Here is a 60,069-nt window from a genome sequence, read left to right on the forward strand (position 1 = left end):
TTAGTGACCTCAAATCTGACACATATGTAAACTAGAAGGTGAAAAGAAAATAAGGAGAAAAAAAAAACATACATTAATCACTACAATTTAAAAAACAAAATATTAGGAATATAAAACACAGGAGTATTTGGCACAAACTCTATGGGGGTCTACAAAATAAATAAAAATGATCCCAATGAAATGCAATGACCATTTTTAAGAGCACGTTACACAATGTTCAGCATGTTAAAGGGGTCATATCATGAGAAATCAAAACGTCCTTCATTTGAGATAAGAGCTTGATGTACTATAAAAACATACTACAACTTTCAAAACTCACAAATTCATTCCCAGCTCAAAAAGAGCTGGGCTAATATACTTGGAGCATTCCAATTCAACCCATCAATGACATGCTGCTATCTTTGGTTCGTGGGCAATTAGCACAGAATTTTTTTTTTAGAGCCAGTCAGTAAATACCAGGTGATTGGTCACACATATAACACAGAAAGCCAAAGCTAACCTACAAAACCTTGACCCTCTGACAAGAAAATGACTAGATCTGCTATTGTTTCGGGCTGTGTAAAGAACATGTTGCTCTACATATCCATCTAAAGGATCCCAATGTTAGGAAAGAGTGGCTGAAGTCTCATTTCAGTCCAATCTTGACAGTTTGTGTGGTGCATTTCAACACAGATTGTTTTTGTAGGCATTGCAAAGAAGCAGTTATGGAAGGGGGTTCTTCTGTTTTGACACAAGAAGTTAACATTATATATTAACCTAAAACATTATGATATGACCCCTTAATAATATTTTATGTTTTGATTAAATGGCAAAGACATGATGCTTTCAAGTAATTACAACTGATGTTTCTGGTTCCAGCTGGCTAATATCTGATCTTTCTTCCCTACTTATTTATTAAAATACCCCTTGTAAAAAGGCTACAGTTCATCAGGCTTCATACATGATACCGGGTTAAAAGCTACTTGTAATATTTTTGAAACCAGCGGTCACATTACTGAAAACTCACACCATCAGTTACATACATTATGCATGTTTTTCTATTTATTTGCTCATTTTGGTTGTAGTTTTGCTCTCAGAATTTCCCACTCTGAGAACCGAGCCTCGGGACATATTCCCCCGCACATCACTGATTCGAGGGGGCGGGGAGGCTGAACAGCTACTTGGTGACTGGCTGTGTCCACCCTCAAATCGGGAAGGGGAGGAGCTTAGCGAGCGCTGCAGGGAGGAAGTGGTAGTGCGTTGGTAACGAGAGGAGGAGCTGACGGCCAGTCCGCCTCGCTCCTGCATAAGCTGAGTGAGGTTGTCCAGGAGATCTGCATCACCAGTGCTACTAGCACGAATGCGGTAGCGTCTGCGTCTGGTTGAATAAAAGTCAACACCACATCAATCATTCAGTTGTACACTGTAAAAGCCAGCAGTTAATAGGGAATTACAAGAATTTAAGTTATTCTTATTCTGCTGAATGATTCGTTTCCTTAACGATTCCATTAATGACTCTTAAGTGTTTTGATGAGGCATTAAATAATTGATGCTAATTATATTATACTATTTAAAATATTTTGTTTATAAATATTCTAAACAAAAAACTATATTTTTTCAGGTTTCCTATCCTTGTTGACCATTGAAATTGGTTGTCCTCCGAAAGTCGCATTTGTCGGCCGCATACGTCATCGAGGCTGTCTCGTTTCATAAAAGCGAGCAGGACAATCCGACTGCGACCATCTTTCAAGGGAATTCGGAGGATGCTTGAGGTGTATCTTGCGGACCCAGGAGGGGAGCGCGTGTGGCTGTCGGACCCCGCTCATGCCTGGGCCACTCCTCAGACACTTCCCTGCCCTTCACGGAGCCCCCTCTCACTGCGAAGATGCCAGATTACCCCTTTATTTTGAACACCATTTCCCCCTGGACACTTTATTTTCTCCTTTTATGGACATTTGTTTGTTACTATATCCAGTACATGCCTCTCCTAAGCTTGATGCCACACTCACTGTGTCTGTCTCTTGCTCACCCTGCCACAATATATTATCCTAAAATTCCCTTATTTGGAGAGTAGAATGTGAATAGAATTTAAAGTGCACAATAATCCCATGGTTAGTTCAAATAAACACGATCTGATTATTATTTGATAATCGCGACAGGCCTAACGAATATCATTAAAATGATTTATTTTTTATATTTTACACTATGGAACAAGTTATGAATAAGAATTGGTTCTCGATTACCAGCCATAGAGGTTAAACTAGATTGGTTGTTTTCCATTTACAGTATGTCAACAAAACAATAAAGGCACATCAATTTACAAACAAAGATAAAGACAATGTATTTGCTTCTCTTACCTGTTCTCACCACCTGTACGAAGGGGCGGTTTGCCTGGTGGCGGCCGAGGAATAAGCATTGGCAGCCTAGCAGACAGCTGGTCCTGCACTAGTGTGGGGCTTATGTGTCTGGGTATTTTACTCTTGTTTGATAGAGGGCCTGAGGAGGAGGACAGAGAGAGAGGGTCCTCTCCCTGCCAGTCATACCCTCGAAATCCAGTGGGGAAGGTGAACTTGTCACGGAGCAGTGCAGATGGGAAGTGCTCACAGGACAGCGAGAGAGACGGAGACAGCGGGGCAGGAAAACCCCTGCGGGTCGGCGAGTCTGGGTCACGGATCGGGATGCGACTGGCACGGGGGGAGAGTTCACGAGGTGATGCCGGAGCTACATTAACACTGTGCCCAGTCATCTCACCCTGGTTGGGGGTTGTACAAGTTCCAGCATCAGGACAGCCCGAGTCACTCTCCACATCTATTTCAGAAGCTTTGACAGGGATAATGTTTTCATCTGCATGAATAGAGTGCTTATTGGGGCTTTTAGGGGGTGAATAAGCTGGCACATGATTGTGCTCTTTTTCTGCATCGCCTGATGGATTGTCAATCTGAGAATCGTCTCCAGTCTTTTGCTGTGGCTGGACAGACTGTAGCACTGCATTGGATGACTGAGAAAGGAATAGTGACAAAGAGACAGGACATTATTGATGGAGCTCTGCAAGAAAAAAAATCTAATTTTAAATCTGTTTTTCATAGTGCACCTTCCTCTGCCTGGCCAAAATATGGGCTCTGGTGAAATATTCTCTATTCAGCTTCACTCTGTTTTCTACCAAACAGCTCAAACTGTGCAGAGGTGTCCTTTAAATAGAGTAATAGTTAAATCTTAGTCACTGGCCAAATTTAAGACATAGTGCAGCAGCAGTGAAACCACTGCAATGCACCTATATAAAATCGCCACTTTAAGCTACATTTCTAGACTTTGTAGTCCTTATACAATTAAACAGTTTTCATCATGACAGACTTATAGAGTTCACATTTTACACTGTGTTCTAGACAGCTATGACCACAACAATAGACAGGACCTGTTGTTGATCGCTCAGTTACTGTATACTCTTATGTTGCAAAATCTACATTAGAAGGAAGCATGAGATACCCACCTGTTCAAGATAGTTTCTGCTGAGATGGACCGTTGGTGCTGGCTGGATTGTGGGCAGTCTCCTCAGCCCAGACAAGCCTGTTATGCCAGGCAAGCGGATAAAAGGAGGTCCAGTGTGGCAGACCCCTGCTTGGAATTCTCCTAAACTGCTTAGGCTGCTAGTGCGCTGAGGGAGGGGGTCGGACCAGGTTCGAGGGAGGGCGAGGGGGCTGTAGGAATGTGGCGATATCCCTGAGCGTTCCTCCTCCTCAGGTTTAGAGCCAGCCGATCCGCTACCACCCTCAAGCTCCACTAGGACCCACTCCTGTGAGTCGCCCTCTTGGGGGACTGGGCTAAGGTTGACTGCGACGTAACCACTGCTGGCTGCACCCTCCTCATCCTCCAAGGAGCCCTGCTCAACCCGGCAGACAGACCTGTCCTGGGGCAGGCATGGCCGCTGCTTCCCTAAACTAATAAGACAGAATAGCAGCAGTAGAAGGGGTTCTGAAGTCACTAATGCATCAACACAAACTAAAGCACTTTTTCCAGGATTCCCACATAATTTGACCTCTGAATTTCCATGACCTTTCCATTCTTTTGTGATTACCGATAAGGATAAATTACATTTTGTTTCAACTGTTGAAATAGATTAAAATTAGTATACTTATTAGTAGGAATGCCCTGATACCATTTTTTTAGTATGCGTACAATACTTCTTTTTTTGTTGTTGTAATGTTGTAGTTTTCAAATACAATACTGTATAAAATTTCAAAGAAAAATCTATAAACAAAACCAAGAGAGCTGACCTGTTGACTATATTGGTTTCAGCAACTGTAACAAATTAAAACCAAGATCTAAAGGCTGTCTATCAATATGGATTCTTTTGCAAATTTGAGTGGAACAAATTCCATATTCAACAGTTTAAATAAATTTTACCATCAAAGGGTGTCTAAATAAACAATTTAAATAAAACATTTATCAAATGAATGCTCCATTTAAATGGAGCTTTTATTTTGGCGGGCTTCCGAATGAAGCCGGTTTGTGATGACGGCTTCACACCTTTGAAAAAATAGGTGGCTGCATGACCCAGTGTGATTTTAAACTGCAAAAAGGCTGCAATTTAATTAACTAAATATATTATATGTATTTCATTAAATTGCAGCCTTTGCTGTTTAATAATCACACTAGGACAAACCTAGCTGACCAATTGACATTTATAAGCAAGTACTTTTAAGACTTTTAATACTGACTAGGCCTCCAGAAAGCGTTCAATGGTGGGTTTAGGCTCAGGGGTCAGTCTCTTGTCCAGCCCCATGCTCTGGCTGTGGCGCATCCTTCTCAGTAGAGGAGCCACACGGTCAATGAGCAGGGTCTCTGAGCGCACCCGTCTAGGAGAACCTTGGATAGAGCCACTGTTGGGGCTCTGGTTGCCCTCTTTGCTTCGCTCCTCCTCACTAGCCACCTGAATGAGAAACAAATATAAAACTCATAAAAAGGAAGTTGAAAACAATTGACATCACATGTGCTACATTCACACAGGAGCAACATATGCAAATTTCTTGAATTTTCTAGACTCAAAACCAATTTATGACAGTAAGCTTGGCTAGCCTGTATGATCTGAAACATAATAGAACTATTAGCAGTGATTTAATGTAAATTGTATTTTTTTCCCCTTGCACCCATAATCAGTACCTTTCTGATTTGTGGCTGGATATGGTTGAGGTTTCGGTCACGGCTGTGCTCAATATCTTCCCACACATCCGCTCTTTGTGCTGGTTGAGTTGGGATGGGGGCACAATTATCAGCCTCGCTGAGGCGCTCACCCTGAAGAACGTCCTCGGTGTTCTCACGCTGCAAATCGCCTGGGATCACAGAGGCATTGGCCATGCTGGATGGAATCAAACATTAATCAATTAACAATCAAGACCTCAAACAGCTTATACAGAGAATCAATGTATCAGATATTCTAAGATAATTAAAGGGATAGTTCACACAAAAATTTAAATTCTCTTATCATTTACTCTCCCTCATGCATCCCAGATGTGACTTTCTTTCTTATACAGAACACAAACAAACATTTTTAGTAGAATATCTCAGATATGTAGATCCATACAATGCAAGTGAAAGGTGACCAAAATAGTTAAGTTCCAAAAAGCACATAAAAGTAGCATAACAGAAAATCATAAAACTTCAGTGGTTTAATCCATGTATTCTGAAGCGATCTAACGATATGATTTCAATCTCGATTACACTTCCAAGTGCTTGGCATGCGGAGAGCACTATATGGCACTAGAAAGTGTAATCAAGCTTGAAATCATGATCGTCACAGAGACTGCTGATGTCAAAATGAATTGTGAATGTTTTTCCTATTTTGGTCAGTTCTCACCAAAAAGCTTTTGGATCACTTCAGAAGACATGGATTAAACCACGAGAGTCTTATGGATTACTTTTATGCAGCCAAAATTTTGGTTACCATTCACTTGCATTGTATGGACCTACAGAGCTGAGATATTCTTCTAAAAATCTTCCATTTTGTTCTGCAGAAGAAAGTAAGTCATACACATCTGGGATGGCATGAGGGTGAGAAAATGACGAGAGAATTTTCATTTTTGGTGAACTATCCCTTCAATGATTGTTGCATCATAGATGATGGATACCTACCACAGGTATGCAGGTGTGAGGCGGGTAAGCTGCTGGGCTGTGGTTGCCAGGTTTCCAACATTAAGCGTGTCCTCAGAATCCGTTCTCTCCCAGTCGTAAGGGTCATTTTCCACCACATTATAGCTCTTCATACTGTTGTCAAAAACTGACATCAGGAGCTGAAACGAAAATAGAGTAACCCAATGAAAACAAGGTGTCCACACATACAAAAATCACTTGCAAAGTCTCAGTTTTCAGTACCTGGTAATCTGGTTTAGTGTAGTAATCCAGATTGGAGAAATGGTCAAGAAAAATGCTAAACTCAGCTGGGAGGTGCTTGAGCATGAGGCGATGGTCATACGTCTCCTTCATATTTCCAACCTGTTCCTGTATTTTGAGCAATGACAAGGAATAGGTTAGTAGATTAAAACAAATGCACTACTATTAGTAAACCTTTTATCCAATTTATAACAGGACCAGTTCTTACTTTGTCCTTGACTTTTCTCCAGGGTAGCTGACCCACCATGAACTCCACAAGCATATAAAATAAAGACCACAGATCATCATGTCGACCCATTTCCTTTATAGACAAAGGGATGAAACAGGACATTCATTTATGTGAAAAGAGAATGATTATTATGATCAACTGTATAAAAGACACCTGACCGGTTGGCTTGAAAATGTGTGTGTAAAGATATTACCTTGTTCTTGTGGGCATTAATAGAAGCATAACGGACGGTTCCTCTGAATCCCGCCACTGGACGTGGCTTTGGACAGTAAAGAGAACATGCAAGTAAATACAAAGAAACATATTAAGCAACACACAATGACAGCACACTTAGACCCCGTTTCCACCTGGTATTAAGATGTATTTCGGGTGATCCGATCACATGTGGTCGGCCTTAAATATGGTCTAAAAATGTTTTTTTATCAAATCACAAAAACTACATACGAATGTGGTCAAAAATGCATGTGACCACATAGTGTTTGAGGTGTAATTGCTAATTCATCCTGTATGCATCCCGGCACCACCTGTCACATGTCACGACAACTCACCTGTCAATCAACCGCTGTGCTAAAACTAGAGTTTTAACTATGCCAGTTATGGACGCTTTTAAAAGGAAGTAACTGGCTGATCCAAAAAATGTTAAAGTGTGTATAGGCACAATCATGAGAGCTTCACGGATCTTCTTTAGTGTGTTTGATATCAACACAGATGGGAAACACGAACACCTGAAGCTCCTTTAATACAGGTAAACCATTAAAATAAAGGATAACTCTGCTTGGCATGTTGCATTTGTGCTTAGATTGTGCTTTTCTGACTTTGTTGTGTTTATTATCATGCAGTAACACACTGACATAGTGATTGATGTATCTCGTCATGAAACAGAAACTCTCCACTCCAAATCTGAACACAAGTGGTCACAGGAGATGCATTTAAACGACCAGGCGTAAACAGCGATATACCGAAACGCATCTTAATACCAGGTGGAAATGGGGCCTTAAAGTGATGTTTCATAAACATAGCAATATAAAACAAACTGGATTACTCACTGGACGGACTTCGTGACAAGAGTTTGTAAACTGGCGCGCCAAACCAAAATCAAGCATATAACAGGTTCGGCATGTACTGGCTAGTCGGCCCATTGCAAAGTTGGACTGTTTGAAAAAGAAAAGGTTTGATTCAAAGATTATTATTTTATTTATAGATGCTCTGTTAACACATTAATTATAGTTTAAGTGCTTTTAGCCCAGGGGCTATGTGTCTCAGAGCAGACTCTGTCTCTCATCAAAAGTGCACTCTTACTGGTTTGATGTCTCTGTGCAGGAAGCCCACAGAGTGGATGCTCTCAATGGCTTCTAAGATTTGTCTGCCCAGCCTGAGTGTGGTGGAGAAGCTGAATGTGCCGTGGGCCATGGTGCGCCGAAGGTCTGCCAAGTTTCTTCCCTGCAATTTAATGTCAATGGACAAATAATATCAGGTTACTGAGGTCAAGGTTGTTGTGTTTTATGACTTTGTAACATAGTTCAAGGGATCGATGGAAAGGAGGAGGCGAGAACCGGCTTGACAATATAAATAATAGTTTTAATGATAAACTTAAAAGACAAACACACACACATGACGGACATGTCCGTAAACAATCTCTCTCTCCCGAACGATCCTCTGCAGTCGACCTTTATCCCTCTCGAAGGCTTGATTAGCCTAATACGGGACCGGGTGTGTAGGATCACGACCCGGCCCCGCCCTCCGCCCTGCCACAGACTTGTATTAATATAAAATAATGAATCAGGGGGGGCCTGGGTATCTCAGCAAGTAAACACGCTGAGTATCACCCCTGGAGTGGTGAGTTTGAATTCGGGGCGTGCTGAGTGACTCCAGACAGGTCTCCTAAGCAACCAAATTGGCCCGGTTGCTAGGAAGGGTAGATTCACGTGGGGTAACCTCCTCATGCTTGTTATAATGTGGTTCTCGCGGTGAGTTGTGCATAGAATCTACGCAGTAACGCGCACAACAAGCCACGTGATAAGATGCTAGGTTTGGCGGTCTAAGACACGGAGACAACTGAGATTGAGGCATTGAGTCATTACGCCACCATGAGGACTTAGAGTGCATTGGGAATTGGGCATTCCAAATTGGGGAGAAAAATTAATGGATCGATGACTCACCTGAAGCTCCATGACCACATAGTTGAAGCGGTCATTGCGTCCGCAGCCGACAAAGCGGCAAACGTGGTCTTTCCCTACAAATTGGGTCAACATCAACAACAAAAATTCAAAAGTGGTAAACAAATCCAACAATATTTGTCCAATAATATCCTTATTGGAGTAGCACATTGTACAAAATGCTTCTAGTAAGATTATGACTTTTATAGAATCTTTAGAAATGTCTAATAAGCATTATGCATGTTTCATATATTGTCTTCATGTTTGTTTAAACCCTTCATCAATCACAATCTGATGAAAAGAGACATGCATTTCAGATCTATACCTTAAAAATTCATCAGCAATCATTGTGTTTATGTTCCGCTGACAACTAGCAGCATAGATGCATCATTACACAAAAACAGAAGTTTTTATTTACCAATGCCATTGAAGAAATGTGCAATTTGCATAATATATTTTGGAAATGAAAGTGTCTCGTTTTAGGAGATTAGCAAAATAGAGCTAGTAATATTCAGCTCGACATATGATCTCAACATGGCAGCATTTATGAATGTCACCCAGCACCATGTAGAATAATGCAGCTATTCTGCTTAATATTTAGATTGAAAATTTAGCACTTAGCAAAAAATACGGAGTGCAATTTTTAAATCTGTATCTTAATTGTTTGTGTTCATGCTTACCCTGAAGTCTTTTCAGAACTGCTACTTCCATCTTCAGGACCTGTTTGGGTTGTTGGGAAGACTCTACCTTCAGAGCCACATTCACCTGGTTGACCTGGTCCAGGACTTCATAGATCTCACCAAAACCACCACCACCAATCTTCTTCAACTGGAGAGCAGAGAAAAACTTAGAATGAATCACAAGGAAATTCTGAAACAAAAACTAAATATTTGTTCTCTTATACCTGAATAGATCACAGATGTTAAATGAAAGTTATGTTTCAGCATGAAATAATGCCTTAACATGTCCTGACAAAACAATTATTGTCATGAAATAATTTTTGTCACTATGTTTGCTTGATGTCATCATTGTTCAAAGCACCTTCAGCGTATCAGTTGACTGAGCTAAAAAAAACATAAATCTCCTTGTCTGAGTGAACTTTTACATGAATTAGGCTGATAACCATCATTACATTTCCACAAATCTTACTTCAGTACACTGATATCCATGTCCCGAACTTTTAATCCTTAACCTCTTCAACTCTGGGCCATTTTTGGGCTGCCGCCCGCAATTTTTCACACTCAAATTTAAAAGCTCACCACTTACTGTGTGGACACATTGCCAAAACTGTGTCTATTTTTTCAATATATATATATATATATATATATATATATATATATATATATATATATATATATTTATACACTGTGCATCCGGAAAGTATTCACAGCACTTCACTTTTTCCACATTGTGTTATGTTACAGCCTTATTCCAAAATGAATTAAATTCATAAAATATAATACAATTCTACAAACAATACCCCATAACGACAATGGGAAAGAAGTTTGTTTGAAATCTTTGCAAATTTATTAAAAATAAAAAACATCACATACATACATATACGTATGTATATATATATATATATATATATATATATAAACATATATTTTCGATGATTTGTTTAACATGCTTTTCCTACTGGACCACATATGTTGTTCTGGACATCTAAGATATAACATTGGATTATTCACACAATCATGCTCAAAGGCAATTAAAAAAAATTGCTAATTTAATAGAAAATTCCTAAGGTAAGAGCAGTCAATGATTTGATGTCTTAAAAAATCATATATAACTTTGTGTTGAAAATCTCTCAAACTGTGGTATTAGGGCAACAAAATAAACTTTACAGTCACATTTCTGAGAATGAGAGCTTTCATTTAGATATGATTTTTCTATTTAAGTGCTATTTGAAAGACTTCTATATTCACATTAATATTTTTACCAACTTACCTCCAGGTGGCGCTGATTTGCGACACAAATGTTTTTAGGCCTTATTTTGTTATTTTATGTAACATAAATGCAGAAAATATGGACATCTGTAAAAAATTTAGATTCTAAGCTTTTAAACGATACAACATATGCATGACTTATGTATTCGGAGACTTAAATATGTAAATATTTTTTGTGACATAGCACCCCCTAATGGAACCACCGGTGGGTATGCATATTTGAAGTGGTTGAATCTTAAGGTTTCATTTGAAGAATATTCACCTAAAAAAGAAACTCACCACTCTCCATCGCTCCCTGACCATGCTCCCGACAGCCAGGATATCGGACTGCTCCCCTGTTCCACTCATCCTGATGCTCAAGAGTGGACTGAGCACACTCAAAGATGCTCTACACCTCACATAAGTGAGCTCAGTCCCTCACTGAAAATCAGAGTAATACAGGTCTGTTTAAAAAGGGTTCATTTTGTTAAAATAGAAATGAGAGGTTCTAGACAGGTCTGCAGGTATCAGGGAGATATCCACACCTATAATGGCTGCCAGCAGAACTTACTGAACATGATAAATATCAGAATGACAAAAACATTTACTGGCTGCATCCATAAACTGTAAAGTGTGTAATCTGTAAAGGCAACCAAAACTACATGAATCTGATCTGTACTGAGGTTGTCCTCTGAGCAGAATATGCAAGATCTGTATAAGAACATGTCCTGATTCCTTTTGACTGTTACAAAATTGATGGGGCTAAATACAGTCAAATCCTTGAGGAACAGGCTTCCTGTAGGCCTGAAAAAAGCTAAATTCACCTTTTCAGCAAGATAGTTACTCCAACATAATCTTTAAAAAGCCTGATTGTTCTATATGCATGTTTAATTTTATGTTTAATTAACTGCTCTGCTCTGTTTGATGTCAACTAGAGGAAAATATGTAATCACTAGGCTACAATTAACAATTTTGCTAAGGTAAACATTGCAGCCCAAACACAAAAATATGCTAATTGACATTTTGACCATTTTTTTACTAATACATATAGATAAAAGGTATAAACATAACTAAAGTAATAAACCAATTTTGCACAATTTTTATAAACATGGTATGTAGATGTGCAAGAGTGCTGTTGTAATGAATAAAGGTTTGTTAAAAAATGTAATGGTATGTTGAAAAGTAATTGTTTTATTTTCAATTGTTAAAAAGTTTTAGGATTTAATTTGATTAGACATCATTTAGATAATTAAATTAAACTTCAAAACATGGAATTCAGAGAGAGAAAAATGACAAATGAAACAGTCAGGACCCTACTTAAAAACACTTGGCAATGCATACCTAATTGAGAGACACTTGAAGGAAACATGCATTTGTTTTGTGTTATTATTTAGCTTGACATTTTACTTTTTAAATAAAGAGGGTGTTCAATAGCACACAGTCATATTCTTGCTGTGGTATCACAATTCTGACTGGTAGAACTGATCATAAATTACATATTCGTCTAAAACCAGCTGCCATAACAGCTTCATGCAGCACTGTTTATGTTTTAATAGAGATGGCTGCAGCTAGCCTGTCATATGTTTTTATTAACTGGCTATATTACTGATGTTAGCTTACGCTAACATCCACAAGCTATGCTGCAAACCGCATTGGTCGTGTACGTCTTGGTTGAGGGTTTATCTGTCCTTTCCGCATCCAGTGATACAGAGGGAGACATAGGACACAAGCTAGCTAAAAAGCTAAAGCATCTGCCAGACCAAATTCACCGAACAAACCAGCGCATTGAAACGATACCTCGCAAATTAGCCAAACTGAATATTAGCGCCGCGGCACAGACATTTAATTGAACTTTCGTTTGCTAGGTTTCTATTACAAAAACAAAGTATCCACGGAATGTTTTGACAGTTGTAATCCCGCTAATACTGCGGACTAGCTCGCGGGCAGGTACCCGGTGTATACATTACCTCTCTCTGCAGCGGCAGTCCGTGATGTTTCAGAAGACTTTAAAACGTCGCTTTCCGTTCTACAGGCCATAATGGTACACAACGCTGGCCATAATTCCATTCCGTTTGAGACGCAAAATAATGACAGAAATGCACGCTGTGTCTCACTATCTCTCGGCGGCAGCGGCGGATAGATGACTGAGCAGCATGAACATCCGTGACGTCACAAGTGCTCGAATCGTTTTGATTACAAATAATAACAATTTTGAAAATAATTAAATTAAATAAATAAATACCAAAAGGAAAAAACAATGTGTAAATATCGTTTTAATTAATCATATTAATGCAGCTTATGTTTTAAACTTTGCATTGGGATGTTAAGCCCATACAGAGTTCATATCTACTTGTATGATGTTTTACAGGTATTGTTTTGTAGTGCGGACAGTACAGTAAATATATGCAAGTATAAAGTGAAGCTGAAATCATTGAAAAAAAGTCTCAATATCTTGCATTACATGTAATTATTTGTACCTAAAATCAATAACAAGTCTTTGTAAAGTAAAACAATAGAACATGTAGTCACACAGCACATAAAAATAATGTGCAAAAAGATAATTGTTTTTAATTTAAAACCTATAAAATCAGAATAAAAAAACAACATATTTTCAAATATTGAGTTTAAAATTACAATTACATATTTTTTTTAACTATGTTGTTCTCATCCCTTTTTAAAAGTAATGCTTTGTATTCAAAACCATTTAGTTATGTGAGAAAAAAATGGCTTAAAAAAGTGATGTTTTAAAGTGATGAGGTCAAAGGTGTGACTCCCAGGGCAGGAGTGTTGATTCAAACTCTTCTAAAACAATACTAAAATGTGATTCTCTTTTGCCACAATCTCCATCTCTTATCTGATTTTGACAGAGATTACGATAGAAGTACTCACCTACTCATTCATTTCAGTTCTGTGCATAAAATAGAAATAACTGTTAAAAAAAAGCAAATGCCTAAACACACACACAAGAGCAAGGCATTGCAGGCAGCATTTTGTCCAATATTAGCTCTCTTGTGCAGCTTTTTCCCCACCAAGCAGTCTCTCTCTTTCGGGGGCATCTCCCTCTTCTGCTATCTGCTCTCCAGAGCAGCAGGGCAACTTAGCTATCAAAGGCTTGTGGAGTCCATTGTACAGTGCTGTACCCACAAGGAGGATAATGAAGCCCAGAATCTGTAGGCCATGGAATACCTCCCAACCCAGTGCCAAACTCACAGCCCAGATGACTAGAGTACGCAGACTGTCAAGTACCATGCGGGTGGTGGCACTTATCTCCTTAGTGACACTGATGCCCGCAAAGTTAAAGAAGGCGATGCTCACAGTGTTGCCCAGCAATGCCAGCAAGATGAGAGGCTTATGGCCTATTTGACAGAAGGCGTCCAGTGCGTCCTCAAGGACCTGTCGTGGGTTATCTGCAAAACTGCCAACATGGATGTAGAACATCGGGATGAGGAGGATAGACAGGATGAAAAATCCAAAAATGCCTGAGAGAGAGAGAGAAGACAACTAAGCCACTGGGAAACAGACTCAAAGTAGACATCTGCAGTACATACTAGTGATTTTTAATTGTACAATGCCAATATTTAGAGAGCAGGGTGGCAGATTGGCGAATAGTATAATACAACTGAATGACAGCAAATGAGATGTATACAAAATTACCAAACTGAAATGATCACTTCATACAATATTTACCCAAAATGTACTGCTATCGGTAGATATTGGAACTGACACTAGGTGAAATGTGGTGGTGGCTTAGTGGGCTAAATCACTGAACTGGTAAACAGACGGTTGATGGTTCGATCCCCACAGCCACCACTATTGTGTCCTTGAGCAAGACACTTAACTCCAGGTTGCTCCTGGGGATTGTCCCCATAATAAGGGCACCGTAATTAGCTTAGGATAAAAGCGTCTGCCAAATGCATAAATGTAAATGACAACTTCTGTCAATTGGCTAATTAGGTGCAGTTATCTGCCAAAAATGGCCAATTATCGGCAGAATAATCATCCTGGCCAATCACTATTAACTACACTGTAATGACAAGATTTGAATCCAAGCCAGTCAATATTTTAAAATGTATCCATCTGCATCCTTTGTGCAAGAAAAACACGTCCACGTGAGATTTAAAAGCGGTGTGTTATTATCTGGTTTTAAAGACAAAACAAAAAGACATTTTATAAACTGGCAAAACAAAACAAAAAATGTGTTTATATGCAAAGCGAAATTATGGTAAAGGGCAAAAATATATGTGTGTGCTGATCTAAACCACTTCTACCCTTTCCCCAAATAAAGGAAACCATTTAAAGCCTAGCGCACACTGCACATTGTATCACTACAGTTGATACATCCAGTCAGCAATCAGTTGTGTAGTGTGCATACCAACACAACCGAAAACAAAAGACTGCAAGTAGTTATGTGTGAGCAGAGTGCTTAAGTCTTGAAGTATGTGCTTGGCTGTAGGCATTTACATGACCTTACACACTGTTGGGTTATCAAAGCAATATTCCGAGGTCAATACAAGTTAGTGCTCAACCAACAGCATTTGTAGCATTATGTTGATTACAACAAAAAATCATTTTGACTAGTCCCAACTTTTCTTAAAAATAGAAGAAAAAAATTTGTAAAATTAGACAGAAAAAGTTAGAAAGCAATTTTATCACACTAAAATAATGTTAACACACATGTTGTTTACTTCTTGTTGCTATACTTTAAAAACAATTAGTATTTTAACAATTACAGATTGTCCTTCCATTGTACGTGCCTCACTATAACCCAGATTTGTGTGCTTTTTGTTTTGTTTTTTTAAAGAAAATGAGGGACAATTCAAAATTAAGTTTTGTGGTAATCACTGTTGTGCAACAAATGCTGTCCATTGAGCTTAACTTGTATTGAACCCGGAATATTCCTTTAAGCATAATCTGTGTAAGACACAGTAAGCAGGTACTTGGACTCTGTGCTAAAAAGAAAAACACAAGTCTGTAAACATTCCGACACTGCTATTATTCAACATCAATATCCTTGGATCAACATGGTCATTGTCTTAACTGACTTCAAAAAGGTTAAATACAACTCAAACTCATTAAAAATGTTTACAAAAAAAAATTACCCTCAGTCCCAACAGCTTTTAAAGGATGCACATTGTGTTTGTAAACAAACTTCTCCTCCAGGACCATTTGGACTGCAACAATAATCTGTGCCATGATGATCAAAAGGTCCCCTGTAAGGCAAAGATCAAAAGCTAGTCAGTACAAAAGCCTTTTAAGATAATCCTCTTAGAAAAAAATCAAGAAAAAAGGAAACACAATTCCCAGATTATCAATCCATGTCTGTGATGACAGAATTTTCTGATTTGTAATCAGTACTTACACATTATTAGCGTGAGTGCCTATAGTTATCTTCCCAAGGCCTATTTTGAAATAATCAGTCACTCTGGATGATTCAAATAATTCTGCAGCACATTACCTGTGATAACCTCACTGAGTTTATGAGAGTCATCTCCATGGCGGCTCAAAAAGTCAGCCAGGCCAACCACCACCAGCCCAAGGATGGTGACTAGGATTCCAACCCACTGGCTTGGCTGCAGTCGTCGTCCTAAAAATGCTACAGACAACAGTCCGGTGAAGATGATTACAGCTCCTCGCAGCATCTGGAAACTGGAGGCGCTGGTCATGTTCAGCGCTAGAGACATGAAGAAAAAGGAAGAAAATTATTAAAAAAAAACTGTTCGACTTGTATGAAAGTTAATCTATGACTAAGAAGAAACGATGTTTGAATTTTTCTAAGACTAAACTTGTTTATACAAAGTATGAAGTATGCACGTCTACTTATGCAATCTTTATTATAGTCACAATAAAGAAAAGAGGATAATGCAGCCTAGGACAAATTATGAGAAACAGAAAGATTAGTTCACCTCTGGATTGAATCTTGTGGTCCGAGCCATAAGTTATTTTGTCACGTAACAAAAGAACGAATGACTCGGACCAGATTACTCCTTTGTCACAAAGGTTTCCTTTGTGAGCAATGCATAGCGTATATGACTGTCACGTGACAAAAGAATGAATGACCCTGACCAAAAGAGTTTCCAGTACAGCGCCTATGCGGCTTTCAAATAACAAATGAATGGAGGTGGCACATGCGCGGCCAACACAAAATGAACGAATCACTCTCTGAGACTACTCGTTCTTCTGAGCTACAAATTAACCAATTATTAATGACGACCCATCACTAGCCCTTTCGAACATATATAGGTTAAGAAACTAAAGTTTATCAATAAAACATATTAATAAGAATAAGATATAAGATAATAACCTTATAAGATATAACCTTATTCTGGGTGGCACTTACTCACCAACATACATGATGGAGGTTCCGATCATGTCACAAAGCGCAGGAGGGAGGAAAACAAGGGGGTTGAAACTTTCGCCTGGATCCATGGTGGGCTCAGGTTTGCGCCGATCATGACAAAGTAGAATGTAGAACACCACAAGGCAGGACAGCTCTCCCAAAAACATTCCCACAGCCTGGATGGAAGAGAGGAAGATGGGGGTTATAAAAAAGGTAAAAACAGAGCAAAGGAGAGAAAAACAAAGAGGATATTTTTTAAGTGTAAGGGTGAAAAGTGACAGAAAAGAGAAAAAGTGATAGAGAGGGAAGAATCTGGAGTCAAAATCAGTTCTCACTTTGCCAAAACATAGAAATTGACATACTCTCAGTTTCCTTAGAACTACTGACAAAATTCTGCTGAGAAGGAAGTTTGAATGATGTATTGTTGTCTTGGTAAGAACAGACGAAGAAGAAGATGAAGATAGTTACCTGCACAAAGGGGTGGGAGAAGGTGTGGTTTGGGACACCATGACATCCAGGTGCAGAGAACATATCAGCCCATCTAGAAGGTGAATAGATTTAGATAAAGGTGATGCTTTTGTGTTAAACTACTTTTTCCTAAACCAGCTTAATACGCATAGACAACCTAGCAGAGAGAAGCCAAAAGTGTAAACACTATGTCGCAATCAAAACACTGATCTGTTTGTTTGAACATCCCGACCAGCCTGACACAGCAACACTGGAGCAACCAAATGTGTGAGTTTGGGATGGAACAATGGGGACGAGAGTGTGTTCAGTCACATTCTTCTTCTTTTGATTTTGGTGATTCACATTCTTTGTGCATATTGCCACCTACTGGATAATTTATAGTGAAAAAGGACTTAAATATTGATCTGTTTCTCACCCACACTTATCGCTTTTGAAGATATGGATTTAACTCCTTGAGTCATATGGACTATTTTTATGCTGTCTTTATATGCTTTTGGAGCTTCAAAGTTCTGGCCACAATTCACTTGCATTATATGGACCTACAGAGCTGAGATATACTGAGATATTCTTCTAAAAATCTTTGTTTGAATTCAGCAGAAGAAAGAAAGTCATATACATCTGGAATGGCATGAGGGTGAGTAAATGATAAGAGAATTTACATTTTGGGGGACTACCCCTTTAAGGAAATTGTTCATTTATGTAATTATATGTATGACCACAAAAAGGAGTCTACATGTTTCTCTTATGTAACAAATGCCTTGTCCAGATTTATAAAAATCTAAATTTGTATCACAATCAGTGTCAGATGTTTTAGCAGACAGAGCGTGAAGTGAAGTATCCAATAACTGCTGCGCTGAAACATCAAGTTTTGAATTTAGACATGAAGTGTATGAGGTTAAACATCAAATTACAGTAGTCAGTGGACATAGCGACTTACAAATACCCAATTCGATTTAAAACACAAATGTGCGATTGTAATAGGATTGATTACTTGTCCCATGGAGTTTTGCAAAGCTGCAGATAGTGCACGATTAGCATGTCACAACACGTCTGATAATGACAGTTGCACGTGAGTCATCATAACATCTTGTCCAAAAATGTGTGATTTATTTATCTAACATTGTAGATTAAATGCATTCAATTTACTGAAAGGGGAAAAATAAATAATAAACGATGCACTTTCTTTTCTTTCTCTTTCTCTTTTCTATGGGTAATGCCTAAATTGCCCCTTGCAGATGTTTTGCAAATAGTAGCCCTGTCATCGCAAAATAATGAAACAGTGTACAATTTTGTTAAGGACGACGTGAAAATGAATTGAATTAACATTGTCTGCTCTATTTAATGCGTGAAAAGTAGGCTCAACAAAACAGATTAACAAGGTGGAAAGCACATGTAAACAAACACCGAATCTGCAACTTACTTTGCGGATAATGTGTTAATCGAGCCTGTGGTGAGCATCAGACCGGCGAGAAAAAGCTGATATTTTGTCCAAGCCATGATGAGTTTGGGACTGCCACTTTTAGTTGTCTTGAGTTTCGTCTCTCTCACTGTTGACTACAGCTAATCATTTTAACAACACAGGTCGTTCGCGTGTATGCAAATCATATGACAGCTATCATGTGACTCATCAGCTGACGTATTATTTCCGGAGATCTTCATCGCTGAAGAAGAATGCACATCTACACTGCCTGCCTGGCCAACAACAACAACAAAAAAGTCGCCTACTCTAATATTTAGTTCTACTGGCTTTAGCGTTGATTACGGCGCGCGCGAGTTGCTTTAATGTTTGGCCGATATCTTGTATTGATGACAGGAGTCAATCCATTCCGTTAAGTTTTACTCCAGCACATCCCAAAGACTTTCAATGGGGTTAAGGTCAGGAATTATTTGTGAAAATGATTCATCATGCTCCCTGAATCACTCTTTCAAAATTTAAGCCTGATTAATCTTGGCATAGTCTTACTGGATGGCCTGTGCCATCAGGGAAGCAAAAATTGATGGGATAACCTGGTCATTCAGTACATTCAGGTAGTCAGCTGATTTAATGCATAATGTTGCTTAGCCTAGATTAAAGCAACCCCAGATCATAACATGCCTCCAGAGGCTTGTACAGTGGGCACTATGCATGACAGATGCATCGCTTCATGCAGGGGTGGATTTAGGCATGGGCGACATGGGCAGTCGCCCAGGATCTTGCAGCTGGGCGGCACGAGGCAAAGGCATCCTGCCACCCCGCCCCCAGGGTAACAGCTTTTGTGCGGCGGCACATGGTCAACAACTTTGGGGGCATTCTCATTTAGAATCACATAACATTAAAAATGTTGACAGTTAAGTGAATCAAGGCCATTTTTTGGCTTTTCAAATTATTCTTTAAATGGCCTTGCGGGACAGGTAAAATGGTCTTGTGGGCCTTATACGGCCCTGAGGCCTGACGTTCCCCACCCCTGGTTTAAGTGATCTTTTCCAGCCACATTTCTTCCATGAAGCTGATGGTTTTCCACTATCCTTCCAGGTTATAATTATGCGTTGGACAGTTCTTAACCCAATTCCAGTGATTTCAGCAATCTCCTCAGTTGTTTTCTTTGCTTGATGCAGGCCACAAATTTGCCCCTTCTGAAACACAGTAACATCTTTTCCACGACCGTGGGATACATCTTCTGATATGGTTTTTTAAGAAATGAGAAGCTACACACTGCATCAGATAGGTTAAAAATCTGCTTATTTAAATCCAAACTGCAGTGTATGTAAGATGAGCAGCCAAGCATAGAATTTGCAATATGGCAGTCAGATAATGAGTAATAATAATTGTTACGACCATAGATTATTGAAATAAATTAGACATGATAGTTTCAGTGTGTTCAAATGAATAACTTGTAATAATTTCATAATAACCTTAGGCCACCAAAAAAAAATTTTTTTCAGTAACTTCTGTAGTTCTTATTGTACCAGGCGAAGTAATAAAAACTAATATGAGATGATGTGTGTAATTTGTTGATTTTAATACTATGAAACCATTAGTAGGTTGATTTGATCTGTGGCACTTTTTAAACATTGATACTGTTAGTTTTGAGTGACCTGTCCAGTCCAACAATACAACATTTGCTCAACCAATGGCGTGAGTTTGAGGCAGGACTATCTGTTAGTTTGACCGATTGTTTATATTTTTTTATGTGCTTAAAATGAAATATATATATATATATATATATATATATATATATATATATATATATATATATATATATATATATATTATTTCTTACCACCTCACTGATGTATCCAGCTCACACATTGAACTTAATTGCTTCAAAGGATCTAGTGAATGCCATCTCTAAGGGTCCTGCCCGCAGGGTACAATAGTTCAACTGCAAAATGTGCAGCAATATAGAACAAAGCCCATTGCTCTACTGCTGCTGCTGATGCAGTGCAGGCTACTGCATGAAATTTGACATAAAACTTGACACAAATGTTCCTTGTGTGACTCGGTGAAACTCATATTTAATGCAATTTTTAAAAATTTTTTTAAAAAAAGAGTTATTTTTGTGAGACTCTTTATGTTAGTAATAAAGAATGGAATGCATTTTTTAAATATCTTTGTAATGCATGTTAAAATGATTTACCTACTCAAATGCATGTGACACAAAATTAAACAGAATTAGATAAGTACTCCAAAATCGGATTCAATTACCCCAAATTGTTAATCTATGAGATTGCATTTTTTTTGTCATGTAAACTGTAACAGCACTCTGTGTGGCTTTGTTTTACAAAGGTTACAACACAGACAGAACTTTCTACCTGAATTTTCTTTTTTATTGCCTTGGGTTTGTTGGAGTTTACACTTTTGTAACAGGGAGCTTGACAACAAGTTCCCTGTAGAATTACCCCTTTCACAACACGCTTAACCCTGTTTTTAACATTTTCAGCTGTGAAAAGTATACTTTATAACGTTCATATGATCAATATAATGCGTTTTGGCAGCAAATATTTTCTACATTTCGTGAAATGCTGTATGCTATAGCCTACACTAATGTCAGTCATTGTTGTCTTCTAAACACCTCTGCAACTTTTATGGAAAATAATGAAAATATGACCATTAAATATTTTCCAAATTTGACAAATAACTATAGGCTTAATTATAATTCTGATGGATAATAATAAAAAATGAAACACTAATAAATAACAATTAGATAACGCAAAAACCTCCATGCAATATTCTGGAGAAGTTAATTTATGGTTATAGATAAGCCCTAGAACGTTAGGAGATGTTCCTCGAAAAAAACAAAAACAAATGAGAACCATACACTAACGTTAGGGGACCGTTCTGTGTTTACCGGTAGTTTTTTTTTTCTTTACATGGCGACATACATTTCAGCATGAAACTGCACAGTCAACACATCCTGTCATAAATCTCCTTAAAAGTGAAACTGAGATGCAAATATAAGTGCCCCCTCTATCAGTTGGTATCACTAATTAAATATTACACATTCCATTCCAGCAGTGCGCGTTCCGCCCAATCACAGTTTGCGCTTTTGCGACTGGTTTCGCCTCGTCTTCAGTCTGAAAAACGCTGATTGGGCGCTGTGGTGCGAGCTGTTTTGTTGATAAATAACGTTGATGAATAGATTATTTTTCGAGAGGATCATCGATCCTTCCAGATCTTGCAAACGGGTTCGGTCAGTTTGCGCTGAATGTAAACGGAAAACAGTTTGGTTTACTGCGATTGTGGAGTTCTATACTGTCTGGATACAAAAGTTGTTGAGTCTGTCAGTCTGCATTGTAGAAAGGCCTCTCGATGATGCAATATGACATTTTTCGCGTATACTTCGATGTATCAAATGTGCGCACCTACTTAGGCGTTTACGTTCGTAGTGTGTACATGGGCATGCACGTAGTTGACTTTGCCGAGGGTTGGAACTGTTTCAAGGAGCTGCAGTAAGACTGCTGTCATCCGAACTTGAAAAGTAAGGAAGGAAGACGTCGATGCCACACAGCAACAGTGTAAGTACTCTACAGTCTCGAACCGCTTTCATACACGGTCAGCGATAGAGACAGTTCAATAAGCAAAGACGCGTAAAGGGAGCAAAGTGCACTGAGATGCAAGACTTGAAGCAACAGATGCTGTTATTTTGCTTTAATGGGGAAGTGTGTGGTGGTTTGTCGTGCCATGCAATATTGGCTATTTTTTTATGCTGTAACTTAATCGTTTAAAGTTTCTGTTTTGGGAGGGGTCATCAATGGGTACAAAAGTAGTTCTGCTTGTTCTGCTCTCTCTCTCCTGCATTCTCTCCCCTTCCCTCTTCACTTCCTGTAATTCTTGTTGTCACGCACTGCACTTTTCATGCCCCTCCCGTGTGTTTGCTGTTGCCTTCTGCATTTGTGTTTGTCAAGTTTCCTGGTTTCAGACTTCTATATCCCTTCCCTGCACATATCTTAACGTGACTTAATTTAGTGTCCTGTCATATGTGAGGCAGTTTTGACACTTATGTCGTAATTAAGATAATATTTAACTTTAAGATTAGTATCTATACTTACTTTATTTAAAGTGCATTTAGACTTTTCTGCTGCTGTAGAGATTTAATTTGTGGACGTTTATTAAACTTCTGGCACTTTTAACACTATGGACTTATAGAAAGTAAAGTAAAAAACATTTTTAACACTCAACAGTGTATTTACATGCATCACAGGACATTTGTCATTTTTTTTTTCTTCTTTTTTTTTTTTTCTTTCTTTCTTAAAGTCAAAATTCCCCACAACAGTGTCATTTCCAAATGTCCACATAATGGAAGTGACATTTGTTTAATTTTTTTTTTTTAAATAAAACGTCTGACTCCTTTTGTTTGTGAGAACCATAGAAAAAATATACGTAGTTTCATAATTTTTGTATAATACTTATATTTTACAAGCTAATTAACTTAAATTCTCAATCTCATACTCAATTAATGAGATAATGTGTATAACTAGGCCTAGAATAGGATATTAAGAAATATGTGTTTTAAATAATTATTTCATTTTTGACACTTTTTGCTGCATTATGCCACAAGCCCTGGCTAATTTCTGACACCGGCGTACACTAACCTTTGAAAAAAAACTTTAATAGGGGCAAAATTGTTTGGTAAAACTTATGCCACAACTATGCAATATAATTTTTGAGAAATTGATAGAAATTATTTTTACACAAAAAATATTGTAATGGTTTATGTATATTTCAGTCTTTGTTGAGATTACCATAGTTTTAAACACATAATAATTAGATATCAAAACCAAAATTTTCATCTTTCTCTTCTTTTCAGAATGTGACTGAGGAATGACTGGGTTTTTAAATATTTACACCACTTTTATACTGCAGTTAAGAAGCAAGAGGGGAGGTGGGGAACCTAGACTCCATAAAATCCTGCATGTGCTCTGCTCTGTAAACCAACTTTTTACATCAAGTCACATGCAGACCTGATCAGGCTTACTTGAAACTGAAGTGGACAGATTTACGCTGTTTTTTTGCTTGTTTTGTAGTTTAATGGAATTGCTATGAGTCTCTCTCCACATCAGAGAGGAACCATAAACAGTGTAAGTAAGCAGAATGTTGAAGCCAATGATCAAACAATGCAACATTCAGGGGAGCTGTTCTACAGTGTAGGAGCACCTTCCTTGGAGCAAACTCACAGCAGTCCTGGATTAGTTGTGGATTCTATCCCTGAAGTCCAGGGCTCTGGTGTTTTCAAATCTGAAAAAGGATATCAGGTCCATGGACATTTTCAGCAATCCGGGTCAGTGAAGTGGATGCATCAGGATCCAGTGCAGACCTCAACCTGGTTTCAGGGCCTCCCAAACGTGAACAAGTGGACACAGAACTTTGGCCCTTCTCCTAGTGGTGTGGAGGACCCAAGGGCCTTTAACAAGGCGAGTCTTGAGATGGATGCTATAAAGACAGAAAAGCTTTCCCCAGGTTCCTCGCAGGTCTACCCAGATATTTCTCAAGGTCCCGGAGCAGACTGGGATCATCATGCGATGGCAGCCATGCACCATGCTCAATGTCAGGCCCTCCAACAGGGTCACAGGCCTGCAGACCTGCAATATCAGCCTCAAGGCATGCATCCCAATATGCCAGATTCCACTCTCCAACCCTTTCAGGTGGCATTTGGACCTACCAAGCAACCCCAGGCACCTGACTTCCATCAGGTTTTCCAAGGCAACAATGCATCTTTAAATATGAATTATAGTGAGCAGCCAAAATCACAACAGCAACTCTTGCAGTTACAACAGCAGCAGCTGCATCGCCAGCACCAGATGCAACAGTTGCAGCAAATGCGTCAGTTGCAGCAACAACAACAGCATCAAATGCAGCAGCAGCAGCAACGGCTGCAGCAAATGCAACAGCAATACCACCAGCAGCAGAAAATGCAGACACATCTACAACAGATGCAGCAGCAACTACAGCAGCACACACAAGGTCTTCAACCAGAGCCTATGCCGTCGCAAGGAAAGCAGCGAGTCAAACAAGAGACAGGTTCACAGCATCTTGATGGTGTTAAGGTGAAAACTGAATCAAGCCCATTATCCCATCAGATTCAGCTCTCTTTCCCTCAGACTCAGCCACAGGAACCAGTCCCTCAGGGATCAAATTACCAGGACCCTAGTCCTGCAAAGACATCTTCTGAACAGCAGGAGACCCAAACCAAACCTCGGGTCCTCCCTCGCCGCTCTCGTCGGCTCTCCAAAGATGGTGTGTCTTCTCACGGCAACCAGGCCTCCAAGGACAAGGTTTCTACCCAAAATGGAGGAGATTGTGTACCCTTAGTGGGGGTCATCCAAAGCACTCAGAGACGACGGAGGGCTTCAAAAGAGATTAACCTTGAGACTCTTGCTCAAAAGGCTTCAGAGATGGAATTTTTGCCAGCAAAGGTGAGCACACAAGGATAAGGATATGATTTTTACAACAGTGGTAGACATATGTTTTAATATCCAATGGAACATATATTAGAATGGAAATATGCTATATTCAATTCACATTGGGCAGGAATTCTGTTCTTAAATACATGAATTAGCAAAGGATTTTCAGCAGTTTGGATGGTCTTAAGTTGTTTTTGATGTTTACAGCAGCATTTGACTCCACTCATTCAGAAATCAAAAATTTCCTCTCCATAGTTACATTTTGTATGATTTGTGAGAGACTTGTTTCTTGGAAGTTGGCAGGGGTGTAAAAAGTACTCAGAAATTATACTTAAGTGAAAGTATTTATACTAAATGAAACTTTTACTCAATTAGAAGTCCAAATATCTAACCAAAAAAATGTACTTTTTTCCAAGCTAAAATGAAATTAAGAGAGGAGAGTTTGTGAGAGAGGATGTTGTTAAATTCGATTGGATTGTTGAGTCGCTTTTTTACTCTCTGATGTCTGTCATATTTCTCACCCATTGACATTCACAATAGATTAATGTTACAATAACCTCATTTTTGCAAAATGATGTTTATGTGGCCTGTTTTACATAACTTGGCAAATTCCTGGTGGAATGAACAATAGAGGCACTAAAACAACGATGACTTTTATCCCTTTTCACGCAAATCATGAGTAAAACGGCAGATTATCAGTTCGTAAAAACACTCTGTTCCTTACACAATGCTATCTTATGACATCTAAACACTTTTACTATAGCGCATAACTCATTTTATAGTTTGCAATAAATAGACAACCACATTTGCAAGCTTGTTTAAGAGTGATCAAATTGCGCAGTAGCTAGTGATAGTAGTGATATAAAGGACCAGGGTACGAGTCCGGAAGAGCATGTGAGTCAACACACGAGCCAAAAGTATTACAGAAGCACCACAAAATAACATGGTTGCGTCAGAAATATTTTTTTCATCTCTCATTTGATTTAATGACACTATTGGTTAGGTTTAGGGTAGGGAGGTATGTTTTGTTGATTTAAATCTCGATAGAGCATTAACCTTAACCTCATCTGTTCGGGAGAACATTTCACTCTCTTTTAGCGCCACTGTAATGAACCATATCATTTTAAAAACTTTGCCACAGTCATGCAATGTTCATTGCATTGGAAAAGGCACTCATGAATTGCGACGTCAGTGCAACCAGCCCCTTGAGACATAGAGAAAGTAATTTATAAAATAAAATAAGCTTTGAAGAAAGTTAGTAATGTTGTTAGTTTTTAATTGATTTCTGAGATTTGCTTCTAGAGCAGATGGATGATTTCAATAAAATCCATAATTAGTATTTACTCATTCCATTATTTGTATTACCATTATCATTGATGGTTTATAGTTATTATTATAATAAAAAATTGCCTAACAATAATACTAATTCAGCAAATAGGGAGTAGAAATGCATAGATATGATATATTTAAGGCAAGTGTAGAAATAAGTGACATATACACATTTAATTACAGAAGACTTTTGTTATTATATGTATATTTGCAATGTGAATGATAATATTTGACTTCATAACTGTCCAATCAGTAGAAGTAGCAGGTGTAGAATAAAGTTTAGGACAAAAAACATCAGTGTTTCTCACTTCGTGCTCATAGTTTTGAATGAATACATCAAATTCAGTTGGCGATCACATACCTCTGGTCTGTCATCTGTGGTTTGTCAGATGCAGTAAAAGGGTGGCTTCAATCAAGTAAGATGAAAGAAAATTATCTGTAAAAATTTAACCAGTGCTTTTCAAGTTTAAATAAAATTGTAATGAGTAAAAAATAAAGCATTAATCTTTGGAAATGTAATTAAGTAAAAGTACAAGTATTCCTTATAAATTGCACTTACGTACAAATTCTCAAAGATAATACTTGAGTATTTTTACTCAATTACTTTACACCCCTGGAAGTAATTTTTTTTCTCTCCCCAATTTGGAATTCCCAATACGCTCTAAGTCCTCGTGGTTGCTCAGTGACTCGCCTCAATCCGGGTGGCGGATTCGCTGAGCTACCCAGTCCTCTGTTAGTTCTTTTCATTGAATTAGTCTAACTGGTTCACAAATCAGTGATGATTTATAACTGAATCATTAATAATCATGACAGCTGGAGGGAGAGGGTGTGGAAATTGATTGGTCAAAAAATGCAGGAAACCTTTATAAAGTACACATTAGCATATAGCTCACTGTTTTGTTAGTGATTGCTGTATAGGACTACCCCAGCTATATACTGAAAGATGAGGAGAGTTTGTGAAATTATTTAGTAAGCATTAGCTGGTAAGCATGACTCTGTGAGCTGACAGTGAACAGCAGTTTAGTGCGTGTACAGCTGCATGTCCACACACCTACACATTCCAAACTTTCTTAAAATTCACTCAGTTGAACTAGGGATGGGCTCATTCACCAAGCCCTGTTTGCTAACATGTATCAGATCCAACTCTCACACAACAAGAACTGTATTGAATTAATGAATTCTTTAAAATATCCCAATGTGACAGGACAGAGATGTCTGTTTATATGGGACAGTTATGAAAGAAAATAATGTAAAAACAATGGAATGTAAAGGTATTTTAAGGACTAAGTAAGCCATCTAGTTTAATTAAGATCACTGTGGTTTATTTACCACTTTAACTCTGTAGGTTCAAGCACATAATTATGTTTGTAAAACATCAACATTCCATCGACACTGCAAGCAACATAACAAACTAGAACTCTACCATTATATTCAACCAAGCTGTCTACACTGTCACTTGCAGTGCAAACTTGCAGTGGCTGATTCTAGTTCTGTCGAGTTTTGTCACTCGTAGTGTACCTGTAGATGGGATTATAATGCATTGATAATGGCAAAGCATAGAAGATATTATATTTACATTTTAGACATTTAACAGATATTTATTTGCTGTGCAGAATTGATAGTCTTTAAAAGTCATGGAAATTTGTATTGTGAATATAAATAGTTCTAATTGTTGACAGATCAATAGGTGTCATTTACGGGTCACTTTTTGGCTTTGCTAATTTTATCACGAACAAAGCACATCTGTTGACCAATCAGCATTGAGGACTGGAACCGTTTGTTTTATAATGAGTGCTTGTTGAGGCTGTTATCAGTAGGGTTAATGACATCAGGCAGTAATGTGCTCTCGTGCACACAGACACATGCTTTACTTGCTCGTGTGCCCAGCTCAAGCTCATTTTCAGTTAAATCCCAAAGTAAAATGCAAACAGTTGCAGTCACACATATGAAATATACATTCACTGATATACAGATGGAATATTTGTTTATAAATTAAATAAGGGTGGATTAAAACCCTCCACCTGACCTAATTAATATTGATTAGTTTTGCTACTTCATGACCAGTGTTTGGTAAGTTACTTAAAAATAACAATCCAATACATAGGAGTGTAATGGTTTATCGTGACATAATACATTTTGGTTAAAAAAATGTGACGATGTGCATTGTGAAGATGGGACTATAAAAAAAAAAATTATATATAGATTAGATATATATTTTTTAGCATCTTTTCTATCCAACATATTTGACATCCACGTGCATACAAATAGAAGCCGCTTCATTGCAGCCAAGGAGCTCTAAAATATGGTTGCATACTATTGTAGCCACAGGTTTTGTACAATGAGTTTGGCTGAAACTGCGACAACGGAAACCAGGAGCATTAGTGAGATGCAGCTTTTTATATGTATTTTTGTAAATAATAATTGTGTAATCTAAGACAATACTATTTTAGAAAAGTTTTATTTGAATTTAAAATATTTTAAATGTAAGCAGCATATGTACAGGTATCTAACATAATTCTGTATTTTCAGTAAAGCAGAATTATTGGTTAACATTTCCATTTGGTGTCACCATTGCCGTGTTCTGGGCAGATTTTTAGTCCCGGTACATCTCTGATCGATCATTTAGGATTTTTAAGAACAGTACTTTATAGACATAAGCAATACAGTTGGCTTCCTTTTGTTAAATAAACTGAACTGTGAGTTCAGTATCTTGAACTGAACCGAATCATGAGATCAGTGAATCGTTACACCCCTACCACTACATATTATTAATAATTTCTCTTAAATTGAAATTCAGATTATTGCTAATTACTTCATTCAAAAGTAATCACATTACTCATTACTTTACATATAAGTTTTAAAAATACTTTTCTATGCAACAAATTAAAAATAATGTTTATATTTCTTCCTTGTTGATTGTTACCCGCAAGTCACACAGCACTTTACATTTCTCCTTCACAATGACTTGTTATAGGATATTCTACATATACATGTTATAAATAAGTACATTACATTAACTGTAGTCTGATTACAAGAATTTTAAAATGTAATGCATAACACTACTTTTTTGACTAAAAAGTAATTATATTACAGTAACTAATTATGTTGTAATTGGATTACACCCAAAACTGTTTGTGAAATGTTCTCCACCACCCTCCAAACTGTCTCCACCACTTTTTAAAACAAAGTGACACCCATGATTAGATCTAAAATATTTGATTAGTTAAAATGTTTTATATTTTATAAATCCTTATCCAGTAATTATAAGTGACTGGTAAAGTTATGGAAATTATTTGGAGAAAAGTGTGGGAACACCGTGGGAGTGTTTTTGTAGCATTAGCAATTTGTTATTGTTTTTTTTTTCAATTTTTCATTCCATTTTATAACCATACATATTTCTGTCTAATCTTCTATAAATAGCTTGAGGAGAATATGTCTGGAAGGCCACGGGGAATGGTCCCTCTAGTCATCCCAGTCTCAGTGCCAGTTCGGAGATGTCAAGTCCAGATGGAAGCCACTGATAGCTGGACACAAGGTGTTCGGCATCCCTCAGAAATTCCTCAACAACAAAACCAGCCTGAATGCAAACCCTCGGTTATTGTAGCACGCCGGCACTCTTTAAAGAACTCAACATCTGAGAGTTTCAGCCAGGTACAGAAGTTCATAAATGTTCATAAAGCTTTTCATTTGATTTTCTAAAATTCTTTTATGAAAACCTTTAGGGCTTTTAAAAATAGTTGTTGATAATTTTGGTGATTTAACTACTGTTTATGTCCCTTTCTGGCATTTTTTCTGAAATCAGGTTAAGGGGCAAGAGGAAACGTCCCCTGATAAATTCAGGCGTCGCCCACGGCCTGAACCCCTGGTCATACCACCTCTCAAACCATGCACTTTCATCGCCCCTTCTGTCTACTCCAGCATCACCTCCTACCAAAGCAACTTGCGATCTCCAGTGCGGATGCCGGAGAAGGCAAGCATTATCCCCCCATACACTCCTCCACCCATTCTTTCACCTGTGCGTGAAGGCTCTGGGCTCTACTTTTCTGCTGTCCTCTCTTCTATGGCAGCAGGCAGCCAGGTCCTGCCACCCCCACTGACACCTCGGACTGCCACACGAAGCTTGCTGCATTCAAGTGAGTTTCTTATTTAATTGCTTATAATTTTTAAAGACACTTTGATAACAATTTAGAATAAGGTTGTATATGTTAACATTAGCTAACTACATTCGTTAACATGATTAACAATGAACAATTCTTTTTCAACACTTAATAATCTTGGTCAATGTTAATTCCATCATATAGTAATAAATTTTTTTAAATCAAAAGATGTATATGTTTACATTTGTTAATGCACTATGAATTAACAATAAACAATTGTATCTTTAACGTTAAGCAAGTACAATTCTATAAAATATATTGTTCATTGTTAGTCGTGATACCTAATGCATTTATCAATTTTAACATATAGAACTTTATTGTAAAGTGCTAACAACACTTGTTCTTTCTTTCTTATTTATTTATGGAACTTAAAGGTTTAATAAGTAATTTTGTCCTTGAGTAATACACTTAAAGAAATTAATAGCACAAATATGTTTAAACTCATGGGCACTCACAGACTCCACTCTTATTACAAACCTTATAAAAAACTGACACATTTCTCATGGAATAAACGAATCATGGATTATGAAAAGCACATTTCTACAATTGTATCGGTAACTGAAAAAACATTGCTTTTGTGTGATGCTGCATCCAATTAAAAAAAGTTAATTATTTGAAAAATACAAAAAAATATTCAGATGTGTATAAGAAGGTGTTTTGTGTAATTCCCATTGGTGTGCAGGAATAATAGGCCTGTCTGTCCTACACTGTCCTCTTCATCTTTCCGAATGAGCATCAGTGGGCGGGCTAAGTATGTGATGATGTAAAAGTAGGCATTAATATCTTGCTGTGGATGTGGCAATGATTTAATGAGCCCCTGTTGGTGTCACAATGTCACAGAAGTAGTAAAAAAAGCATTTTTGTAGCTTACATTTTTAATTTTTTTGCTTGGGGAGGAAGTTTTGAGTTCTGAAACTTGCATTTTCATTTACAATACAATGAACTCTATTTGTAACTTATATGTTGGGCTCAGTAAAAGTATCGATTTTGCAATGCTTCGCAATCTTCGTTCGAGCAATCTCTGTACTGATTCTTAAATCACAAGATCAAAATTTTACTCTATGTGGCAACCCTCTATAATGCAAGTAAATCCTATGTATGTGCAACCAAATCTCACACTATGAGACTAAAAATGTCTTCGCCACTTGCTAGTAAATGGTCCTTTCACTGCGTGTTGAGAGTAGAAGTTTGGGTTAACTAATTCTGTGTCCAAAGACGAGATCCACAGATCCATATGTCATTGAATAATCTCTCTTTTAATGCTCTTTCTGTTTTTTACAGTCAGTTGTTGATTAAAAACAACAAAAAAAATTACATTTGGATCACACATAAATGTGCTAAAGAAATTACGCACACCTTCTTTTGTTATATGCACTTACTGGCTGATGCTGTTATTCTTAATGAGACAATACCGAGTAAACACCTACTTATGTTCTACTTATCAATGATAATATTTGTAAATGGTACAAATTATGCAAGTAATCAATACAAATTTAACAAATATATACATGCAACATAATATATGCAATTTCAAGACATTAACTGATGCAATGGACTGAATTTGAAAAAATTTGAAATCTTAAATGTGACCAGTTTGATAAAAAACTAATGATAAAATATAATTTGTAAAATTAATATTTACGAATTGCACCTTGAAGGGTTGCCTAGAAGGTTCCTTTATAATGAAGAGCATAAGCTGGGTGACTCCTGGGTAGCCTAGCGAGTATTGACGCTGACTACCACCCCTGGAGTCGCAAGTTCGAATCCAGGGCGTACTGAGTGACTCCAGCCAGGTCTCTAAAGCAACCAAAATGGCCCGGTTGCTAGGGAGGGTAGATTCACATGGGGTAACCTCCTCGTGGTCACTAAAATGTGGTCCTCGGTGGGAAACGTGAGTTGTGCATGGATGATGTGGAAAATAGCATGAAGCCTCCATGCGTGCTATGTCTCTGCGGTAACGCGCTCAACAAGCCATGTGATAAGATGCATGGATTGACTATCTCAGATGCAGAGGAAACTGAGATTTGTCCTCCACCACCTCCGGGGAGCATAAGCTGAGAGATAATTTATTTTATATGCAAACAATCAAATCGGAATCAAATCGTGAGCTTGTGAATCAGAATCTAATTGAATCTGGAAATCTGTAGCAATGCCCAGCCCCACTTAATGTATATGTCAAAAGATGGAAAAATTTATTTCTTCATGTCATGACCACTTTAATATTAAATAACTATTTTTATGATTATTGTGTTTAAACTGTTTTTGCATCTCTCTTTCTCTGTAATGTCCTGACTTCACTGCTGTAATTCAGTCAGTTCTGATATCACTCCTCCCGCACTCCCACTGATTGGAGAGGCAGCGCCTGTCAGCCTTGAACCGTAAGCAGTGACATTTTTTTTAATTGTTATGCATCACAATTACATAGGAAAATTAGAATAGTGGACTTCTATCCAAAATATTCTCCCTCCCTTGTACATTTTAGTCGCATCAACATTGGATTTCAGTACCAGGCAGAGATTCCAGATCTACAGGATCAGTCATTGGTCCTAAAAGACCAACATAAAGCCACTTTAGTCTGGTTCCCTATGTCAGAGACTGATTCTACACCCATCCAGAATACAAGAGGTAAACTGTTTTAGACTGCATGGATTTAAAATTGCATGAGTTCACAGAATTTAACACAGACATACTCACCAAATAATCATCATAATTTCCCAGTTGATGACCTGATGACTCTAGCCTGCTCCAGTGTCCTATGTGGAGGAGGAACCAATACAGAGCTAGCAATGCACTGCCTGCATGAATGCAGAGGTGATGTCATGGTAAGCACTGTTCAGTCATGTTACGGTATTGTGTTACATGATGGTCAATGTATAAATGTCATTACATTGTTTGGTTTCATGATCATTGGTTAAAAGTGTGATTGATTTGACTATTTTGAGAAGTGTCTTAGACCTCATTTACACCTGCATTTAGGGTGATCCTTGGGTTTAGATGTGACCCTGGTGTAAGCAGCATCATTATGTATTTTAATGTATTTGATGCATACCTTTCCATGAAAAACAAAAAATATCCTTGTGTCTTTTTAGGGGGCTCTAGAAATTATGTTTATGAAGAACCCTATTTTCTCCAGGAACCACCATCTGGCCAACTACCACTATGCAGGTAGAATTGCATTTTAGTAGAAAGGATAGAAATAAATTGTAGATCAACTATAGTAAAGTAAATGGTAATGTAATATATATTTATTTTTTTAGTCATGAGCGCTTCATTTAATAATTGCAAAGGTACATATGATCTGTAATGTTTTGTGATGGATAGAAAGTGATTCATGTCTCTTAAATATCACCAGGGTCAGATTATTGGACCATGGATGAAAAACGATACTTCAACAAAGGAATTTCTGCTTACAGGAAAGATTTCTTCTTGGTACAAAAACTGGTATGCAGTCTTTTTATATTGTTTTGTTTACTTCTTAAAGGAATATTTAATCTAAATTTGACAATTCTGTCGTTATTTACTCACCCTCATGTCATGTCGTTAATTTTTGCAGTGAACACAAAAATAGAAAAAATGTTTGAAGAATCGTCAACGAAATGTTTAACCTAAATGATTTTTGCTTAAAATAAGTGACATTTTGAGCCCATTTATCTGTCTGTATTTGCAGGTGAGGAGTAAAACAGTGGCGCAATGTGTGGAGTTTTACTACACCTATAAGAAACAAATGAAGGTTGGTCATAATGGCACTCTTATATATGGACCTTTAGACTCAGAGGAGAGCATTCCTGTGGTACAGGTTATTATTGCTAACTGTTTATATACTTTTTACTTCAAAGGTGTTATGCTGTACTCAGAAAAAAGGAACTTTCACTATTGTTAGGTTTACTGAATCCTCCCTTGTTTATATTACTCAAAAATACATGTAAACAAGTGAACTTAATTTAAATGAGTTGCTTCAATTAACAAAAGTTACTGTAATCTATTTGTATTGGGACAACATTTGTATTTTTTTTTTTTTTTGGTTAACTGAAACTGGGCAGAGGATTTCAATTTCCCAACGTGCTTTGCATGGGAATTGATAGGGGTAATATATGTTAAAATTAAGGTTTATTTTATGTGTTTTTGTAAAGGGGGATACTTCATGGTGTTTAATGTTTTATGTGGAGATTTGGGGGTTACCATTGCTGTGAAGAGTGGAGCTTGAGCTAGTCTTGAGGACAGATAGATGTAGCACATGAAATTGATTGCTGACATCAGTGAGGAATTGCTGTGCTAACTATAGCATAGTAACTAAATTACACTCTCTATGGCTTCCCACCAGCACATATTTAGCATGCTAACATTGGCTTTCAAAAGTTAGTACATAAAGAAATAAGAGATTTATTTGAGTTCCATTGACATGTCTAATTTTGTTGGGTTTACCCGATTCAACTAGGTTCTTCTTACACGAAGCGTTTGTGTTGAGATAGCGTAGTCATTTTAAGCTAAGAAACTAATTTCAAACACATGGAACCACTGTCATGGTTGGATTTAACTACATATTCAGGATTGGGGTCCAAATTGAATATTTTAAGAATCAACCATTTAAAAACCCTGAAGGGTCTACAAGGACTAATGAGTGGGATATGTTCCCTTCAGTGTCTATCGTCGTTATGGCCCTACTGAGGTCACTAAATTTGTGAATGTATTTGTGAATGCCTGTCTTTTAGACAAATCAGAAATGCAGTCAATTGTTTGTTGATTTTTATTTTCTCTAATACAGATCAATGTGACACAAAAACATGTGGAGAAAGGAATTGATAGTAGACCAGAAGTGGGAACACATGCCAATAAAGATGCTACTGTCCAAGATGTGACCAAGACACTTCAGGACAACCAGAATGTTAGTATTGAGAGCGTAAAAAGATGTATCTTAGTGTATAAATGAAATAAACGCAATCTTCAAAAGTCAATACTGTTCTTAGTCTTTTTAAGGTGGGAGAAGCCCACCTTTGTGTTTCTCTGGGTCCTTACCAAGTGGAATAGTAATTATGTGTGTAGTTACTACATCATAATCAGATGAAGCGCTAAATCTGTTCAAATCGTTGTTTTTATTTCTCTGTCCAGATGAGGCCAGACTTGACTCATGAGGAGCAGAAAAATGGCGCAGTGGAAGAGGGTTTTGGCCTGAGGCCAGTGGCTCAACCCTCCTTCAAAGCTCCTGCACCTCAGAAACCTCGCTCTGACAATGCTGGGAAGAAAAACAGGCAACAAACCTCAACTGGCAACAAAAGTCAGGGAGAGCCAGAGGGTGTTTTCCCTTGCAAAAAGTGCAGTAGGTGAGGGAGTGATACACCAATTCTACTGCGTGCACCATATATATATATAAGTAAAGCAGGGTCTTCATTTAATCCAGATTTTGTGGCTCTAATGTTTGCATATAGGGTGTTCTATAAAGTGAAGAGCCGCAGTGCCCACATGAAGAGCCACGCTGAGCAGGAGAAGAAGGCTGCTGCATTGCGCCTAAAAGAAGAGGAGGAACTGGCAGCGGCTAAGGCAAGGCAGGAGGTACTAGAGGCAGCAAGGAGGAAGGAGGCACAGAGAGAAGAACAACAAGAAGAGAGTAGTGGAGCTGAGGAAAACTCAATAGAGCCAGAGGATGAGCACGATGAGGACTGGCATTGAGAAAGCAATCTTTCTTTTTTGGTGCCAAATCTCCTTTGAAACGTATGCATTCCTGCTACACTAAAGAGCATGTTTGGGATGTTTGTAAGATAAATATATATGAAATGCCTTAGCATTTTTTTTTACCAAAATGTTTCCAATTGTATTTTCAAATAGTGATGCATGCCAATTTGGCATCATGAAAGCCACACTTATTAGCTATTAATAGGCAAAGGTGCTGTTATTCAGTCTATTTGAAATGTGTTTAAAACTGAAAAAATATTTTTAAAATACTTTTTAAAGGGGCTTTAAAGGAACAGCTTTCTAAAACATCAATTGAAATTATATTTCTCACTTGCCTCCAAGATTTACCTTTACTTTTACCAGCAAACGTAAACTGTTTGTTGAGCTGATTGTTGTGTTAAGCTTTTCTAGAAATGTACAGGTTGTTTCAGATTCAGCCTTCCAGTGTGATTTTGATCAAAGTTCAAGAATTGATTTTGTATGCCTTTTTGTATGACCAGTAAGATCTCGTTTTTTATTTTGTATTTTTATTATTACATACATTTATGTAATATATAATGAATATGTAATCAAGAACACAAACCAAAAAAAATGTCATATATCTATGGATAATTTCAATGTAATATTTTTTTGTGCATGTAATGTGTATATAGTGCAGAAAAATATATATGTTGACTCTGTGTATATTCTATTCTGTACAACACTGCCCTAATGCGTGTGCTAGATTTTCAGTACTCTAAATTGAAAAGAATGTGTATTTATGTTGTGAATGTACTTAAAGTAGAGTGGAATATGGGGATTGGGATTTTTATAAATCTATGTAAATAAAAGTTTAGTAAATCACAATAAACCAATTCTTTTCCACATATTAATCAATTTATTATAATTTTTTTTGAGTTTTGGTTTGCTTTATTTTTTTTTTTTTTTACAGGCATTGCATAAAATGTATGCCCAATAAAAATAAACTTCTAAATCTAAAGTTGTATTATTTCCAAGAATGCAATAAATATTAAATGAAAAACTTCACTCATAACTTGACATTGAACAATGGAAGACTTTCAAACGTACAAAATTATGACATAAACTATATTCTTTATCATTAATGTTCATTTAGTACAGTAGTTATACATAGTGTATATTCAGAACTGATTCTGACTAAGGTTTGCTGATTGCCACAAAACATGATAAACCAGAAGTCTTTACAAATTTCTTCAAATGAGGGTTAAGATAACAGTCATTAGTATCAGAAGGGTAAAAGACACTGTGATCCTTCCACAGTTCCCACCTGCAAATAAGAAGTATTCATACATTTAAAACTTGTTAAGAGACCACTCAAGTTAGGTAGGCTGATTCCAAAAACTACACAAATAATACATATTTGTTAGATATTATTAAATTTTAGATTTACAATAATATATAAAATTACATATCTACAGTATAAAAATATACTTTTTTTAATAAACTATTTTTTTAATGATTTGTAAGCATGAAAGAACACGCCACTTTCTTAAAGGTGTACTCAGTAATTTTTTCCTCATTAAAAAAGTTTTGCTACAAAAGAAATGAAAGTAATTTTAAAACGTGAATAAATTAATACACACTCACATAAGATGAAGACTCCTGCCCCCTTTTTAATTAATTAATTAAATTATTCATGGCTGACTGTGCATAGTGAATAGAAACTATAGAGTGCAACAGTGCATCCACATTTTCAGCCATGTTGGTTCTGGAAGTATTTTTTCCCATTAATTTTTTTTTATTGACTTTTCAAAAAATCCTTCATAAAAGGCACAACACTGTGCACTTATCATCTTTCCCAAAGGCACAAACTACAATCATATGAAGCACTGCAAATGACATAATCGTATGGAATTATATAAAACTACTGATTTTAGGGTGTTAATTGTAAGTATAGCAATACAGTATATATAGTAATATATCCAGTACATAAATAAATAAGTAGTTTGAGGGTGACGGAAGACAGACTCTAATGCATCACTCAATGTGTGTCATGAGGTGGGCGGTCTCTTCTGGGCTTTTTTCGTGGGCTTGCTTGGCAGCAGTTCTCTGATTGGTGGATGTTTAACTGCTGTACCATGGAAAGTGTAGTTGTTTAACAGGAATTCCGCTATTAAACGTGGATACCATGGATTAACAACCTCGTAGCTCATAGTAGGTCTGTCTTTAAAGGTTTATAAGTTATTGTTAAAAATCAATGTGCCTGGAAAAACTTTACAGGATTTTTACTTCTGGAACCTGACAGTTGCACACTATTGCATTTGAATGATCCATGCCCATAGGTGTCAGTATAGATCCAAGACAACATAAACAAAATATAACTGAGTGCACCTTTAAACACAGTGATTTGTGTTTCATAGTTAATCATTTATATAATTAAATTATTATAGTAAAATAAATAATAATTTTATAATTTTGTGTTCAACAACTAAATACCTTTCCTCAAGTAAAATATGGAAGAAACACCTTTGCCTCTGAGCAATATTAAATGTAGCTGGTTTTGAAATGTAAGATTCAAATGAGATTCTTCCTCAAATTCTTACCAACATCAATGTTGTCCACTAGCATCCCTTTGGTGTCACTGAGACTTCCATTGTTTGGTTCTGGAACTACTCCCAACAGCTTGCACATCAATGGATAGATGCTGACACTGTCAAAAGGCTCAGCCAAGAACTGTTTCTTGAAATCTGGGCCAAATGCTCGAAAGATCATTTTCATGTCCATTTCCTCATTGCTAAATCCATGATCCCCTTTGTTGATATACAAAATGATCCTCTGATCAAAAAACAAACAAAATTGGTTAGGGTAGAAAGTAATTAAAGGGTTAGTTCATCCACAAATGAAAGTTATGTGATCATTTACTCACCCTCATGTCATTGCAAACCATTCACTTTCATTGTATGTAAAAATAAATGCAATGAAAGTGAATGGTGACTAAAGCTTTCAGCCCCTAACATCCTGCCCATAGGCGGAAATCGCGGGGGGTCGGGGGAATATCATTAAAATATGTGTATTGTAAATAATATAATGATATATTCTTAAAATAATTGTTTAAGAAATAAAATAATACAAACGCAAACGGGGCAACAACAAAAAAAAAACTTCAAAAATTGCTCTTGAGAATTGTTATGTTTATTGTCCCCCCCAACATTTTGATGAAATTTTCGCCGCTGATCCTGCCAAATGTCTCCTTTTATGTTCCACAGAAGAAAGAATGTCATATGGGTTTGGAACAACATGAGGGTTTGAGAATGTTTTGAATGTGAAAAGTATAATAATTCACTTTAGTTGGTTGAATAACATGGACCAAGTGAGGCAATACTGTCTGCAATACTGTTGAAGCATCATTTTAAATCTATGTCTAAAGAAACTTACCGAGTTCAGATTGAAACCCAGATCTGCCAAAAGGACAATAGGTTGAATTCTGTCATTTTTGGCAATGTGAAAGTGTTTTGGAATCTCCTCTTTCTTATAGACAGTGAGATTTGGATGTGCATTCTTCAGGGCATCATAAATGTCCTGTTCTTTGCCCTCCTTGGGTGTTATCATCCCAAACCCACCATAGTCGAGCAAATCAAATTGGGATAGATTCAAAAATTTCATGTAATTTGAAAGTTTTATCTCATTAACCTCATTGGCCTTTTTAACAGTGGTCATGCCATGGTCTGAAGTAATGATAACATTCAGATTATCAGTCAAACCATTTTTGTGAATCGCCTCTCTAAGGTAGCCAATAATACGGTCGATCTGTTCAATTATCTTTATTCTCTCTGGGGTTTCAGGGCCTACAGCATGGCCCACATTGTCTGGTTCTCCATAATAGAGAGTAACCAAGTCAAATTCCTCTTTGGAGTACCATCCCATCACAGTGTCAATGTTCTGCTGCCACTCTGTTTCATTGTCATCGAGTTGCCCGTGTACTTCAACCAGGGAACGATCCACAGCTTTCCCACTATAATTAACTCCTCCACCAGGATAGAAAAAAGATGCTGTTTTCAGACCCTATGAAATACATAGAACACATTGGTTAAGATCGCTGTGGTATTTATTAAATAACTTATTAACCATGAAGGACAATTTTACTGGAAATGTTTGCATATTTCTAATCATCACAAGAGTTATAAAACACTGAATGCAAAAATCATTTGCCACGAAAAACAGTCATATTTTGTGAGGTCAATTTGTATTTATTCAAATTTGGGGACAAAAAGCTTGTCAAAGGAGCCAGTTATGACAAAGACTTTGCCTCACCTGATTCTGGGCTGTTATCCACAGAGGCAAAGCACCATTATCCCACCATTCTGATTTTTTCAGTGTTCCCTTATGGGTAAGTCTTAAGCCAGTTGAAGCATTAAACATCAGGTTATGGACAACACCATGATCCTCTATCCATCTTCCTGGATAAGAAGTAAAAACACTCGTACTGTTATAAACTGTGACCTATGACAGTAAATATGTATTGTAGGTATAAACTTCATTTAACATAACGTGGAAAACTGTGAGTAATCTAGGATTTCCAGGGTTTGGAGGGTTACTTTTAAAATGTATTCCACTACAGATTACAGAATACATTATGTAAAATGTAATTTTTAGATTACTCAAAGTCAGTAATTTAATCTAAACAGGTGCATGTAAAATGGCAAAAGAATATAATTTTTTTAGCTTAGCATAGAGATAAATGTTCACATGACATTTTACACAAGGTTTTTTTCAATTTTTTTCTGCTCCAAACTTACTTAAAACTGACTTCTCCATCACTTCATAAGAAAGCGTTTCATCGCTGTTTAAATGCTCCTCGGATCACATCATTTATATAGATAAATGTTTTCCAACTTAGTGGGTTAAATATTAAATGAAACAAAGACAATAAAATGCAAAGTAATTTTTTTGAATGTAACTGTATTCTAATTACCAATTATTTAAATTGTAACTGTAGTGGAATACAGTTACTTATATTTTGTATTTTGAACACATAATCCCATAACATGTATTCTGTTACACCCCAACCCTGTAGATTACTTAAAATATTCTTCACGTGTCGGCAGTGATTAATTGGTGCCATATTTACATTCTTTCTGATCTGTTCAGCATATGATCAGCATTTTATGATAAGAATAATAAAAATAATAATAAAATTATGATAAGTATAATGAAAAACTGTAAACCAGCCATTGGTTTATGAACAAGGAATACTGCTTACTATGTAATACCCTTTGAAATTTGAGCACTGACAAACTTTGAGGTTATTGGTAATTGTGTGCTCAGCAGCTCTGAGCAGAAAGCTTGAGACTTTGAACATCAGGACACAAAAGATAATCCAGTCTGGAAAAGATTATGTAGACTTGTACAAAGTTAGCTACGATGAAGTAAAACACACCCCAGTTAAATATTAACCAGATGTATTTGCAATAACATTTTGTGAAAACATCAAGAGTTTGATGCACAATTAATAAATAATGCTTGAGTTAATGTATGAAATTAGTTCAGCAAAATTCCAACTAAATTTTGAATTAAGATTTGAGTGATGCAAAATATGCAGTGATACACACTCACTCAGTTGATCGACAAAATCAAATATGCAAGATATTTGACAATCACTGAGTTTAAATGGCATACAATTCAGCATGCATTACACTAATTGTTGTTTGGATGAATTAAGCCTATACGGTATATGTCAACCTAAAAAATGTGTTTCATATCTAAATTAACTGGTTTTACCCTAGTCATAAATATTATATAAAATGACTGAATCAACCTAAATGTGTCAATGACAAATAAGATTTTCAAGATGAAAAAAATAATATTTTAAGCAAAACAGTTTTAAAATGCATTTTTATGTCCAAAAAAATTTATGGTGTTGATTCATATTGGTTTTACAGCATTTTAGGCAACATTAATTCATTATTAAACAAGATTTCTGATTTTACCACCAAGAAAATGTCAGGTGGTGCGACCATATATTAATTTAAAATAATATACATTTAATGTACTTAGCACTACTGAGACTTGTAAATATGAATCATTGTAGTGTCTAAAATGAATACCACATGGTAAATTCCCTTTCTATTTCTTTATTTATTGCCCTTTTATTCCAAATCATATAAACGGCTGCTTTTCTGTGTGTTCAAACACCCATCTTTCCATAAGGACTTTTTATGTTTTGTTTTTAACTGTAAAAATTATTTGTATACGTTATATAAAGGTTTACAGTTATATTTCTTACTTCATTTTGCAATTGCAGTGGGAACTGATACATTTAAATGTAAATTTGCTGGTTTCACCACCTGACCATGACCGGTCGCACCACCTGACGTTGTGATCAATAATGACTGATATTCACAAAATAAAAAGAAAGATATGTCAATGAATTTTATTCAGGTTTCAATTGGCTTTTTTATTTTAATCCTCTGACCAATTTATACTGTATCTCAATCATATAATTAAATTTCATTAACAAGAAAGTGCAAAACAATACTGCATGTTATGATAACATTTGATCATCGCTTCTATAAATCTATAAATTTAAAACATCTCCGGGAACACATTTCAAAAACGAGAACATTTTTTTATAAAATGTCAATACAAAAAACAAAACTTGGTAATACATAATACATATACACTAAAACAATTTGGGTCGAAAATAACCTAATTTGGATTGTTTTGCAAAATTTGTGAATTTATAACTCATTGTGTACACTGCATTTCTGCAGAGAGTATGTCATAGTTTTATATTTCACTACCTTCACTTATTGTAACTATATACAGACAAAAAATAGAAAGCGTTCTTCATAGAGAAAGCATAAGTATATTTTCATTCTCAATATTTTGCATCTACAAAAACAAATTAAAATAGATTAATTTAAAGATGCAATTGTTTTAGTATCAATGTTGATTATACAGTCCTATATTCTTGAAGAATAGGACTTTAAGATGGACAATGTGCTCTTTAAATTGTCACTCATACCATGATAAAATAAAAAAATATATATACATATGTAGATTGCACCTTTAAACAACTTAAAAGCTTTAATATATTCAAAAACATGAATTAACATGACTTTTTTTAGTTGGTTTAACTGTAACTCTGGTCGCACCACCTGACATTTCAAACTCAATTAGAATCTAACAGGCATTAACTTGGACGCCTATACAAATGTTTGACCATGTGCTCAAGGTTATACATACACTTTTTTTAAATCAAAAACACATTTTTATAATAACAACACATTTTCAAAGTTTTCCAGGGGTCATACCACCTGACATGATAAGTTGAATCAACCTCATCATTACTCAAAAATGTCAAATTATCTAATATTTATGGGTGGGTGACTAATCTTGTTACTGCATCAAAGGGGTCCTCTGGAGTCTTCTGTGTGATGTCAAATGCCGTCACATGGTTTTCTTAAAGGAACGTTGCATAAAATTGCATTTATAATTGCAAATAGTTTTGATATAGGTCTGATACACTATTTCCCCTCATTTATAAGGAATTTAACATAAAATCATGCCAAAATATTTGATTAAGAATTTTATTGAGAAAATGAACATTTATATCTCAGTTTTGTTCTCTGCTTGTACGTTCGGACGGTCGCACCACCTGACATTTTTGGTCTTTCAAACACCAAAACTCAAAAAATCTATCGAATTTCAATAAAATGAAAAGGGTTTCTTATAAATGAGATATTGTAGATCCATTTGATATATGACATGTATTTATTCAAATTCTTTTTAGGAAAATAATGAATTTGGACACAAAAAATACATGTCATGTCATTGACCCAAATACATTTACACTAACAGAACAAATTTATAAGGGTTAGAACAGGTAGATTTAATTTCTTTGGTAACAATTGCAGAATATATTTTTTACCATGTATGCAGCCTGTGTAATTGTAAGAGGTAAGTCTGTTTACTACACTAAATCAATTAGTTACACATAAAAATAAATCAGAAGCGTTGAGCCTTAAATCTGTGGGTAATTGCTGGAACAGAAACTTATACTCAGTGTTTCAAAATGTACTAATAACATCAAGTCTATTGACAAATTTCGAGTCAGAAGTCGATTTACTTACCAGTTATAGTTGTGAAATGTGATGGGGATGTCATGGTGATTGCTGGGGGATTGATGTACTTTGCCTTCACTCCTTCTTCAACAAGTTTGTCTAAATTTGGTGTGTGTGAATCTTGGTCATAGTCCCACCTGAAACCATCAAAAGATATAAGCAGCAATTTGTTGTGCAAAGTTCTACTTCTGGACAGTGGTTTGCTGCTCACGCAGAGAGACAACACTGCCACTAGCAGAAGTTCTGACTTCATCTTCGGTACACTGTCAAGCAGAATGAAATTCAGCAAAGACTGATCTTGGTTTTATAAGCATTATCAGCATTATCAGCAAACTGATAAGACAATCTTGAAACACTGTATGTGTAATTCTGTTCTCTCTTTTTCAAAGCCAATTGTTCTTAGAGCAACTAGACTATGATGGATAAAAAAGCCATCTGTAATCTATTGTAAAAAATAATAATAAAATACTACACTATTTGACCTGATCATGTACCTTTTCAGGGCATGTTGACAGCATAGGGCATGCGAGGGTTTATCTAAATCTCACAATAAGAGAAAAGGATGGAACTGATAAACTGCTATGGGTGATATAAGCTTAGAGATTTGAAATTGCTCATTGTTTATCATGAATTCAAATGTACTTTTTCTGTACACTTTACATCTATTGTATTAAAGGAATATTGAAGCTTTAATAGAAGTTAAGCTCAATGGTCAGCATTTGTGGCACAACATCGATAAACACAAAAATGTATTTAATCTCGTTCCTCCTTTTCTTCAGAAAAAATAAAGAAATAAAGAAAAAAGAAGCAATAATCTGTGACTGGGGCCAATCAATAAACGTTAAATACTCACTGTTTCAAAAGTATAGCCACGAGACACAAACAGTATGTGTGTTAACATGATTTTAGTGTGATAAAATCGCTTAGTAACATTTTCTATTCGTTGCCATGAAGATGTTACGGCGTGAACCCTAAAACGACCGTAAACACGACGATTTAAACTTTTGCAGCACTAATAATACATGAGTTTTAAAGTTTACTCTACGATATCACATAATGAACATTCGGGCAACGGCTTCCTGATAACCTGTACATTACTTTTCCCACTATGACATAAAATATGGCATTTATGTTTGTAATAAATAAACAACATCCCATCACTTTTAGTGTGAGGGACTTTTACTTTAGAAATTCTAAACAGAAGTATGAAGTTAATCGAGCATCGCTCCTTGCAGTTTCTGTCCTCACTCTGCTCTCGGGGCAGGGTCCCTGACAGCTGATGTGATTTTGAGGAAAATCTGCTTTATTTTACACAGACACTCATCAAAGCGAAAAAGACAGCATTTCAATATTTTCATACCTTCATTTGATATAACTACGGTAAGATTTGACCAAGATTATTTATTATGAATGTTAGCTTTATAAAGCGGCTCGTCTGTTTACTGTTACAGCTGGCTTTTTCCTAACATATCTAAATTATTATGATAACAGTTATTTTCACCTATATAATAAAATAATTTAGGTCTATGAGTAACGTTAAAACCTTTGTGGACAAATGAAATAAGTATGCCGCAAACGGGCAGTAATAGCGAGTTTTTCCTTAAAGTACTGTGGTGGTACTTTATATATCATTGTACTGAATAATTACCATAGCTTTTACATGATTGTACTTCAAAAGAGACCTTTTAATTACCATGCTTATTTCTGTTACACTTTTGTTAATGAAGGATAAATATTCACCTTTAGGCAACATTCTGAAGGGTGCTGGTAATTTCACTTGCATGTCTCTTGAGTCTGCAGAGTCTTATTGCACCTTGTACACTTCAAGCAATGCTGTTTAGTTTATAAATAGGAATTCCATTCTCAAAAATAATAAAGATAACATCAACGAAATGTTTTTATTAGATAGATTTGTGTTGTAACCACAAGGTAAAGTAGCTCTTATAAAATATCTCTTGCATTTGATCTTTCACTGAATAAGTGAGAGAGAGAGAGAGTGTGTGTGAGTGCAAATAGTTTTCCTGGCAACATACAGAGGCAGCCAAAAGTTTGGAATAATGTACAGATTTAGCTGTTATGGAAAGAAATTGGTACTTTTATTCACCAATGTGGCATTCAACTGATCACAAAGTACAGTCAGGTCACTAATAACGTGAAACTTAAACTACTTCAAAGAGTTCTCATCAAAAAATCCTCCACGTGCAGCAATAACAGCTTTGTCAATTTGTCAATTTGTCCAAATACTCTGGTGACATGTCATCCCACACTTCCTGTAGCAGTTGCCATAGATGTGGCTGTCTTGTTGGGCACTTCTCACGCACCTTACAGTCTAGCTGATCCCACAAAAGCTCAATGGAGTTAAGATCCATAACACTCTTTTCCAGTTATCTGTTGTCCAATGTCTGTTTCTTTGCCCATTCTAACCTTTTCTTTTTGTTTTTCTGTTTCAAAAGTGTCTCTTTCTTGGCAATTCTTCCCATAAGGCCTGCACCCCTGAGTTTTCTCTTTACTGTTGTACATGAAACTGGTGTTGAGCGGGTAGAATTCTGATGAAGTCAGCTGAGGACATGCGAGGCATCGATTTCTCAAACTAGAGCAGTGGCGGCTGCTGGTCTTTCAAAGAGGGGAAGCTCATTTTCGGCCTACATTATAAACTTATTTAAAAGTAAATTCTGCCCTACGTTCCTTTTCGAGAAAATGCACTGTGACTCTGTCGTAGCAACTAGGCGAATATAAAGAAATAGGTTGCAGCAGTTTGTCTTTCGACTACACTTGAGAAATCCGCGATGGGACTGAGCGCGAAATAGCTCCAGTGACTTCTTATAGTACAGATTCGCTGTCAATCAAAAGGAGATGCAGTCTTTCGACAGATCCTCCAATCATCACGTGAAGCCCGGAGTCCGGGCCAGCCCACTCCTCATTCACCCCCAGAGGCGCTGAGCATCCGTGGGCGGGACATAATCACAGCATTTATCCAATGACCATCTATTTTCGGAGCACTGAAAAAACTGTTCAGAGCAGCCCCATTGAAGTCAATGGACGCTCGGCTTCAACAGGGAAATGCACTGACGCCTACGGGAATGTATGAGAAGTAAATCGAGTCAGCCGACCTGCTATATGTAATGTAGCTGATTCTGAACGAACTCGTCTTCGAGATGAACGTGTTCTAACGCATTTTTAGTCAATAAATTGTTTACACAATAGTACATATTTGACCATTATTTTTTTGACATTATAGGGGAAGCTGAGCTTCCCTTGCAGTCTTAAAGAAATCCCCACTGAACTAGAGACTCTGATGCACTTATCTTCTTGTTTAGTTGTACATCTGGCCTTCCACATCTCATTCTGTCCTTGTTAGAACCAGTTGTCATTCGTATTTGAAGACTGTGGTGTACACCTTTGTATGAAATCTTTGTATTGCGTTCATTCCTCAAAACAGTGATTCATTGATGAGTTTCTAGAGAAAGCTGTTTCTTTTTTGTCATTTGTTTTATCTAATATTGACCTTCAGACATGCCAGTCTATTGCATACTTTGGCAACTCATAAACAAAGACAATGTTAAGCTTCATTTAACAAACCAAATAGCTTTCAGCAGTGTTTGATATAATGGTAAGTTATTTTCTAGTACCAAATTAGCAATTTAGCATGATTACTCAAGGATAAGGTGTTGGAGTGATGGCTGCTGGAAATGGGGCCTGTCTAGATTTGATCAAAAAGGACTGTTTTCAAATAGTGATGGTGCTGTTTTTGACATCAGTAATGTCCTGACTATACTTTGTGATCAGTTGAATGCCACTTTGGGGAATTAAATTACCCATTTCTTTGTAAGCAAAATCTGTACATTATTCCAAACTTTTGGCCACCAGTTTATGTGGATAGCAGGACTAAGTTATAAAGGCACCTTATTTTCATCCTAACTCAATATAAAGCCTCTGAAAACCAAATTATTCAGCTTTTGGATGAGCCCATTGATTCTCATTGTGATAATGCACAGTAAATCTAGCAATTCTAAGGAAAAATGTGCTAAAGTACAAATTAGTGTATATTGTGTTTAGCAGCATGTAATTTATGGTGTTTCACAATAAATAACTCCAATAAAAAAATATGGCATAACGGATGAAACTAGAGACTCTGATCTTTTGATTCAAACAGGTTTCATTGTAAAAACCTAATTAGGTTTCTTACTAGATGTAGTTTTGTTATCTTTTCTTCCAAAGACAAACTCTGCTGTGGTCGGCACCATGTTGTTTGGTCACAAGTCCAAACTTTAACCCTTTACTGACAGCACAGTGTCTTCTGAACTGAAATCAGTTGGTTTAAATTAATTTAAATTATGGGTTAGGGAAGCCAAAATACAATGTCCACGCATATGTATGGAGTCGCACGAGGTTAACTTGCTATTAGTATAGCAGATCTCACTCATTTCAAGCTCTTCTTTGTTATAGCAGTCTTTCCCTTGCTCTGTGAAAATATCATGTTGTACTGATGCCCATGAGCTAATTGTGATTTAAATTCCAGGGAAAAAAATGACTGCCATCAAGCATGCCCTTCAAAGGGATATTTTCACCCCCAATGATGAGCGTCTGCTGAGTATCGTTAATTGCTGCAAGGCAGGAAAAAAGAAGAAGAATTGTTTTCTTTGTGCCACAGGTAGGGCACAGACAGTTCACAGAGTAAAATGTTTGTAAAAACATTTATTAATTTTTATTTTTACCTGTAGTAATTCAAACGAAATAAATGTAAAATGTTTCTTTTCTAGTGACAATAGAGCGCCCGGTGCAGGTAAAGGAGATTTCTATAAGAGGCAGATGGCCTGGGAGCTGTGCGACCTGACAGAGGTTGATGCCAAAGATGCCAATAAGGTCAGAGGTCACATCAGTTTACAACATACAAATAGAGCAATTTTTTAAATGCACAACAGAGCCAGATCAGCCTACATATAGCTTACTTATCGTTGCCTCTGCATGTTAAGCTGGGTAGGAGAATGTACTTTAACATCGAAAAGTGTGTTCTGGTGTTCCTTAGTAAATCTTGTTCAACTTTACCCTCAACCCCATTCATCTTAACATTTATATCATCCTGCAGGAGAACCCAGAGTTTGACCTGCACTTTGAGAAGGTTTATCGATGGGTGGCGAGCAGCACAGCAGAGAAGATTTCTTTCATATCCTGTATTTGGAAGCTTAATCAGCGCTACCTTCGGAAAAAAGTAGAGTTTGTAAATGTCAGTCCACAGTTGCTAGAAGGTGTGGCTAGTTACTTTCCCTTGTACTGAAGGAGAGTAGTAGCATGTTATTAAACTACCAGCCAGTTTCTAACATTCAATTACCTTATAGCCTTGTGTAGAGCTGGGCGATTTCATTCCGATTTTATTTTGTATTAATTTGAATTTAAGTTTTTGGCACAATTTTTTGTTTTTTTTAAATCTTGGAATCGAGGTTTTGCATAAAATATTAGCAGACGCTGTAGATGGATACACTGTCAATCCACCTATGGCTGAATAAAAAAGAGAAAAACAAATGTTAACAGCACTTTGCTTTATGCCACCCTCAATCTGATAAGCTGAACATGTGTGGAGATAGGCACGAATGCGTGTTCCAATGTAACATAGGTTAACAACATCAGAGACCGATATAAAAGCCGGTAATATTTCCAGTATGTTTGTACAGTGTGATTTAAGTAGACTTTGTCCATCATGCTTGTTTACACCAGCTTAATCAAACAATAACTATGTTCTGTGTAAGTTGTGTAAGTCATGAAGCACTAAGCTACATTTTCTGAGATGTCAACAGAAATCAATGTGTTAATAATAAAGTGTTAGAACATAAGTGACGTTATGGGCGCTTCATATCAAATCATAAAATGGATAGGCTATAAATGGGAGAATCATACACATCCCTGTTTACCATGATGATTCAGATAGATCGATAATTATTACTTTGTTCTGTGATGTGTTTCAAATGTACTGCATTAAAGCTAACATTTAGGAAGCGAAGCGATCATTTTGACAAACAGCGATATTATTTGATTTTGCTGCTCTGCTCAGCGTGTACCGCTAGAGGGTGCCGCGTGCTAACAGCATTGTCTGACGTCATTATTTTAAAGATCTTTTTTCTTCTTGCAATGCTACTCTGAAATTGTTCTGATATTTGGATTTTATCTGCAGGTGTTTATGGTTATACATACAAATTGATAGATATACTAAAAATAATTTCTAGATAAGCATGACTAATTCTAGATATTGATTTCTAGATTGAACTTTTGATTGAACTTTCTAGGTGGACTTGATTTAGATAAAAAAATAATACCTAAATGGGCTTTTAGGTATTTTGTAGTTTTCCAATTGTATACTTTTATTTCTTAACATCAGTGTTATTTTAAATAAATTAGATTTTGATTTATTTTACTTTTACGCTGTTCAACTTTCTGTGTGTTGCACTTTTTGTGCATTTCTGTTACACATCTTTGTTTTCTATAATGAAAAAAATAGATTTTTCTAATCAGGTTGCCTTGCATTCTAATAAGGAACATGTTATTTGAATCATGTTGGAGATACTTTTTTTGAAAAATAACTTTAAATGTAGGACAATCGAACTGAAAATCATGAATCATCCGTAAGTTTGAAAAAGAAAAAAAAAAGAGAGATTTAATTTTTTTGCCATATCGCCCAGCCCTAGCCTTGTGATAGAATAAAAGTCCTAAAGCATGTATGTAGAACTTTGCTGCAGTAGGAACTGAAACTAGTTTCTGTTTTCCTGCTTCTTGTGGACTCTCAATTTTGCTGTTTCTCTCTTTTTCTGAGCTCTTTGGGGTTCTGCAATGTCTTTGTGAGTGTCCCTTAATGCTTTAAACTGATCTGTACCGTTATCTCAAAATCTCTCACTGGCTAGAGCTTCCTAAAGCTGAAGGTTTGTACTGTGTTTTTGTTCTTTTCCATCTATCATCCATTTCTGTTCTCCACCTTAATTTCCCCTTTCCAGTTTCCACTTATATTTGTTGTGCCCTTCCTTAATTGTCTCTCTTTTCCTCCCATTATTTATTGTTATCTGGATTGTGTTTGTGTTTGTTAATAATGAATGTTTCTTGCAAACTTTAAACTGTTGTGGTGGAACTGTCTGAGAGTACATATATTTGCATACATAAGTTATAAAATTGTGGTTTAAATGAACTGCATCGATCTCCCCAGAGTCAGTCCCTAGTGGAGAGAGTCAGATTGTTGCTGGGGGAGACGAGGATGCTCTGGATGATTACCAGGAGCTGAACACTCGTGAAGAGCAGGACATTGAGAGCATGATGGAGGTATGCGAGTATGCCATCTCCAATGCAGAGGCTTTTGCTGAGAAACTGTCCCAGGAGCTACAGGTCCTAGAAGGGGTTAGTAAAAATGTTTCCTTTTCAATTTAGTTCACTCAACATTGCTGTAAGCACTATGGGGAGTGTCCTTCTACTCGATTTTGCTGAAACGCTACTACTATCACACCAGTCCTCTGATTGGCAATGATGTCTTTGCCCCGACCCTTTAGGTGCACATTTGGCCCATGTAAGTGATACACTTCCAGCAGGTGGAACTTCTCGGCAAGATGCAAACAGAACGACTCATCACCTGTGCTCTGCACCTGCACCGAGAGACTTACCACTCCTCTGTGTGTTCCGGTGAAGAGTTCTCCACATTCTCCACAACTGGTTCTTCGCTTCAAATGCTCATAGCTCATTGTTCTGTTGTAGTGCTTACAGCAATGTTAAGTGAATTGAATTGAAAGGGAACATCTCCGGTTACACATGTAACCTCGGTTCCCTGCGAAAGTTGGCCGCACTACTACTTAAGAGTTTCATAAAACGAGTGACTCACTCTTGTTATTCAGTCTGTGCACCTTAAGGGCTCGGACACCATTGCCAATCAGAGGATTGCAGTGATTGTATAAGGATTTCAGCAAGGTCGTGTAGAAGAACACTTCCCATATTGCTTACAGTAACATCTCGTTCCCTTCATCTCAGGGAACTGAGGTTACATGTGTAACCGGAGATGTTCCCTTTCGTTTAAATTCACTCAAAACATAACATGTGTAAAAGGTTTATGATTAAGCTTTTATACAATGAGCTGTGTGCAATAATAATCCAAAGGTCAATGTTACTTAATAGGTAATCCAATTAATGATTAAGCATCACATCAGTGGTGAAATAACTTTTTATTTTATTTTTGTAATTGTTTGTCATCACATTAAAGCGAAAACAATTTCACAAAATATTGTTTCTGTTAGTTTCCTTGCTATTATTCTTTCTTTCTTGAAGTGTATGGCAGCCCATAGAATCATACATGGAAAAATGCTGAAATATGGCACACTGGTAGGGGTGGTTATGTGTAGCTCCCATACAATATTTGGGGTCTCTAACTCAAACCCTCTAGCGCCACCAACAGTTCAAAGTTTCACGCCATATACATTTGTTTATAGCGCCACCTATTGGTCAAAATGTATAATGAATTACATTGTAGTATTAGCACTTGTACTTACTTTTGTTTTTACTCTACTTTTATTGAAATCATAATCAGTGATATCCAATCACTTCTTCCAATTACTTACATGCTGTTGGTCTGCTTGGCCCTTTAATTGCTTCTTGTAGCTACATATATACATTTTAGTAATTGGTTTCTTTTGTATTGTGAATACAATTTTGGTACAGTGAATATTTTTTGGCATTACTCATGTATGTCTGTTCTTTGGTCAGGCTAACATCCAGTCCATCATGGCCTCTGAGAAGCAGGTGAACATACTCGTGCAGCTGCTGGATCAGGCGCTGGCAGAGGTGGACAACATTGAGGGAAAGTTGTTCAGCTACGAGGAGATGCTGCAGAGGGTAAAGGAGCAGATGGACCAGATCTCTCAGAGTAACCATCTCATCCAAATCAGCAACACCAATAATGGGAAACTACTGGATGAGATATGTTAGGGGACAGTAGAAATTGAAACCAGGATGGTAGAACAGGAGCAGGGGTATGTTATCGGTTTAAGGTTAACAGTATGTTGACACTCCTTAAAGGAATGGTTTGCTAAGTCTTTTGTAAAAGAATGTGTCTGGCCTGCACAAAGCCCAGACCTGAACCGCACTGAACACCTTTGGGATGAACTGGAATGTTGACTGTGAGCCAAACATCATTGTCTGACCACACTGATGCTCTTGTGTCTGAATGGGAGACAATCCCCTTAACCATGTTAGTGGAAAACTAATGATAGTGTGGACTAACTCCCTATTAATTGTGGTTAGGTGTCCTCATACTTTTGGCAATATAGTGTATGTTTGATGTGTTTTTTCTTTTTTACTTGGTTTGAGGCCACATATTGGGATGTTGAGTGTGTGATGTCAACAGAGCATATACTAACTGTCCTCTTATGTTTTTATCATCTCTGATATGTCTATATGCTCTCTGTTTTTAAGTTAATCTCACCATGCCCACTTGCACTGTCATTTAACTTTTTTATTTTTTTTAACCATACCTGGTAGAACTACATGGATCTTTCAAAAGGACACATCAAGGCTTTAAACAAGACCTTAGTTTGCTCAAAAATGAAAATTTTCTCATTTATTCAACCTCATGCCATCCCAAATGTGTATGACTTTATTATAGAACACAAAGATTTTTAGAAGAATATCTCGGCTCTTTAGGTCCATACAATGCAAGTGAATGGTGACCAAAACTGATTTGATTGTTTGAAAAGACATGGATTCTTAGCCTTTATGTGCTTTTTGGAGCTTCAATGTTTTGGTCAACATTTACTTGAATTGTATGGACCTACAGACCTGAGATATTCTTTTTGTAATTAATTTTTTTTAATTAAATCTTACAATAATAAAGAAAAGAAAAAAAAATATATATATATATTATAAACACATTTAAATATACATTTATATACATATATATTAAACATTTAAAACCCACCCCCAAACAAACATCCCTGTTGGCACACATGATATATATATATATATAATCATACTCAACCAAAACTACACTACTCTCTCCACGCCCCACCCCAAGAGCACTCCAAAAACAAAAAATAATTGTCCCATTTCCCGACAAACAAATCTAAGTTACCCCGTCATTTTCACTTAGGGGTGTACTCACTTTTGTTGCCAGCGGTTTAGACATTAATGGCTGTGTGTTGAGTTATTTTGAGGAAACAGCAAATTTACACTGTTATACAAGCTGTACACTCACTACTTTACATTGTAGCAAAGTGTCATTTCTTCAGTGTTGTCACATGAAAAGATATAATCAAATAGTTACAAAAATGTGAAGGGTGTACTAACTTTTGTGAGATACTGTGTGTATATATATATATATATATATAATCTACTCTAGAATAAATCTTATGGACTGATGAAAAACATGTATAGTCCCTACCGGATGGGATCAAATGTCTCCAAATATCTGCAAGACCAAGATTTTTACACATCCTGTGAAGTGTCAATGTTGCTCTTGGGGGCTTACACACTTTTGCTTCACTATGATCAAGGACTGAATCCATCAATAGATTAAAGTCTCCTCCCAATATTATATCATGAAGGATGCCAACCTTCCTTCAAGATCTATAAAATAGCCCTGATCATCAGCGTTAGATGCTTAAATATTAGCCAAAATCAACCTTTGCCCCTGAATTTCTGCTAAAACAATAATGATTCTCCCTACTTCATCTTTAATCTGTTTGAGAATTGTAGATGTTTATTTATAAATGTAATGTCTCCCCTGATCTTACTTGAGCCAGCACTAAAGAAAACATGTCCACCCCATATCTTCCCAATTTTTTCAGCTTCCTGCAGGGAAAGATGCATTTCTTGAAGAAACACTATATCATATTTCTTACATTTAAGAAAATAAATAACCTTCCTTCATTTTATGGAGTGCCCCAACCCATTCACATTCCACATGGAGAGGGACAATCCACTCATATTAACATTTGACATTTTGACATATTAGAATGTCAAAAATTTAATTATTAAGACCACATTCCAACATTAGTACTACATTAAAACAGCAAACTTCCCCATAACTAAAACAGAAAAAAGAAAAATGTGCACGCTAGAGGTGTGAATCTTCACTGTCCTCACGATTCGATTACAATTCAAAGGGTAACGATTCATTTATAAAATGATTCTCGATGCATCACGATGCATCTTGTCCTTCAATATCTTTCTTTTTTCAGTTTCTTAAAAAAAAAAAAAAAATGACTCTCTATTTTTTCCCTTTCAGGCTTTTATTTAACAGCTGTTTTAAAAATAAAAAAATAAAAATAATTATGAAATGAAAACATTACCAGCATCTCACGAACCACTGCCTCGTCATTATTTTCTTCTGTGTTTTCCCCCGTTGTGTGCAAATCAGTGCAATTATGGGTGCAAGCTCATCTCTCATGTTGTTTGTTGGCTTCTTATCACGAATAATCTCTTCCGGTGCTATGTGTGTTGGTTTGTGAAAGAATTTCGGGATCGTAGTTTCATTTGGGCACAAATTGTTTCCACATCTGTCTTTGGCACGCACCACTGCTCTGCTATGATTTAAACTAAACTCCGAATCAGTTCTGATTCTTTTGAGAATCGATTCAGAATCGTTTGAGTATGAATTACGATGTATCGCTGAAACGATTTATTCCAACAGCTCTAGTGCGCATTAAACCCGCGCACGACAGTGCCAACCGACGTTCATCCCTCTAAACTCAAAAAGTCCCTGCACGCCTATGAGAGCCCCAGCGACAACTTTGCCATTGGATTGCCCAAGTTCTATAAAAATTTTGTGAGACAGAATTGCATAACAGAAAATAATCTATAAAACAAACTCAAAATAAACACAAGGATCGTAGATTAATTCACAAAATTGTCTCGAAGGTGTGTTCCTTCACAAAACAAATTCCAGCCACTAGCTGTACCAGCGCACACACACACACACTAAAAAAAAAAGCTTTTCAGTTTCTTTGGACAGTCAAACAAATGATCTTTCATCTGGCTGTTTAATGAGTGCAGGAGATTACCTAATCATTCCAATGTTCTGCAAAATGTACTCCACAAAACAAACTCCATCGAGTAGGAGGCATAAGCACAAAGAACGAGCAGATTCATCCATAACTGTCCTGAAGGAGTGTTATTCCACTAAACAAACTCCTACCGCTAGGCAGAACTAGCACAAAAAGAAACAAAAAGGTGCCCAGCTTCCTCAGACAGTCAAGTTTCTATGTACAGCAATTCAAACTCACTTGGGGGCCACATGAGAAACATAAAATTTTGCATCCATCCTTGGTATCTATTCTCAATTTGGCCGGAAACATCAGACCAAAAGCGATTTTCTGTTGATGTAAGCTTTTTTTTTGTATTCCTTGAATCGATCACGTTTCTCTCTTGTCGAATTCGCAAAAATCTGTGAACAAGAAAATGTTGTGTTTTTTCCAAGAGAGCTTTCCTTTGCTCCTCGCCTCCAACACGAGATCTTTATCTGATGATCTCAGAAATTTGTCCAGAATTGATTGGGACCTGTCTCCCTCAGCCGATCTCCAAGCCAGGACTCTGTGAGCTTGCTTGATTTCCAGCTTATGGCCTGTTATGTCAAGCAGACTCAGGAAGTGCTTATCTAGGAATTTCACCATATATCTGCCATGCTCAGGAATTCCAACAATTCTGACGTTGTTTTGCCGATTATGATTCTGCAAATCCTCCAACTTTTTGAAAATGCGTTCCAAGTCTATATTGGACGCTAGCAAGTTATCAGCTAATTTCCTCTCCGATGACTCCAAATAATCAATCCATCTCTCGATGTCCCCAATTCTTGTAACCAACTCAAATAATTAAATTTCCTTCACAGTAATCAATCAACGTATTACAGCAAGATCCTCTAAGTCAGCAACAACTTTTGCCAGCATCACAGACATGCTCTCCAGTTGGTGTTGAATTTCTCGCGCCACACCATCCAAACAGAGTCCCTGGTCTGTGGGCCTGAAGCACCAGCTTGAGCACTTAAGCACTTAAATTTTTTGCCATGGTGACTTCATAGAACAGTTGTGTAGCAGGGTGTGTCGAATCTCACCGGATTATGACATAAAAATAATTAAAAACTAGCAAAGTGTGCAGCACTCACCATTTACAGCGGTCTTCTGCTCCTCGCATGGTGTCATGTGACATCTCAAGCTGAGATATTCTTCTAAAAATCTTTGTTTATGTTCTACAGAAGAAAGAAAGTCATACACATCTGGGATGGCATGAGTGTGCGTAAATGATGAGGGAATCTTTGGGTGAACTTTACCTTTAATCAGATTGTTTAGCAAATTATTTAGAAGTCCAAAGAGTTCAGTTTTCCTGTAAATTTAGCACTTTTTGCAGGTGTCCATTAACAGTATTGAATATATTTGTGTTATGTTCTGTTGTAGGTCATGATAAATTGATGTCAGTCAAGCAGCAGCAGCATCTGTTTTGTGACCTCAGAGATTCTTTTGCCCGACGTCTCTCCAACCACCTCAACAACGTGTTTGTACACCAGGTAAGCTACACTCACATGTAGGACATCACACACACATAATCACGGGTATTACTTGGACAAGTTCATCTACTTGATGTTATTCCACAAGATACAGGTGAAGAACACATGCATGATTGTTACATACACCTTTCTAAGCATACTTGCCACCAGTCCTGTCTCTATTCCACTTTACTTCACTGTGCTCTCTGTTCCTCTGTCAGTTCAACCACTTCAGTCACTTCAAAATGACCATCCCTCAATTCTATAGGTCGTCCTGTCTATCACTCCCTGTGAGTACGGCCAATCCAGCACCCTCTTTGACCTGCCCACTCTAACAGTCACGCAACTTCACTTCCTTAACTGTCTCATCAAATGCATCTCTTTCCCTGGAAATTTTAAATTTAAGCATGTTTATGGTGATGTAGATCAAATGTTCTCATTTTAGGATTCTAAATCTGGCTCTACGCTAGCTGATTTTCCAATGATATTCAGGTGTTAGCTTCATTATCATAATCACCGGCCAGACAGAGGGAGACAGGCGCCTATTAGCGCCTCTCAGTTGGAGGTGTTAATCACATAACCGTCAGGACTCCCTGCTGAGATACTTGCTTCAAGCACTGAAAAAACACATTTGGTTTGAAAAAATGATTCTGTCACTTGAGAAAAACTGCAAAAGCAACTAATGACTGAAAAAAATAACATTGACGGACATTTGAACGTTTTGGTGATTTTAAAATATAACCTTATGAAAGCCAACTGAACCAATCAGGCAAACTACAGGTCTGAAAACTCCCCAAATCACTATATTGCAATTGCAGTTTTACATTGATATTTTTTCAGAGAGAGATAGTTGCGGTGAGTGATTATGTGTTTCACCCCTCCACCATTTTTAATCAGCATGTGTGTTATACCTGTGACTGAAGAGAGCAAGATCCCAGCAAAACAGTCTGCATGTGTGACGCCTTCTGCCAAAACAAGTTGTTTCGAGTCTGCTAGTGTAAAGCCAGCTTAAGATGATTGCCCCAAAAACATCCCTGCTGACATCAGACTCGTATTATTAGCTCTTCATTTTGACCCCTTAATATGTGAAGGGGTCTTCATTGCCTTGTTTTGCTTAGTCTTTAATGGAATTATGAGGTGCTCGTGAGAAGATTGGCCTTGTCAGCATGCACTTCCAGCAGTGTATGTCCTTTAGGTCCTGGATGTTTCATAGATACTTTCAGAAGTAACTGCTTGACTTAGAGAATAGATCTCAAAGCCATACTATCAGTTTCAATATGTCAGCTTTCATGAACCCATGAGGCTTGGTGATAAACAGCAAGTAAACATTTTGCCCGACTAATTACTGTTTGTGCTCTGATTCAGTGGAATGACATTACAACAGCAAACCTGATCTCATTGTGGGATTGAGTGGTCGTGTTTGTGTTTTTCTTAATACTGACTTAGGAAACTGTTTGCATCCACAACTTTTGTTAGGAAAGTGAACTGTTTCCATACTGTCTGTTTTTCTCTCTGTTTGCCTGTGTGTAGGGACATGATCAGAGTTCAACACTACCCCAGCACACAGCTGAGCTGACTTTACTAAAACACAGCCCTCTGCACAGAGACCTGCTTCGATATGCCAAACTAATGGAATGGCTGAAGAACATCCAGAGAGAGAAATACGAGGGTCTCTCCAGAGTGAGTGCCATGTGATCACTGTTCTGATTATCACAGTCATTATCATCATTATGATTGATGTCACAATACCATTAAGGTTTGAAAGCATTAGGTTACATGCAAAATTGAGCATCGTTCCATCTTGATTAAATCAAAGTGAATTGAAGATATATTGGATTGTGTATTTTTAAACTTCATAATAATCAATCAATTAATACTTCATAAAGAGCAAAAAAAAAAAAAACATTGTTACATAGCTATAATCTAGTGATGTATAAAGTACCGGTACTTTAGTACCAAGTCGATACTAAAATAAAAATAC

The 60,069-nt window shown here is 36.9% G+C and overlaps 4 protein-coding genes and 1 pseudogene across 6 annotated transcripts; 2 read left to right on the top strand and 3 right to left on the bottom strand.

Moving 5' to 3' along the window:
- Positions 1 to 716: 716 nt before the first annotated feature.
- Positions 717 to 12,799, bottom strand: ttbk2b (tau tubulin kinase 2b). Its single transcript, XM_052096294.1, has 15 exons — positions 12,644 to 12,799; positions 10,977 to 11,117; positions 9,429 to 9,576; positions 8,752 to 8,825; positions 7,892 to 8,032; positions 7,639 to 7,743; positions 6,786 to 6,851; positions 6,572 to 6,664; positions 6,346 to 6,471; positions 6,106 to 6,263; positions 5,137 to 5,332; positions 4,695 to 4,906; positions 3,467 to 3,914; positions 2,337 to 2,977; positions 717 to 1,357 (listed from the first exon to the last, which is right to left on the bottom strand). The coding sequence occupies exons 2-15, from the start codon at positions 11,043 to 11,045 to the stop codon at positions 1,042 to 1,044; spliced, it is 2,793 nt and encodes a 930-aa protein (XP_051952254.1). The 5' UTR covers positions 11,046 to 11,117; positions 12,644 to 12,799; the 3' UTR covers positions 717 to 1,041.
- Positions 12,800 to 12,943: 144 nt separating this feature from the next.
- On the bottom strand, positions 12,944 to 19,081 carry LOC127622293 (solute carrier family 35 member F6-like). The gene is made up of 6 exons (XM_052096355.1): positions 18,902 to 19,081; positions 17,482 to 17,554; positions 17,018 to 17,189; positions 16,132 to 16,347; positions 15,776 to 15,886; positions 12,944 to 14,155 (listed from the first exon to the last, which is right to left on the bottom strand). The coding sequence occupies exons 1-6, from the start codon at positions 18,976 to 18,978 to the stop codon at positions 13,677 to 13,679; spliced, it is 1,128 nt and encodes a 375-aa protein (XP_051952315.1). The 5' UTR covers positions 18,979 to 19,081; the 3' UTR covers positions 12,944 to 13,676.
- Positions 19,082 to 22,013: 2,932 nt separating this feature from the next.
- LOC127622022 (mitotic deacetylase-associated SANT domain protein-like) lies at positions 22,014 to 37,479 on the top strand. 3 transcript variants are annotated; one of them, XM_052095883.1, is made up of 13 exons: positions 22,014 to 22,476; positions 23,769 to 25,374; positions 30,112 to 30,342; positions 30,494 to 30,824; positions 33,160 to 33,226; positions 33,331 to 33,473; positions 33,567 to 33,670; positions 33,938 to 34,013; positions 34,201 to 34,289; positions 34,516 to 34,644; positions 35,611 to 35,730; positions 35,955 to 36,166; positions 36,272 to 37,479. In XM_052095883.1, exons 2-13 carry the CDS (start codon positions 24,001 to 24,003, stop codon positions 36,510 to 36,512), a joined length of 3,117 nt encoding a protein of 1,038 aa, XP_051951843.1. In that variant the 5' UTR covers positions 22,014 to 22,476; positions 23,769 to 24,000; the 3' UTR covers positions 36,513 to 37,479. The 3 variants fall into 3 exon arrangements, with proteins under 3 accessions (XP_051951843.1, XP_051951842.1, XP_051951844.1); XM_052095882.1 differs by having other exon boundaries at positions 23,986 to 25,374; XM_052095884.1 differs by having other exon boundaries at positions 23,986 to 25,374; positions 34,516 to 34,578.
- A 247-nt stretch (positions 37,480 to 37,726) lies between these two features.
- zgc:153896 (uncharacterized protein LOC569930 homolog) lies at positions 37,727 to 44,849 on the bottom strand. The gene is made up of 5 exons (XM_052096497.1): positions 44,606 to 44,849; positions 40,785 to 40,930; positions 39,909 to 40,535; positions 39,077 to 39,308; positions 37,727 to 37,800 (listed from the first exon to the last, which is right to left on the bottom strand). Exons 1-5 carry the CDS (start codon positions 44,847 to 44,849, stop codon positions 37,727 to 37,729), a joined length of 1,323 nt encoding a protein of 440 aa, XP_051952457.1.
- A 4,274-nt stretch (positions 44,850 to 49,123) lies between these two features.
- Positions 49,124 to 60,069, top strand: part of LOC127622488 (exocyst complex component 1-like) — a 21,527-nt pseudogene continuing 10,581 nt past the window's right edge.

This window comes from Xyrauchen texanus, chromosome 28 (assembly GCF_025860055.1).
Source record: "Xyrauchen texanus isolate HMW12.3.18 chromosome 28, RBS_HiC_50CHRs, whole genome shotgun sequence".
In the NCBI taxonomy this organism is placed as follows: domain Eukaryota; kingdom Metazoa; phylum Chordata; class Actinopteri; order Cypriniformes; family Catostomidae; genus Xyrauchen; species Xyrauchen texanus.

Coding starts and splice junctions, on each gene's coding strand:
- ttbk2b (XM_052096294.1), bottom strand. CDS start 11,045: ATGAGTGGAACAGGGGAGCAGTCCGATATCCTGGCTGTCGGGAGCATG. Junction 9,577..10,976: donor TCAGGGAGCGATGGAGAGTG/GTGAGTTTCTTT, acceptor TCTGCTCTCCAG/TTGAAGAAGATTGGTGGTGG. Junction 2,978..3,466: donor GCAGAAACTATCTTGAACAG/GTGGGTATCTCA, acceptor TTCCTTTCTCAG/TCATCCAATGCAGTGCTACA.
- LOC127622293 (XM_052096355.1), bottom strand. CDS start 18,978: ATGGCTTGGACAAAATATCAGCTTTTTCTCGCCGGTCTGATGCTCACC. Junction 17,190..17,481: donor TCTCCCACCCCTTTGTGCAG/GTAACTATCTTC, acceptor TCTTCCATCCAG/GCTGTGGGAATGTTTTTGGG. Junction 14,156..15,775: donor AAAAGCTGTTGGGACTGAGG/GTAATTTTTTTT, acceptor TCTCTCTCTCAG/GCATTTTTGGATTTTTCATC.
- LOC127622022 (XM_052095882.1), top strand. Junction 34,014..34,200: donor GGCCAACTACCACTATGCAG/GTAGAATTGCAT, acceptor AAATATCACCAG/GGTCAGATTATTGGACCATG. Junction 34,290..34,515: donor TCTTCTTGGTACAAAAACTG/GTATGCAGTCTT, acceptor CTGTATTTGCAG/GTGAGGAGTAAAACAGTGGC.
- zgc:153896 (XM_052096497.1), bottom strand. CDS start 44,849: ATGAAGTCAGAACTTCTGCTAGTGGCAGTGTTGTCTCTCTGCGTGAGC. Junction 40,931..44,605: donor ACATTTCACAACTATAACTG/GTAAGTAAATCG, acceptor CTTCTTATCCAG/GAAGATGGATAGAGGATCAT. Junction 40,536..40,784: donor GGATAACAGCCCAGAATCAG/GTGAGGCAAAGT, acceptor TGTATTTCATAG/GGTCTGAAAACAGCATCTTT.